Source organism: Mirounga leonina, unplaced genomic scaffold, assembly GCF_011800145.1.
Source record: "Mirounga leonina isolate KUSES-001 unplaced genomic scaffold, KU_Mleo_1.0 Mir_174, whole genome shotgun sequence".
Lineage (NCBI taxonomy): Eukaryota > Metazoa > Chordata > Mammalia > Carnivora > Phocidae > Mirounga > Mirounga leonina.
Window position 1 is genome coordinate 49,466,903 of NW_023270451.1, and position 72,089 is coordinate 49,538,991.

The 72,089-nt window shown below is 39.6% G+C and overlaps 1 protein-coding gene across 1 annotated transcript; it reads right to left on the reverse strand.

The window, feature by feature from the left end:
* Window positions 1-6,662: 6,662 nt before the first annotated feature.
* On the reverse strand, window positions 6,663-36,830 carry HERPUD2 (HERPUD family member 2). The gene is made up of 9 exons (XM_035020903.1): window positions 36,630-36,830; window positions 36,054-36,453; window positions 25,682-25,759; window positions 22,372-22,485; window positions 20,276-20,430; window positions 12,007-12,129; window positions 9,077-9,400; window positions 8,237-8,354; window positions 6,663-7,503 (listed from the first exon to the last, which is right to left on the reverse strand). The coding sequence occupies exons 2-9, from the start codon at window positions 36,198-36,200 to the stop codon at window positions 7,342-7,344; spliced, it is 1,221 nt and encodes a 406-aa protein (XP_034876794.1). The 5' UTR covers window positions 36,201-36,453; window positions 36,630-36,830; the 3' UTR covers window positions 6,663-7,341.
* Between the last annotated feature and the right edge of the window lie 35,259 nt (window positions 36,831-72,089).

Consider the following 72,089-nt stretch of genomic DNA (forward strand, 5'->3'; position numbering starts at 1 on the left):
TTACACAGAAGAGCTACTTCTCCTAAACCTAAAGGAATGGTCTTGCGTGTGGTCATCTCCTGAGTAGACTGTGTGTGCTCGGTGAATTTCCTGGCTGGCTGGAGCTACCGCTGGCATGGGCTAGGCGTCCCAGGGCTCTCTATGCAGCAGGTGCCCTGATAGGGAAGCTAAGGCTAAAGTGAGTGCAAGCCGGGGTGTTGTGAGGCTCTACATACAGAGAGCACCTTGGCACGATAGCTGAAGCTGAAGGGGGTGTTATCTGGGGTGTCCTGGGGCTCTCCATGTAGAGGGTGCCCTGGCAGGCTAGCTGGAAATGAGCCAAGGTACAGGTCAGGAGGTCCTGGGCCTTTCTGCACAGTGGATACAGGCAAAACAGCTAAACCTGAAGTGGGTGCAAGCCAGGGTATCCCAAGGCACTCTGCACTCAGGGCACTCTGGCAGGACAGTTGAAGCTGAAATGGGTGCAAGCCAGGGGCTGTGGGGCACTCTCTGCAGGGGGTACCCTGGTGAGGCAGCTGGAGCTGAAGCAGTGGGTAGGCTGGGAGGTCCCTGGACCTTCTGCACAGAGGGTGCCCTGGCAGGATAGCTGAAACTAAAGTGGGTATCAGCCAGGGGAATCCAGGGCTCTATGCACAGAGGGCACTTTGGCAAGATAGCTGAAGCTGAAATGAGTGTAAACTGGGGTATTCTAGGACTCTTCACACAGAGACTGCCCTGGAGGGGTGACTGGAGCCAAGGCAGGGCCCAGGCCAGAGGGTACTGGGCACTCTGCTCAGGGGAAGCCCTGGCAGGACAGCTAAGGCTAAGGAGGGCACAGGTCCCTGGGCTCTGTGCAAAATGTGCCCTAGGAAGACAGCTGAAGCTGAAGTGGTTGCAAGGGGACTGTTCTGGGGCTCTCCACACTGAAGGCGACCTGGTGGGACAGCTGAAGCTGAACTGGGTGCAAGCCAGTGTGTCCCGGGGTGCTCAGCTCAGGGAGGGCCCTGGTCTGACGACTGGAGCCAAAGCCAGTGCAGGTGGGAGTGTTCCGGGATGCTCCGCACAGGGGGTGCCCCGGCAAGGGGGCTGAAACTGATGTAGGCATGGCCTGGGGGTTCCCAAGCACGTGGCTCTGGCGGCACGCTGCCAGGGCAGCTAGATCTGAAGGAGACGTCAGCCGGAAGGTTCTTGAGCGCTCTGGGCAGGTGTTGCTCTAGCAAGCCATCTGAAGCGGAAGTGGTGTGGGGCTGGGGCGCTGCGGGGTGCCTGGCGCCTCTGTCACCTCGGCAGGAAGGCTGGAGCTGGAGCCAGCGCTAATCAGGGGTGTCCCAGTGTGCAGCGCCCTGGGGCCGCCCTAGAGGACGGCTGAGGCTGGTGCAGGCTGGGGACCCGGGACTCACGGAGGCGGCAGGCGGGTTAGGGTGCCCAGCCTGTGCACTGGTCTGCGCCTTCAGGGTGGAGAGGGAATGTGGACCCGCGGGCAACCCCTCCCAGCCCAAAGCAGTCCAGCAGCTCCCCGGCCTGTTGGCAGAGTCCCAGAGCTGCCTTTCACATGCTAGTCGCGCTTTTTAAACTCCTTTTTCCCTGTGCCCCAGGACAGAGGGGTGTGCCCCCAGTCCCTCAGTCCTCGCCCTCGCCAGGGCCCTTCGCAGCGCTGTGGGCGCGGCCTTCCCTCCTTACCTTGTCTGCGTCTCTCTCGCTGTTCCCTTTTGCCTTCTGTCTTTTGTTGTGCCGAAGCTGTTCAGCGGGCCCTCAGTTTGAAATTTGGCGCCTCCGGACGAGTGCTGGTGAGTTCGGGTTCGTCCCAGGTCGCCATCTTGGGCCGGAACCTTTACTTCCTTGAACTTTTTAATCCTAGCTATTGTTAAGGTCTCTTATGTAATGCTAAATATCTGAATTTTCTGAGGGTCTGTTTCTATTCACTTTCTCATTTTGGTCAAATCCTGTGTTTCTGTATTCTTAGTTACCTTTTATTAATGAACAGAATTCCAAAAAAAAAAAAAAAAACTATAGAGAAATTAGAGAAACTGCATAGTGTTATCTTCTGTCGGGATTTATTTTTGCTTCTGGATGGTACTAGGTTTGGTACAAATTGCCTCATTCAGTTGGGGGCTGAGGTGATTTGAGAGTGGGCTTCGGTCCCTGTGAGAACAGGCCCATTTCCAGTTTGTGTACTGGAGGGGTCGGGGGCCCTTTTGGGTCCCAGTAGAAAGCCTGGGGGTGTTCAAAAGCGCTTCCACTCGGTGCATCCTGGACTCTAGTTTTTGTTACCTATGAGTCTCCCCAAAATTTTTGCGCAGCTTCCCAGCCACTACGCTTGAATGAACAAGGCTTTGAGGTGGGAAAAAGTGGCACTAAATGTAGGTCGCACCTGTCTGGAATACTGGCCTTTGTTTTCTTGATTGCTCTCTGATGTCTTAATAGATGCACGTGTTCTGACTTTTATGGTTTTCTCAGCAGAAGGGTGGGTGTAAAACAAGCTAATCACCCATTGCTGGAAGCTGAATTCTCCACATGCCTTACCTGAATAATTAATTGTAAAGAGTTCAAGTTCTGAAGTAAAATAGACAAGTTCAAATCTTGACTCTCTCACTTACTAGCTATGTGAACTTAGGTGAGCTATTTGACTTCTTTGAGTCTTAGTGTCCTTATCTGGAAAAACAGAAGTAACAGTAGCACCTACCTTGAGCTATTTTAAGGATTTTTTTTTTAGATGCAGGTAGAGCACAGCGCCAGGAATGTAGCAAATATTGAAATGTTACTCAAATGTTAGTGATAACAGTTTTCAAAGTACTATAATAATTTTTATCATTAATTATGTAAATTAACACAAAACAGCACCCTCTGTGAGGGTTGTAACTGCTAAAGACCCAACACAGATCTTAATTTTTCCAACTTTCACAGCTATGGCTTTGGGACCCTTGGATAGAATGGCTCACCGCACCACATGAAATAGTTTACGCAGGCGTTCGTGTGTTCATTTTGGAAAGTAGATCAATTGGAGTGAGAGAGTCAGAATTTAGCAGCAGGATCAAGGAAGTAAGCTTTGGCAAGAAGACTCATGAAATTAGCCCTCCTAGGCTATGGCCTCGAGGGTGTATCTAAGTGTAATGAGAGACAATAACCACCAAGGTTTGCTCTGGAAAAGGGAGACAGATCTTTCGCTATCCTCTCGATATTAGGGCTGAGCCCTCATTGTGCTGGGAAAAGCTTTCTGCTTACTAGGACTCCTGGACACAGAGAAGCTCCACGTGCTAAGGAACAAGAACCCTAATTATTCTGGGCTCTCTTTGTAAGAAAAGGCTTTATTTCAAAGATTCCATAGTATTTTAATAAGAGGCAACACTTAAATTCAAGAAGCATTTTAAATGTCTTAAATGTTTTTAAATGTTACTATATTGTACACCTAAAAATCTGTTAATAGAGATCTCACGTTCGACGTTCCTACCACATAAAAATTTTTCAAAAAAATGTTTAAAGTACTTTTAATTGTTGAAATATTGAAACATCCAAACTATATTTATATAAGATATAAAATGCCAGAAGCATGTTTTGTACTCACCACGTGGCCAGTTTATTTCACTTTCCCGGTTACAGTTAGAGCACATGATGCCACGTGGGGTGGTGAGTCCAGCCACGCTGGGACTCCAGGAAATACTCTGTCATTGAGAACACCACATTGCAGAGCCTGGTGCAGTTTTGCAGACCCAGCAACGCAATTCCAGATATGACAGGCCTGACGGTCTGATTTATACCAGACTTATCGAAAGCTGATCTATAAATCAGCACACCTTAGTCTTTCCACAATGAAGCAAAAATAGCCACTGGGACTGTACAAATGAGGATACAAACTTGGTCTTTTCTCCCCTCATTTGAAAAGCCAAATTTCAATAGTGATGATGGAGCCAGGAAAACCAGTTAGAATAATGATAGATGGTGGCACTGAACAATGCCACCAAACTATGGCAAGAACTGTCTCCAAGTCTCCAGTCCTGAGAATCACCCTTTTCCTTTTACCCACCTAACATAATCCGACCCTCTCGCCCATACTGCTTGGCTGTACAAATTCTAGTCTTTATTGTGATGTGTAAGGAACAGAAGTCCTAGAAAGTGTTTATATCCCACAAATCCATCCTGGCTGTTGCTAGTCAGCATTTGGCCTACAGACCAGTGTCTGGGCTTCTGTGCTGCTCCTTTGCCATCTGGAAACCATCTCCAAGCTACCACAGCCCCCTAGGCACCATCTGGCCCCAGTATGGACACAGCTCCTCCCTTAATCCTCTAAAGCACAGCTGACACTGGGCTGTAGGTTTTGACAAAGTCTTACCAAAAGTGAGCCTAACATGAGGGAATTAATAATGTAGTGAAAATCATTAAAATCCAGCAACACATTCCACTGTTCTTAGAATCTTTAGAGGGGGCGTCTATGACTAACATTTTTCTCCTTAGCCCCAATCTGCAGCTAGGATACAGAGACCTGTTCATTTCTTCCACATGGGTGTCCCCTACAATGCTGTTCCCCTCTATGAATTCTATGGCTCCAATTCTCCCATCTCTAGCTCCCAAAAGAAGAAAGATTAATCTGTCTCATAATTATCTCTGCATTCTTACCCTACCCAACCATTCTGGTTTAGGATATGACCCATGAAGCATTTCTTACAGCTTTGACAGTTTATTTATTTAGCTCCCAGGTTAAAATCCAGACCCTCCCTCTGGATGCACTCACTCCATCAGCCCTGAAGCAAGCCATCCCTAATTGTGATCCAAACAGTATACAAATGTACCAAAGCTCACCCAGTTGGATATCTATCAGTTCTAATTCTTTCCTGTTAAAACAATGCAATATCTTAAAAGCTAAATCTCACACATACACCATACCCTTTCAAACTTTTGCTGATTCAAAGGATATGTACATTTTCAATCACTCATTCAGTATTGAACTAATTGCTGTGCACTCTTCTAGGACTAGGGATATTACAATGAGCATAAATATGTTCCCAACCTCATAGCCCTCGTATCTTGTGGGAGAGACAAAAGGAAATAAATATAAACTGCACTGGTGTAATCTGCAAAGAACAGTGCTACCAGGGAAAAGGTTCTCTACAGAACTGGCCATTAGCTGAGATCTCATGAATGATTAGTAAATGTTAACAAGGCAAAAAAAAAAAAAAGGAAAAAAGGGAAAAAAAGGAAGAGTCTCTGTGTTCCAAGCAAAAAGAACAATTTTAAAAGTCCTGGGGCTGGAAGGAGAGAGTACTGGAATTGGAAGACCAGCCTAGCTAAAAGAGAGGCATTAATGGTGAGCAGAGATTGAGAGGGTGCAAGGCAACCTTTCAGAACTTTGTAAACATGTTAAGGAACCTGATTTTTATTCCAGGAACAATAAGATGACCCTGAATGATTCTGTACACACTTTGAAAATTTGATACTTGCTGGAAAGGCTATATACTATTTTATATTCCCCTACAGCTTCACCTACATTGATTATTATTTTAATAATTTGATAGTTTTAACCTTGGGACTCATTACATCTGTTTTCATATTTATTGCCCATATTTGTATCTGTTACAGACATAATGTTTGTGTGTCTCTCCAACCCCAAATTCATGTTGAAATCCCAGCCCCCAGGGTGATAGTATTAGGAGGTGGGGTCTTTGGGAGGTAACTAGGGCATGAGGGCAGAGCTCTCAGGAACAGGATCAGTGCCCTTGTAAGAAGAGAGGAGAGAGAGTGTACTTCTGCTCTGTTCTCTGCCATTTGAGAATACAGCAAGATGACCATCTACCCAAGAAAAGGGCCTTCACCAGACACAGAATCTGCCAGCACCTTGATCTTGGACTTCTCAGCCTCAAAAACTGGGAGAAATAAATGTTTGTTGTGTAAGCCACCCAGCCCAACCTGACTAGAGATTATCCTGCCCATTTCCTACTGGGATATTGTCTTCTTTTAACAAAATTTAGGACTTATTATTATTGTTTTAATCTTTTTTCCCCTAATTCTTTGCCTTTTAATTATGTATGTCAAAATATTATATACATAGCAACCTTTTCTTTTAGGGATTCTGCCATAAAGGCATTTTGTAACCCCAATTATTATAGAAGTATTCATCTATATTTTCTGTTAGTAGTTGCATGTTCAATTGCTCATACTGAATCATGATATCTTGATTGACATCTATAAACAAACCTAACTTTACTTTTCAAAGAGTTATCCCTTGAAATGTCACTTTTATCATTATAAGTAAACAACTTAGAAAATCATTTGTTTTCTTAATCTTTCAAAATCTTCTATTTTGTTCTATTATCTAATCATATATTACCAGACCAGTACCACATATAACTTTATAATACATTTCATGTGAGATCAAGTTCTTGCACACTAAGTTCTCCTATCCTCATTTGTCCAATTTTAATTTTTAGCTGCCCTATGAGAAACTTACTCTTTTCTTATAAAATACTGAATTGGCTTTCACAGGGATTTTTAAATAGACTATCAAGGTTTCAGACTGAGAACTAAGAGATATCCATCTGGAACACAAAGAGGTGAAAATGACCTGGAAGACTTCAGCAAGATTTTCCAACAACTATTGAAATTTACATAGATTTTTACATGTAATGGGTACATTACTGAAAGGTCTGAACAAATATCCCATAAGACAGTTTACCATAATTGACCTTTTATTTAAAAAAATTACAGGGAGCAATTTCCAGCATATTTTATAAAAGTACTGCCTGTATCAAACATTTATATCACTATTAATTCCATTGAAGAGCTGCCTTTTTTTTAAGGTACTAATTCCAATTGATGGGATACATGCCCTTAAAATAGAAAGTTTCCATTATTTATCCAAATGTTAAAATTAAGATTATTGAGAAGTTTATTGCTTTATGGCTGGGCAAGATGCTGCTAGCACATTTTAGGTAAATAATATTCTTTATTAAAAACTATGAGGTCATTCTGTTTAAAACTTTCAGGATAATTCACAGAAAATAGATATATTTATTCAAATTATACACTGAAGGGCTGGGCTGTTGGCTATAGACATTTATATGGGAAGCAGCTCTTTAAAGAAATAAGACACACAAATAGATCTGCCTTGATATAATATACATAATTGAAATTAACAAAACCTGGAAGACCAATATTGTTATACTATGTTCTGTTAGAATCTTAAAAAAGAAATCACACATTTAGTAGTCCATTTGTGCTTAAAATATTCATATGCATGAGAAGCTTAAAGAAAAAAACACCTCTGTACATGATGATGAAAAGAAAGTAATAAATTTTTTTGAAATTGCACTGTTATTTAAAACACTTTCCTAAAGTCAGACCCTCCTCTGTAACTGGCACAGTTTTTCAGGTCTAATTGGCAACCTGGGGAGGCCCCTCTGGTATCAGTGAAGTAAAGAAGGTGGTGATAAAAGACCAAGCTGCCGCCATTAATCCAGGCCTTTGAACTGCACCGGCGTCTTCACCTGCATCTTCTCCACTCTCATCTTCAAGCCCATCATCCATAAGACGCTCCTTTCAAACAAACAAGAAACATACTCCTAAGGGATTTGAAGTTAGCATTAACTCATGACAGAAAAAGACAGAATTAAACTCTTCCCTACAGAAAAGGAATATGAGCATGTAATAAGGAAGTGGTACATATCTGGTCATCAGAAATCTTTGTTAAATCCAAAATTGATAAATTCCTCAGTGTTCAAGTTCAAAGGGATAACTGCCAATTTAATACAATAAATTCTCACCGTGTGCATAACTTTCTTTCTAGGCTATTTTCACGAAGAATAATGTTAATTCTTCCTGCTTAATTCTTTTTGTGGTTGTTTTTTGTTTTTTTTGACAGAGAGAGAGAGCATGAGCATGGGGGAGGAGCAGAGGGAGAGAGGGAGAGAAGGGCAGAGAGAGAGAGAGAGAGAGAGAGAGAATCTTAGGCAGGCTCCCCCCTGAGTGCACAGCCCAACATAGGGCTCTATCTCACGACCCTGAGATCATGACGTGAGCCAAAATCAAGAGTCGGACACTTAACTGACGAAGCCACCCACGTGCCCCCTACTTAATTCAAATATATGACTGATTCAGTATTATATTCTAAGTTCTCCCAGATAAAATCACACAATTTATATGTTAACTTTTCTTCACGTGCCATTCCACAAAAACTTGTGGAATGCCCCAAGATTCTTTTATCACGTTGGTTTCTTACACTGCTGAGGAACATCTATATTTGAAATATACAAAAGCCTCATTAGCATACCATTTCTTCAAGTTCTAGGTTGTTTGCATTTTGCCCATCATTGTTAACTTCGGCATTATTGTCAGGAGCCTGTTGCTGACGACCTTCTTGCCTAAAAGGAAACCATCCAGCTTGGTGTCTGTGCAGTAAAATAAAGAGAAAAGAAAAGAAGTCTCAACTGTTTTTATTTGTATCGCTTTAAAACAGTGTCCTACAACAGAATAATTATTTCAACTATAATAAATAAAAAGACCAAATTTCCTACTTAGGACCAAGAACTGCCCCTCTCAAAGCAATGACAGCAAAACAGGAATTGACTTAAGTCTAAAAAATCTATCATGGGCTTTGCTGGTTCTATGCTAGATATCTTAAGATCTAACTTAGCTATCTTAATGTCCTAACATATTGAGAGTCATAACATCTTTTCTGCTATTTTTCAAAATGAAATTCAACTACATATTTCTTTGCCTCTTGGGGTAAAGGGGGGCAAGAAAAAGTCTACTTAGGAAAAAAAGTCTGACCTATTCCTATAGGTCTTACTAATGATAACTATAACTAAAAAGAATATCCTTATGCAATAGAGCATCAGACACTTCAAGTTCTAAATAATTGATAGAGCATGTCTAAATGAATTAATAATTTTTTATTATGAAAGACGGTGAAAGAAAAATCTGCTTGTAGACCGTTCTGATAAACATATTTACTCAACATAACCTACTTTGCTTTTGGTGCTAGGTATCTGGAGTCCAAAACTCCTATTCCTTCACTCAACAGTCATGACAGACTACTATATGCCAAATTCTGTGAACATTTTAGAAAGTAATTAAAAGAAACCACAAAAAGTTAACAAGCATCACTCACAAATAAACCAGTAGCATGGCTCCCATTACCATGATAAACCGACTAAAAGAAGAATAGAAGTATACAATGCTAAGGAGAATTGCAGCTCGTGAGAACGTGTACATCCAGTCTAGCCAGTCTCGATTGAAGTCTTCTTCATTTAGCACTGGACCTCCCTGTGCATTCATTTGAACATTCTCATTCATGGGTCGATTTTCTTGGGCCACTAGGTTTGGAGCTGGTGGGGGTTCTTCTCCAGGAACACGTGGCAGATTTAGAGGCTGTGAAGCAGCAGGCTGAGCAGGGTTGGCATTTGATGTGGCCTGAGCTGAAACTGCAGCTTGACTGAAATATTCACCAAAATAAATATTAAGAAGAAAAAAAAATTTTATCATACTCTTTTATTTTGTAAAACCTCCTTGGGGAGCCATATGTATTTTTCATAAACCTAACATGGAATATCACAACTCTGGTACCACATTTCTTAGGTAAGCATGAATCCCAGTGGAAAAGTGAGGTCAAGACTGATGGTAGGAGAGAGTAGCTCAGGAAAGGATGCTCCCTTAGCCTCACAGTCTAAGATGGTAGGGGAGAGGTGGAAGACATGAGAAGGCCATGGTAATCATTATCTTTTCTCTCTTTCATTAAATTACTTTATAACATAATGACCAAATCTTTTTCCAAATCTTTTCACTAATGGCCCCTTTTGTTTTTCTACGTGGGATGACTACCACCGCACCCACCACCTCTCCCTTAGAGCCATTTTTTGAAAAATATGTCTAAAAATGTAAATTGATCATTACCCTGTGTGTCCATTGTCAGTGATAAATGATTTGTATTTGTGTTTTAAGATATTAACTAGATCCCAGATAACAACCCCCCGACCCCAATCCTGACTTTTGGGAACTCCATCTGGGAACCACTGGAATAGGTACTCGTAAACCTATGAAGAATTGTGTTCCTGAAGTTTGCTTATAATTTGATTGCTTGAAAGAATAAATTTTTCTATATGAGGCTTCCAGTAAAAAGATAATATATCTGGGATTTGCTTTAAATTATCCAGCACAGGAGGGGCAAGTTCTAGAACAAGAATGCCATGATTTGATAAATGTTGAGGCTGGGTGATGAGTACACAGGGATTCATTTCACTATTCTATCTTTTTGCATGCTGAAATTTTTTTACAATAAAATGTTTATAAATCAGGATAGCAAAACAGAAGTTTCCCAGGCTACAAAAGCCCATTTAATTCAGTATGCTAATACCTTGTATCTGTAGGGGGCTTTTTAGTTTCCAAAACACATCCTACCTCACGGATATTCTGATTCATAGGTGAGTTACACTTCATTAAAGGAGAGAACTTGAGGCTCAGAAGTTAAATAATGTACATAATAGTGTATAGTTTATAACAAGCTACAATAAGCCCCACTTATCTTACACAGTTCTCAGGAGTTATAAATGAGACAAGGGGTGTAAAGCATCTAGCATCTAGCACAGTACTAAGCACAAAGCAGTCACTCAGATGGTTACTATGACCACAGCAATAGGTAAGGTACAAATAGCCTGTCTGCAGCCAAGGGATCATGCAAGAGAACATTAGGATATAAGGTTCATAAAGCACATCAGCTTTATGGGGTAAGGTCTGGAGTAAGGATAAGGATACAGACTTCACACTGTAGGCAAGGGAACCATCAGGTATTTGGGAGGATGGGGAATGACTGGCTCAATTCTGTGTGAAGCTCATTAACCTGGCAGCAGCAGGATGAAATATAGTAAAGAATCCAAAAGGAGAAAGAACAATTGCAGTAAGGTAGGTCCAAAATGCGAAAAGATCTGGGCAAAATATTGAAAGGAAGATATAGGGGAAGAACAAAAGTTAGAAACAACCTATTAACTCATCTTGGTAAATTGTTGGGTTCAGGGATAACTGAAGGCAGAGTCAAAGCTGATTGAGGTTAAGAGCCTGGAGAATGAATGAGAGGAGACTGTGTCACTGACAAGTCAGGAAGGAGAACACATTTAAGAGGACAGTGGTGTCAAATTTGAGACATCCTGAATTTAAAGGAAAGGCAAATTTCCCTAGGGAAATCTTCCAGCAACCAGGATGAAGCACAGGAGATAAAGAAAAGGGGTCATCCACCGAGAGCTAATGACTAAGGCCACAGAAGGAAAAAATTCAAGAGGAGTGGCCTAGGACTGAACCCTGTCTTCATTACCAGATTGTCATAAGGTACATGGCAAGTACACAAATTTCTGTCTAACTAAACAAGCAATGTTACCATTTAGAAGAAGGGGAAAAATGAGCCATCAAGGACACAAAATGAGTGATCAGAAAAACAGAAAGAACGAAGAGGATAACAAAATCACAGAAACAAGAGAACATTAAAGAGAAGCTAGAAATGTTAAATGAATACATAGAAGTCCAGAAGAATGAAGGCTGAGAAGCTGTGCTCGGTGCTACGATCCATGCTGACCAGAAGCAAGACTTACTAAAATGCTGACAGTCCAGAAAGCATATTATTAGCCTTATGTCAACATGAATGTTCCTGACATAGGATTCCCTTTCATTTAGCATCCTATCTCTTCATGTAGATTTGCTGCCTTCCAGTGAAACTTAGGATCCTAAGTTTTCTCCTCTTAAGTAGATAAAATGTTATATTAAAGAAAGCATCTCAATACTGCTAAATGTAATTAGGAGAGAGAGGGAGAAACAGAGAATAGGTTTAGCTGATGTGAACTGGATGTGAACCCTTTTCTCTTTAGCCAAATCATTTAAAAGAAAGGTATCTGCTGAAATGTTGGCAAATTCATTCTCATAGTAATTTTTAAAAACCAATAAAACACATCAGTAAATGGAATCCCATATCAACTTACCTAGGATGAAAAAGAAAATAAAGCAAGTAGCACACTAAGCAAAAAGAAAAAAAAAAAAACCGAACTCAAATTAACTTACTATTGCATGTAATACTGATGAGCATACATCTGTTGCCACCACAGCATCTGCAGGGGGCTGAAAGCGGGATACACTGGGAATCCAGCTGGAATAGCTTGCCCAGGAAGCGGGTTGTCCACATTTCTGCAATACACAGATAAAAGAAATGTCTTTTCATGCTCTAGAAGTTGAAAGCATTTCTTGGAATTTTCATTTCTTAAGTATAAGCCACCCGTTGACAAAATACACTAAATCATACTGAAAAGAAAAATACTTATTTTTCAACATTCTTCAAATAAGATATTATGGTTTATACAGGATGACCCAGGCCCCAAATTATAGAACAACTAACATTTCAGCCCAATCTTAATAAGAAAATAAAGCAAGTCACCCACAAAATGTGTGGCAAGCCTGAACATTTTGCTATCTTCCCATTTCAGCAGAAAAGGCCAAAAATACTTTTAATTACATTTTAAGTACATTCTCCTTAAGAACCAAAAGCCCTAAAATATACTTCACGACAAAATATTTTGAGGAATGGGGAGCCTACCGAAATGATATTTTATATTAGTAATATTATTAAAAACATAGCATCTATTAGCTATAAAATAAAAAACATTATAAAAATCTGTAAAATTTTTTTTTTAGTTAAAAAACCAAGACTGGCAGAACATATTTATACATGCATTCTTAAAGTAGGTTAAATGTCTATTAACTCAATAAAATTTGTGGAAGGTCATACTTAAGTTCTCTATGCCTCAGTTTCCTTGCCTCTAAAATGGAGCTAATAATAGACTCTTCCTCATAAGATTGTTAGTCTGTACTCAATAAATGTTAGCTATTTTTATTTTTACTGTCCTTTATCCCTAAATCTGAATACAACTCCAAAGTGTGTGATATGAGATTTGTAGAAATTCACATATATCAAGACACCTACAGGAATAAACATATGAGTAAATGCAGAATTTGTGTACTTGCTAACTTTCCTTTTCTTCATATTACTTGAATTTTATCTTTAGCTGATATAAGCTGGGTCTAACCAGAATGAGACAAGACTCAATAACAAATTCATGAATTTTTAATATGATATTCAAAAGACTGTTAATGTACAATTGGCAATAATTGATTTCACTGCTAACAGGATGAACTGGAATAAGGCTTTAAAAAACAATTTTACAAAATTAAATATCTTTAAAAATGTTCACTTTTACCCAACAGCCCAAGTAATTCAGCTTCTGAGAATTAACTTAAAGAAATACAAAATATGGGGAAAATTTTCACATCTCTGCCCTACACAAATGATATTTTATATTAGCAATATTGTTAAAAACACAGCAACTATTAGCTATAAAATAAAAAATAAACATTATTAAAATTTTAAAAAGAGAGGGGGAGGTGGGAGCAAAGGATCAGAAGAGCTTTAAGAAACATCAACTAAATGTAATCTGTCACCCTCTGAATACTGATTCAATCAAGACAACCAGAAGAGACATTTGAGATAATCAGGAAAAACTGAATATGAATAGGGTATTTGATGATATTAAAGAATTTCTGAGTATTCTACTGGTATTTTGATTAACATTTTCTTATAGTCTGTATCTGTCCTATCTGTGACAGATACCCAGTATTTACAGATGAGAGGGTATCTAGGTTTTGCTTTGAAAATACTCCAGCCCAATAAAAAAAAGGAGGAACAAGAGGGAATAGATAAATGGTTAAGTTGTTGAAGCTGGGTGTTAGGTAAATGGGGGCTCATTATAATATTTTCTGTACTTGTGAATGTTTAAAAAGTATAAGCAAATTCGGTGAGGAAACTGCGGTTATATACCTGCGGGAGGAAATCATTTGATGGCACAAGTTCTAACAGCTTTTGTTTTCCTTTTCAGACAGACTATACCAGTTAGTACTATTTGATAAAAACTAAACAACAGAAAAAAGGGGTGAGGGACATTCACAGGAACACATGGAAATGGTTGAGTACAACAGAGATCATGACAAAAACCAAGAACTTGAAAGACTGTCATTCACAAATACTTGAGAGCTATACCAAGAAACACTCATTAATACGTTTTTTAAAGTTAGGAATTACAAAGGAGAGAAGATAAAAGGAACTGGAAACTTCAAAATTCAGGAACAAATTCTTTCAAAAAAAACCTGTGAAATCAGCCCCATTTCCCTTACCACTCCATACCAAGATGAACCAACTGCAGGGAATCCCCACCTTACTCCCAGAATATGCCTTCTCAAGACTCTGCACACTTGCTTTGTTCTACCTGCTGAACTTCCCTTAAAATCAGCTCAAACATTACCATCTATGAAGCCCTCCCCACTCCTCTAAGCAGAGACAGTCACTTCCTTCTCCAAGCTCCTGCAAAACTTTTTTCAAGACTATGGTAACACATCAGCAGATGGTAATTTGTCTATCTGACCTACTTCCATTGAGGGCAAGTACATAATTCATCTTCCTGTCTTCAGTGTCCAGCATATAACAAATTATAAGGTAAACTTTTACTGAAGAAAGTCACAGTGTCCTCAAAGAAACAGATTTGCTTACTCAGTCACCAATACTTAAAATCTGATCAGTAGATCTGACTAGAATAAAGTTTTAAATGGGAGGGCAGAGAGGAGAGAAACACCATTATAAATGAAGTCAAAATACAAATGGCAACCTATTAAAACAAACAACAAAATAGTCACTTCAACAAGACTGTTAAGAACACAGACTTTCAAGTGAGATATGGATTTGAGTTCTAGTTCTGCGGCTGACCACTCCTGTGAACTTAGGCAAGCTCAGAGCCTTTAAGCCTCCTTCTCATCTATAAAATGGGAGAAAAAAGTACCTAGACCACAGAGTTGATGTAAAAGTCAACGTACAGCACTGAATTATAGCATGTGTAAGTGTTTAACACAATGCCGAGCTTGTGCTAAGTGCTCTGTAAGTACTATTAATATTCTTTTAGATAAAGAACTGTCACAAATGAATTTCGGAAAACAGCAACACACCAACAAATAAGTATTTCACAAAACAAAACAAAAAGAACGTCTTTATCGTGACTCAAATTAAAACAGGAACATTCCAATTTATCACATTGGCAAGAACATATTTGTATGGGGTATCAGACTCTTTAACAACTGTTATTGGGAGAATAAACTGGTACAACTTTTCTTTACTGCAATTTTGCAATGGTCTTTAAGAGCCTCAAAAAGTCTTAAGAAACACTTTGACCCAGGAATTCCCCTTCTTACAACTTATCCTAAAAGAATAACTGCTAACATATAAATAAATACTATTTAAGAATACTGATTGTAGGGTGCCTGGGTGGCTCAGTTGGTTAAGCGACTGCCTTCGGCTCAGGTCATGATCCTGGAGTCCGGGGATCGAGTCCCGCATCGGGCTCCCTGCTCGGCAGGGAGCCTGCTTCTCCCTCTGACCCTCCCCCCTCTCATGTGCTCTCTCTCTCAAATAAATAAATAAAATCTTTAAAAAAAAAAAAAAGAATACTGATTGTAGTGAGGTTTAGTGGGAAGAAATTAAACAACCCAAACCCTTATGATAGAATATTGCCCCAATTCTTCACTCTTCTATAACAGGATTATACATGCATACTGTCTGGCATACAGGGGCAAAGCTAAAGCTGGCTTATACCAGCTAATATTGACTCACAAAGCTCAAGTTCAGGAATTTTGTGAGCCAACCCTTGGTATCTTGAAATCAGCCGTGGTGAAAGTACTTAACACCAGAAAAATCAGCAAATGCTACAAATCAGCTTTATTCCCCCTCCCCGCAAGAAAAGCCAGTTGGTAAGCATTTACCAGCACACCACTGGTAACCTGGCAATACCTCAATGCTATTGAACATGGCCATGTGACTTGTTTTGGCTAACGGAACGTTAGTGAATGTGACACATGCAGAGATTATAAGTGTGCTCAGGGGTTAGCTTCCCCTCTTGTGTTCCTGTCATTTGTCATAAGAAGAACCTGTCCTAGGGAGTTTCTAGTTCAAAGAATGAGAAACATGAAACAGACCAGAACTCAACCTACAGCCTGAGGCAGAGCTGTCCCGAGTGACTAACAAGATTGGTGAACAAGAAAAATGAAGTGTGTTGTTGTAAGCCACTGAGATTTTGAGGTCATTATGTAGTAAAACCAACTAATGACATTCTTCATCGATAGAGGAGTGAGCCAGCTGGCATATCCACATAATGAAAAATCTTAAAACTTTCTTAAATAAAGGGACACCAGAGGCTGAGACATACAGAGGTAATGCTGGGAAAAGAAAATGTCCTGTGTGCATCAAAGTAGTCTCCCTGGAAAGAATGGGCTTTGAATTGGGTGGTGCATAATAAGAATATGATTGCAAAGTGCTGAACAAAGGCTGTTTCAAACAAGAAGTGGGTATAGAAGACGACTGAGGGGTAGCCAACCAGGATGTTAAACTGGCAGTTTAACTGCCAGGATGTTAAACTGGTAGTTAAGGCACTACCGGAACATAAACAACTAGAGAAACTTGTACTTCTTGGATCTTCTCTCAGGAGAACTACACACATGTGCACGGAGTATTTCGATAAGCTGCTTGGGGTGGCAGGAAGGGGATTAAGGGCTTTGTAAGCGTGTTCATGTTCAAATAACAATAGTTGGTCTTTGAACTTCCTGGTTAGCTGCAGGGCTTTTATTTTGCTGTTTGGGCACTGGTTCTAATGGTCTTTCTCTCTGCTCTTTATCCCCACCCCCAACTCTCCTCCAGAGCTATATCACCCTAAATGAATGCTGAACCAAAGTCTAAAAAACACTGGTGTGAATATAAGAACTCATCCAGAATGCCATGTGTCTCAAGACTTTAAATGTGGTAGATTTATATTTGAACTGGAAATATGTCCTCGCTAAATTATATTTTTAAAAAAGGTTTACAAAATATAATAGTATTATTTTTTATTTAAAAAGTTTACTTAGGGCACCTGAGTGGCTCAGTGAGTTAAGCATCTGCCTTCGGCTCAGGTCATGATCCCAAGGTCCTGGGATCGAGACCCGCATCGGGCTCCCTGCTTTCCTGCTTTCCAGGGAGGCTGCTTCTCCCTCTGCCTCTGCCTCTCTCTCTCTCTCTCATGAATAAATAAATAAAATCTTTAAAAAAAATAAAAAAAATTAAAAGTTTACTTAGAAAAGTGAAAAGATATCACAAAAATATTAGTAATAGTTATTTCTAGGTGATGAGCTATAAGCAATTTTTACTTTTTGGGGGGGGTGCAGAGGGAGAGAGAATCTTAAGCAGGCTCCACGCCCAGCATAGAGGCCGACAAAGGGCTCCATCTCACAACCCTAAGATCATGACCTGAGCCGAAATCAAGAATCAGACGCTTAACCGACTAAGGCATCCAAGCGCCCCAGCAATTTTTACTTTTAAAAAAACCAGACAATATGGAAGGGTACAATGAGTAGGTTTTGGTTTTGTTAATTATAAAACAAAGCTGTTAATATTTCAGGGAGAAAAAACTGATGTACAAAACAATGGGTATTCTATAACCCAACCAGTAATTTTCAAAGTTAAAGTAAATAAATGTGACAGCACAACAGACTAAGTCCAAAGCAGTCAGTCAGGATTTATAAATGTGACATTATAAATGGACAGCCAATGTGATGATGTGCACATACTGCTTTGGTCTTCCCATATTTCCTCAAGACCTAGATAGGGGCAAATAATCACCTGTATTAGGATTTCTCAACATGAGGTTCCCAGAGTATTAAGTTGGCAAATTCCTGAGCACCACCCCAGACCTAGTGATTCAAAATCTCAGGGAGTAGGGACCAGGATTTAGGAGTTTTAACAAGCTCACTAAAGACTGAGAACACTAACCTACATGGTGAAAAGCATGTGACTAGTTAAATGTAAGCTGTACTGAATTTTGAAAAAGGAATGCACAGCTTATATTTTGTTGGTGAGTTCATCAAGGTCACTAAATTACTGCTCTTGCACATTTAAGGCTAAGGCCTATGTTAAACAAAATCTACTTAAAGATAGATTTAAAGTCTTCATTAGTAAAAAATTACACCTATGAGATTAAGTTAAATTATATTCATTATTAAACTGAATAATCTATTAAACTTTCAGTAAATTGCTTTGTATATCACAAAGTGCTCTTCCCAAATATATTTATTTTCCAGCACCTAGTACTGGCATTCATTCATTCAAATCCGTTTGCTGAATAAAGGTACAACATTCTCTTGTAAGTATGAATTACAATTTGTAAGTAATTGCTAACACATCACTAAACGCTTCACATACATGAACTCTTTTAATCCACAATGGAATCCTGTATGATAAGTACTACTATCTCCAGATAATGAGCAAACTGAAGCAAAGCAGGGAAAAGACTTGCCCAAGCAAGTAGTCAGTAGACAGATTCAAACCAAGGCAAGCTGGCTCCAGAATCTGTACAGTCACTAAGCTATACCACCTTCCTGATTTGAAACCAAACATTATTCATCTAGTAATAGATTCCCTAAGTAAAGCTGTAATATCTTTAAATATTTTATTGTTCATCATTTTAATACTTATATTTGGCAAAATAAACACTCTTTCAGAATTTTCTGATCTGTTTAATACATTGCTAAGAGCCGAATGCTTCCATGTTGATTTCCTCAACAGAAATTATTAGAGAAATAATTAATCTTAGAGAAATTATTAATCTTTTCTCAAGGTATTTATGGTCTTATTCTGAAGACCTGTAACTTATAAGTTTTGTTTTATTACAAAATATATTCACTATAAGTATGAGAAAGAGTTAAAAATCTTATTATCATTATTAACATGTCATTATATATTCTTCCAGGTTTATTATATGCATTATACTCTCACTTTCCAGCACTACCACCAAATAAGTAAAATCACTGTACAAATTGAGAGAAACTGAAACTGTCTTATTCTGCAAAAAAAAGAGGAAATGAATTACTGTCATAAGATAGAAAATATTTTAAGCTATATACTCAGCTTTGTTTTTCAACATTAAGAATTGAGTTTTGCAAACTGAGGGTTCTAGAGGGGAGGGGCGTGGGAGGATGGGTTAGCCTGGTGATGGGTATTGAGGAGGGCACATTCTGCATGGAGCACTGGGTGTTATATGCAAACAATGAATCCTGGAACACTACATCAAAAACTAATGATGTATGGTGATTAACATAACATAAAAAAAAAGAATTGAGTTTTGCTGTACACCTTAATTACATAATGTTTTACGTCAAATATAATTCAATATAAAAGAAAAAGTACTGAATTAAGTTTAAAGTTCTAAGTAAAAAGTATCTGAATGTTTATTCGATCCTGTTTGACATAGCCGTCAACGGCTACTCCTTGGTTATGTCACTTCTACCATTCTGAGGTCCTAGCTGTTTCCTTATTTCTAGCCTCACAAGCATAGATCTGGAGCACTGTCACACACTGCAGGACCACAGCATGCTATGCAATACAAAACGATCTCACTACCTATTACTCATGTTTCCTTTACTTCAAAAGTAACAAATTATAGTACCCCAGTTAAATACCTTGGTTTCGTACATAACCCAGGTCCAAACCGTATTCTCCAGGATCCTACTCTTTGAGCTGTCTGAAAGATGTGCTGTGGCTGTTGGCTGCATTTCCCCCTACGACTGCCTAATCCAAAAGGCCTGCTGTAATTGCTAAATATAATGTAGCCATTGCAAGCCTCTTGAGTAAACTCCTCTAACAAAGACCATAGCAACGGTTAACCTATCTTTTATAATACATCACAGTTTTACCCTACCTCAGTTATTACCGAGTCTTGCTGATCAGAAACACCTGTGGAACTTTTTAAAAACAGATTACTGGGCCTTATACTCTTCCAAGAACACCCTCACTCACCATCAGCTTCCCAGAAAGCTAATTTGAGTAGATCCACGGTGAACCTAAAAGAATTTTTTTAGCTACCTAGATCCTTGCTATTTGAAGTGTGGTCAAAGCATCAGAAGCATCAGCATCACCTGGGAGCTTGCTGGAAATGCAGAATCTCGGGCCCATCAGACTTACTGAATCATATTGCAGCTTAACAAGATCCCCAGGTGATTAGCACAAACATTAAAGACTGAAAAGCACTGCCCTAGATGATTCTGAGGTATGGCCAGCTTTCAAAAGCACTGCTCTCCTTAACCCCCTAATTCTCAAAATGTATAAGGAAGAATATGAATAAATTTCCAATGTACTTTGATTAGTGCAGAGGGGCTACCCTGAAAGTCGGGAGTAACAGATTTTTAAGAGGCCCACAACTACGACTTCACTCACCCTTGCATTACATAGGGGAACTGATGACTCTGTGCTGGGTCGGTTTGTGCTTGTGGAAGGGTACGTTGCCTCAATCCTTCTGAGGAAGAGCTGGCAGCTAAAGACAAGGTTTCTTGACTGGATGATGGCGTTGTTGATCCTGACTGATCTGAACTCTACAAACAAAAATGTAATTATTTCTTCAAGGAGATTTAATTCATTGCAATCATGAGATTAGAGACACATTGTTAAAAATGTATTTATGAAATCCCTCTGCAAAAAGTGAATTTTAGAAATATACTGATTTGAATCTTGTGCCCAGCATAATAGGCTGATATTTTCATTCTGATGAGAGTAAGAGTTCAGAAAATCAACAAATACATTTCTTTACAAAATTAACAAGATATCAATCAGGATTTTAAAATTCTCACGTTCTGATGATGTCATTAACTCACAGATTCAATAACTTTAAATAATATAACCACTTGAAGACCACCTCAACAATTTTAACATCCTTCCAACTTCATTAAAATTATATTTTACCTGTACTGCCTTCCTATTGACTGGATGTCTTTTTGTACGTCTATCTTCCTAAGTCATGCTATGTAAAAGGTGCCTGCCAAGAACAATGGTCTTTCACAAAACTAACAAAGCTTTCTTTAAGAGGTTATTCCACATAAAGTAGACACCAAGTAGGTATCTACCTAATCAGACTAGGGAGTTTGATTCTTAGGGACATAAACTGGAAAAGGCTTCCTTTTTCTCAAGATTTCTCATTAAATGGACCAACATAATATGGTATTCATTTTTTTAAAAAATTAACAGAAAAAAGGCATAGCCATTTGGCAGCACAGCCTAATTTTGTTAGAACTAATTTTTTTTGACCTTATTAGATAACTCTTTCATGACTAGATTTTTAAGACCTTCTCAAATCCCACTGAAATTTCTCAGCCATAAAAAATGAAGGGTAATTCAACTTAATTTTCCCTTGATACTTTTCAGATTTTGGTAACACAGCTTGAAAAAACTGAATATACATACTAATGACATGAAATCATGGTTGAGGAACCACGAGACAAGTCAGGAGGGGTCTTTCTTAACAAAAACTGAAGCAACACAACTGTGTCCAAAGAGTATATCCTGAATGCCCATGTTTTGTCCCTTCTTAGGAGAGGTAGGAAACATAGAAAGACCCTTGGATTTACTGATAAACCAAACTTCAATTTAATGAAAGCTAAATTCCCATAGCTAGTGCTGGAAAATACTTACCAGAGGCCATACTAATTAAATATAGCAACTAAAGGGTCTAGTTTCTTAAAGAAGCAGTTAACTAATAATTACTGAAAGATCCTTCAACTAGTTATCACCTCTGCCATCCATCCCCTCCTTCAAGTTTTGGCTAGATTCTTGACAAGAAGTATACTTAGCAGTAAGTAAGTTCTTTGCCCAAGAGTTTTAAAGCAACCTTCCCCTCATCCAATCCTTTTCTCTCACCTCCAAAGGTGTCATATAAAACTTTAATGGGAAACTGAAAATAATTTAGCATAAAGAATTTGTCTTTAAAACTTATATATCTAAATTGAAAAGTTCAACATTTTAAAAATTCCCAAGTTTAGGCAGATGGAAAAATAAGAAGGGAAAAATGAAGTCTGAAAGAACTGACTAGGTGAAATAATCTTTCTTCCTGAAGTTGAAATGTATGCCCAAGTCCAGTCATTTTAAAAAATAAAATTCTTGACCAAGCAATCTACTTTAAGAAGATTTAGCATACTCAAAATTTAAATAATTTAATCCACCTTGAATAAAATACAGTATTATCAAGTATCTTTAATATTTCTGAAACTTTACTGGTCCTAGATTTTAAATTATGTAATCATATCTTCACTTTCCTTTCTGAGTATTTTAGTATTTAACCCCTGAAGATTGGATCTTCAATAACAAATAACTCAAGTTTCCAGGGATAACACTATGCACTGGATCTCTTAAAACCAAGTTTAAATGCTTAACTCAAGCTGTTCAAAACACAATCTCACAACCCACAAGCTCCAATTGTTCTGTTTTTCACCTAAAAGGATAATCAGAAAATTTCAACATTTACTCCTCCACAAACAACTCACAGAATTGCTGTTGGATGCCAATGCTTCATGACTTTCTCTAGTGGTGCTGGATTTTGGAGAACTGGGAGGAGTCCGAGAAGTACATACTAGATGAACCATATGATACTCATCTTGCTAAAATTAAAGAAGATTACATTGAAAGGGTAGTACTGTAAAATATATAGTTCAAAAAGTCAGTACCTAAGCTGAAATATTTAACTCAAATTTTAAGTTCCTTTCTGGCGTAGACATTTTATTAGTAAATTGTTGCCATTTGAAGGTACCGTAATGTACCCTTTTAGTATCTGGGGCCCTTCTGAATTCCCTTTGTATATCAAGGAGTCTTGAAGCAATCAGTGCTGTGAAGTTGCATCAGTGCAATCTATTATTTCAACATAGAGACATCTAGCACCTTAATATCAAAACTGTGTAACAGTCACATTGAAGCTTAGGCCTACAAACTTTGAGTAGTGAAAATATTTCCATTACTTGAGACTTCGCAGCCATAATAAAGATACTCAACTGCACCTACTCTCATTTGCCTTAATTTTAGCAAGGTGATATATAGTTTTAATTTTTTTAATTCAAAAACTAGTTTTACCTATAACAATTATACACAGATTTAAAGTGTATATTTGAACTACATTCTGTACATATTCCATGTGTTTCCATAAACTTACAACTATGCTTAAAGGAATATATTCTAATAAGGATTAGGATTGGCATTTAAGCTCAGTGATTTCATGAGTATATTTATAGTCAGGCATAAAGCTAGCATATAAGATGGAGAAAGGAGAGAAAATAAAGGAGAGCAGAGAAGAACAAAGGATGGCTCAGCAACTTAAAAAAAGAAAGAAAAGAAAAGAAAACAAGAGAAGGATAAAGAAAAGGGGGAAGGAAGAAAGAAAGATTCCCAGTTGTGAGAAAGAGAAACAAAGCTACCAGAAACTAAGAATTTATCAACTGCCTCCCATAAACCTAGAATTGTGCTTAATTCTGAGGTGAATCCAAAAAAAGGGTAAGAGTCAGCCCCTCACCCAAAGAGGCTCATATCATGAAAATATCAGAATACAACATTAGCGCACAATTAGGGAATATATAAAACAGTCTTTGCACAAAACTGAGAAGCACAAATTACAATTGCTTAAGGAGTTAATAGGGTTAGAACGCTAGGGAAAAGGCATTCCCAGAGACAGCATGACATAAGCTGTGCCTAGCAAGGTAGGTAGAAAGCACACCTGATTTAATGTCCTCTTAGCTTCAGAATACTAAAAAGCATTCAAGTATAAGATGTTTATCCTTAGAAACCTAGTTTCAAAGGTCATATTAATCACAATTAACTAATAGTTTTCATTCACCTTTGGAGACTGTTTCTGCAAAACATTTTATAACTAACAGGTAAAGCTAATGGCAGCATCTACCTGAAAAAAAGTAAAGGGGTAACTGACTTTAACAAAAACGCTTTAAAGATCTATTCAAAATATAAAAATATTGTTCAAAATGTTTTATATAAGGGGCACAACAGTCCTTTAAAGCATTTTTATTTTAACTCTTCTGGTCAGAAATCATTTATAGAAGGAAAAACCTTTTAAAAAGTATTCATATGCATACACTAGCCATCCTTGGATTAAAATTATTATAAATTCTGTATTTCAAAGAGCATATAGCAGAAACGTTTTTAAGCATAAACACAAGGGGAAAGATGAACAGGTGGAGCACAGAGGATTTCTAGGCTAGTGAAACTATTCTTCAGCGGATGACATGGTGGATACATGTCATTATTTATTTGTGAAAACCCATAAACTGTACCACACCAAGGGTGAACCCTAATGTAAACTATGGACCTCTGATAATGCTGCATCAATGTAGTACACTGTGTACAATGTCAGTTGCAACAAATATACCACTCTGACGTGGAATTTTGTTGGTGGGGTAGCCTAGGCACATGTAGAGACATGGGGTATATGGAGAATCTCTATACCTTCTGCTCTATTGTGCTGTGAACATAAAACTGCTCCAAAAACTCAAGTCTATCAGGGCACCTGGCTGTAGGTGGAGCATGTGACTTTTGATCTCAGGGTCATGAATTCAAGTCCCACATTGGGCGGGGCATAAGGGCTTACATTAAAAAAAAAAAGTCATCTATCAAAGAGAGAGGGAAAAAATCTGCTGCAATGCCACTATTTTCGAGGGGGGGGACAGGGAAGAGAGGCTGTTAAACCACTTTGGCAGCCTGAAACTACCTGATTAAAATGAAAATGACAGCAAGAAGTCACACTGGCAAAGCTAAAATTTCAACTGTCTAAACAGAAGAAATATACCAGTATAAGATTTTTTGAAGTTTCCCACAGGTGACCATAAACATACAGGAGAGGACACAGATCTTCTAAATGAGATTAGGGATATCCAAAAGAACATTAAGAGTTAAGTCAAAGAGTTAAGGAGAAACATAAAAGCTATGTATTTGATTCTGCTACATTCACAAACAAAAAGCCGCATCTCAAATGCAGAAAAGTTCTACAAGTTTAATTCCACAAATGAACATGAGCTAAGAGCTGCCATTACAATAACTAGCATTCAAGCTGACTGTCAAAAACTACATTGAGGGCGCCTGAGTGGCTCAGTTGGTTAAGCGACTGCCTTCGGCTCAGGTCATGATCCTGGAGTCCCGGGATTGAGTCCCGCATCGGGCTCCCTGCTTGGCAGGGAGTCTGCTTCTCCCTCTGACCCTCCTCCCTCTCATGCTCTCTGTCTCTCATTCTCTCTGTCTTAAATAAATAAATAAATAAATAAATAAATAAATAAATAAATAAATAAATAAAAACTACATTGAAATATATTTTAGCTCGTAGCACCAACATTCAAAGTTTGCCAACTGATCAAGTAATTGGACTTCCTTTTCATTTCCTGTCCTGAAATTAAACTCCTACCTCAAGCAACTTGTATTAAAACATCACGCAGTTCGGTCAAAAGGGGATTTAAGAGAGAAGAGATTATCAATGAAAAGCCCTCACCACTACTTGAACACTCTACTCCTGCACTACCTCTAAGTCAATACTGCTTTCTTATATAAGGTGACAACTGAACAGAAACATAGACTCCTAGTTCATATTTAGCTACCAGATGGATATACAAAACTATTACCTAAACTAACTAGAGTCTATCATTATGTTCTTTACTTTCTAATTCATGTTTACCTGTTATGCTACCCAAAAGGGTTGATCTTAAGGATCTAAAAACTGAACTAGTTGGATATCGATAAAACTTCAGAACATATCTCTTCTCACACTCTAAATGTATCTGTTATCAAATAGTGGTTAGAAAAGCTTACTTTTCTGAGAATGTCTTTCAGCTGCAGATGATCGGGAAGCAGTCTGCCCGAATACACCAATCTCTGATCCTTCGTCAACTAAGAAATGGGACAAAGAAAAGAATTCAACTTTTTCTATTTATACAAATGGAAGTTGGGAATAATATGCCTAAAAATGAGTAAAGTAAAACTCCCTTTAGGCACAGATAAGCAGAAAATTGACATAATTTAAGACCTTTTTTTCCAAATTCTACTTAAGACATTAAGAGCTCAGCAAATGGTAGTCTATCTATTGTAGATATAATAAAATACAAATAATTACCATTTTTTTAAAAAACAGGAAAAAAAGGTAAACTGGAAATTTGCCTTTTCAGCCATAATGCAATGCATGTGTGACTATCATTAAAAACCTTTAAGACTATAAATGAGAAGATGGCTGGCCTTCTAATAGTAATAGTCAACAATGGGATAAAATTTCAAGGTCACCACAGTTATTTCGAATTGTTTTCTCAGTATTTATAATCTAAAAGAATATACAAGATTTATTTTCTTCTTTACTAACACCATACAGAACGATTCACTGGTTTTAATTCAAGAGCCGTTTGAATTTAGTTACAGTTTTATATAACTATTCTAGTTTTTATTATTCCTACCATTCTCACAAATACCTCTATACGTTTTTCAAAAACACAAGACTAAAGAAAAATCAACTCAAGTGCATAGAGATTCAGCTGCCATCTTTATATGAAACCGAGAATAGGAAATACGTTCTGGTTACTTCTGCCCTATTTTGTACGTATGATAAATCTGCTAAGTGTTCACACTGCTAGAATTAAAGTATTTAAAATCAAAGTATTTATGTACGGTCCCCATAAGACTTCCTAAATAAGTAGATGTTCCATGAATTCTATTAAAACAATTAAATATTAGCTATATCAATAATTGTTAAATATGCCAAATCTAAGCAATAACAATTTTCAAACAGAATATATGTATTCAGCATGGCTACTAAAAAGGGTCTTACATTAAAAATAACCATAATAGAAACTGTCATACTGAGTAAGATCTGTGGTTCAGGGTTTCTTGGGTACCCAAGATGAAGGGAAAGGTACAGCTGTCTTTCCAAGATACTTAGCTGTTAGGCATAATCTAGCTTTCCCTGGAAGTATTTTTGAGTGTGCCATTCCTAAAATGCACAAGTTCAAATTCCTGTATATAAACAACCAAATTAACACAAGAGGTGTTTTTTTTTAAATACATATCACAAATCTTGAAATTTCAATCAATACACATAAATATTGAGTGGGGAATGAATAGTGAATTATATAACATAAGTTAAAAGCTAAGTAGATAATAATTGATTTAACCCTTGGACAAAATTATAAGTTTCCATAATATACTTACTAATTTAGCTGGAAACTAAAAAAGTTTCTTTGATAAATACTACAGTCATCATAAACTATTATTTTTCCATCAGTCCAAACATTTAATAGATACTTCTATGTCATAATATTCTGCATAAAGGACATCAGTCTTATGAATTTTTTTTTTACTTTACTATGAAAATTCTCAAACATACACAAGGTGGAGAGAACAAAACAAACCCCAAGGTACCATCTTCAAGAACTCCCAAATACTCAAGTCCAACAATTATCAATATTTTGCTATTCTTGTTTCATCTATCCCCCATTGCCTTTTTGAGGGGAAAGAGAATTTTAAAACAAATATCACACATCATTTCTTCTCACCTGTAAAAACAGTATGTATCTGGAACAGGTTTTTGGGTTGGTTTGTTGTTTTTGTTTTTGTTTCAAATAACTACAATGTTACCACAGTCAACAAAATAAATATCAATTGGGTCAACTTTGAATAAACTTTTATCTTTCCACAACAAGGGAACATCAATTTTCAAAAAGGCAGAATACAATAGAATAACAAAATTACATGGCACACCCCCCACAAAGTACATGAAGCAAAAACAAGTATGGATGAGGATGTGGAGAAATTGGAACCCTCACACACTGCGGGTAGGAAGACAAAATGGAACAGCCTCTATGAAAAAGTTTGGCAGTTCCTCAGAGAGTTAAACAAAGAGTTACCCGACAGGGGGCACCTATGTGGCTCAGTCAGTTAAGCGGCCGACTCTCGGTTTTGGCTCAGATCACAATCTCAGGGTCGTGAGATCAAGCCCTGCAGGGGCCTCCACGCTCAGCTGAGTCCGCTTGAGATTCTCTCCCTCTCCATCTGCCTTTCCCCCTGCTCATGCTCTCTCTCTAAAATAAATAAATCTTGGGGCACCTGGGTGGCTCAGTCGGTTAAGCGACTGCCTTCGGCTCAGGTCATGATCCCAGGGTCCTGGGATGGAGCCCCGCATCGGGCTCCCTACTTGGCAGGAAGCCTGCTTCTCCCTCTCCTACTCCCCCTGCTTGTGTTCCCCCTCTCGCTGTGTCTCTGTCAAATAAATAAAATCTTTAAAAATAAATAAATAAATAAAATAAATCTTAAAAAAAAAAAGTTACCCAATGACTCAGGATATGCCCAATTCCACTCCTAGATACCAAAGAAAACTGAAAACATATGTGCACATAATAACTTGCATAAGAATGTCCAAAACAACATTAGTCATAATAGCCAAAAAGTAGAAACAACCCCAATGTCCATCAACTGATGAATGAATAAACAACACATGATAAATACATATAATAAATACTACTCGCCCATAAAAAGTAATGAAGAACTGATACATACTATAATGTGGGTGAACCTTGTAAACATTTTGCTAAATGAAAGGAGCCAGACAAAAAAGACCACATAGGGCGCCTGGGTGGCTCAGTTGGTTAGGCAACTGCCTTCGGCTCAGGTCATGATCCTGGAGTCCCAGGATCGAGTCCCGCATCAGGCTCCCTGCTCGGCAGGGAGTCTGCTTCTCCCTCTGACCCTCCCCCCTCTCATGCTCTCTCTCTCTCATTCTCCCTCTCAAATAAATAAATAAAATCTTAAAAAAAAAAAAAAAGACCACATATACTATGATTCCATTTATATGAAATTTCCAGAATAGGCAAATCTATAGACAGAAAGTAGATCAGTAGTTACCAAGAATGGAGAGTGACTACTAGTGAGTATAAGTTTTCTTTTTTGAGGTAACAAAAATGTTCTGAAATTAGACAGTTATAATAACTACACAACTTTGTGAATTAACTAAGAACCACTGAGTTGTACATGTTAAAGAGCAAGTTTTACAGTGTGTGAATTATATCTCAGTAAAATTGTTTCTTGAAATTAAATATTCAAATGCCTTCAAATAATCAGAAATTTTAAAAGGAGAAAGGGATTCTTTAATTTTACTGTGACTGAAAAACAGAGAAAAAGGAATTTTCATGTGCCTAACTTAGGTGAGAAGATCTGAAAATTCTTCTATGTCACTAAATTGCCTCTTCACTTTAAATATCAATAAATTAATTTAAATATCTGGAAAACCAGTAGTTAGATATGATAACAAACAGCACAGTAATCAACTGAACTTTCAACTAGCCATTTTGGATCATAAACTAGAGTATTAGGAAAAACACAGATTTTGAGATCTCAATTCAAATTCAATTTCACTAATAAAAGTGACACAATTTTATTTATCCAGACCTGCTAATAACAGCATCATTTATCTTGACTGAAAAATCCATTTCTGTATTAAATTAAGTAATGCTACCTGCTATAACAAACTCCATAATCTTAGTAGCTTAACGTAATAAAAGTTCGTTTCTCTCTCAATTAAAAAAATAAAAAATCACGTGGTACCCTTTCAATATAAAAATCCAGAAGACTCAGGATTGGTAAATCTAAAACAAAGTACTAATTAAATTGTCAATTAAAAGTCTACTGTTAAGATACTGGCTACACAGATACATATATACTTGACCATCTATGTTAACACCACCATTCTTCCTGTTGCTCACACCCTACATGGAATAGCCAGCAAATCCTATCAGATAATGCTACTTTCACTGCCTCCACTGCTTACCACTAGACAAAGCCTAGTGATACATGGTACCTGGTATTTTATGGTAGAGTAGAGGCAGCTAAATTACCAAGTTAGAAACATCCCGATGGTACTCCAAGGATGGTAGTCCGAGAGACAAAACTAGGCCACTCCAAATAAATACCTGCTTAACTAGCTGACCCCAAAAATTCTGCCACTCACTTAACAGACATTGCTAAAAACCAAGGTGAGGAAAGCTCATCAGCTAGTATAACATGCAAAAATAAATCATAAAGTGGGGAGATTTTTTTCTTCCTAAAAGGTTTACATATACTATCTAAAGTATCTGACTTTTTACTATTTAATCAGATATCAAAAACAGACAAAATACTATGCATCCCTAGTGCATTTAAAATATTCACAAGAGTCTGATAGATGAGTTTACAAAGCCAACAACAGTTTCATATTTCTAGAAAGTCACCTTGCTGGTATCAAAAGATTAAATTTTGTATATGAGGAACTAAATACAAGCTCTCATTATGGATGGCTTAAAAAAATCATGTTCTTAGTATATCTGACATCAACATAATCAAATAGCTTAGTAAAAAATCTTCAACTTACATGTTAGTTCAAAGAACTAGAACCCAAGGCCTTTGAAAGTGGTAATTATTAGTATTTCAGTACTTACATATAGCTCAGTCACAAGTGCCAAATAGCTTTAAAGAGGTGGTTCCCAGAAGGTGCACAACATATCATTTCTGTAGGAAATGAATTCTATGAATTTGTACTGCAACGTATCTTCCTCCCACTCCCACTAAATTCACCCAATTTCAAGCCCCAAAGAATTCAGAAGCACCGTAAATGGAAGCATGGTTTACCCAAACTGCCTCTACCCCTTATCTCCTTGCAACAACAGTAAACAAAAGCAGCAAACAGGAGCTTAAAAAATAATTTTCTCTAGAACTCCAAAGGGACATCCCCAGCTTAGCTGTTTCCACTCACAGGCCATTTGCAATCAGGTATACATACAACAGAGAATGCCAAAATACGTGACTGCTATGGTTCATAAAAACAAGCAAGAATGTAAAACGATAAAGCAAAGCAATGTGCTTTGAGGTCTTAAGATACTAGGTTCCCATATCTTCCCTAAAATATATCAAAATAAACAGAAATAGCACACACTAACATGACATGCATTAGAACACTATTAAAGCTATGTTATCCATTCATCTACAGCCTTTAAATGACAAACCACCTAAACACATACACCTCTTTTTATAGTTCATTTCTTTTCAGTTTGCAAGCATATAGCTAAGATGGCCAGGTCCCTAAATGCCTTTCTTCATCTTATCACATATAACCATCATATACAATGTGAATTAATGGTTTAAGCACCGAGGCTTGAAAGTCAGACCAACCTGGGTTCAAATTCCAATTCTACTACTTAAGGAGTTTTATCACCAAGCCTCAGTTTCCTATCTATAAGATAGAGCTAATAAATAAAACTTACATCATAAGGTGCCTATGAGGAATAAATATGATAAAACATACAAAGTACTTAGTAGAATGCCTAATATACATGGCAACCACTTAGAGTAAATGGAAGTTTAAAATTTGAGCACCAACTATGACAGTTAAATAACAGCATTTGAGACCATGAAATCACTATTTGTAATGCAGAGGTGAGAAACTTAAACTAAAAGTTCTAGATAAATCCTATTTTAAAAACTGATGCATGATTAAACAAAACATAGTACTGTTATTTTCCAAAAGAATACATTAGGAAAAGCTACAAAGGAGTTAAATCAAATTTCGGGACGCCTGGGTGGCTCAGCTGGTTAAGCGTTTGCCTTCAGCTCAGGTCATGATCCCAGGGTCCTGGGGTCCTGGGATCGAGTCCCGCATCAGGCTCCTTGCTCAGCAGGGATCCTGCTTTTCCCTAGCTCACCCTGCTTGTGTGTTCCCTCTCTCCCTCTCCCGCTCTCTGACAAGTAAATAAAATCTTTTTTAAAAAATAAAAGAATTAAAAATAAAACAAATTTAGTCAGCACTCATTCAAAACTTAACTTTTCATCAATCTTCACATTCAATTTAATAATATCCTTTGTTCGAAGAGTTTTAAAAATATGAACTATATTGCTACGTGACATGAAACCCTCTTAAACATATGCACTAAAATTGTAAAGACAAGTCTTATAAAACAAAAATTATTTATATATATGGATTATAAGCCCCTTGAAGTCAACAGTTCTGAGATAGTTAAGTAAGTTTTAAAAATGACCTGCCTGAGTAAGGTAATAGGGAATTACAAAAATGAGGCAGATATAAACCTCAAATTATATTATTCAAGCTACTTCCACTGCTAATGAAATTAAGACTTCCATCTGAACTGTAGGCAATTTGGTTATGGAATGTTATATTCTCAGAACAGAACCTATACAACTGGTTCTATTTCTATTTCTATTTCTTTAATTCTAACGGAATCGCAGAGCAATTTGAAAAAGCAGAACAAACCTCCTAGTTGAGCAGGAGAGCTAGAAGACGTTAAGTAATGATATTGACTGCTTTAGTTTAACAAAAGAAAGCACCCAGACAAAGGAAATCCACCCACAGCTGAGGGACATGTTCAACAGGCATTTTGACCTCAAGACTGTAAAATGAGGAGCCAAGGCAAGCCCCAGAAAGGTTTATCCTCAAAACTGAATTCAGGGTGAGTCAGGTCCATCTTAGTTATTGTTTGTGTATGAGAACAGAGAGTAAGAAAGAAGCAATGAGAAAGATGCCTAATCAGACTTAGAGATCCTTACTTTTTTAAGTTTTCTCTAGGATAGTCCATTCTACTGAATAACATTAAGTTCAACTATTTTGAGAGGCGCCTGGGTAGCTCAGTCGTTAAGCATCTGCCTTTGGCTCAGGTCATGATCTCGGGGTCCTGGGATCAAGCCCCGCATCGGGCTCCCTGCTCCGGGGGAAGCCTGCTTCTCCCTCTCCCACTCCCCCTACCTGTGTTCCTTCTCTTGCTGTCTCTGTCAAATAAATAAATAAAATCTTAAAAAAAAAAAAAAGTTCAACTATTTTGATATTTACATCTCTAGCAAATAAACCTAAACTAGATCAAAGTCTGAAACTACTCAAGTAAAAGTGGCCTTCTTGACAGGTATCTTCACGCCCCCGGGGCAATTACCCAAATTACAGAATAATTATTTCACACTACAGGCCAATTTCAGGATCTGAAAATGTAAAGTCATGAAGTGATGACAAATGGCATATCAGAACATAATTCACAACTATCTATATACACTATCAACATGAACTGATGCACTTTCCAGTTCCTACACCAAGTCCTAAACCAATTATCAATACCATTCAAAGTTAAACAAAACTCCAAAAGAGTTAAATTCCACATCTGAGGTTTTTAGTGATGGCACTGTAAAGTCTTGCATAAATATGGCAACTGCCCTATTTCCTAACTGGAAGACACCTTCCCCTCTGTAGCCCATTATGGATCTGTAATCTTTTATTTAAAAGTACTATATTACGTTGAGAATCATCAAAGCAACATTACCTCTGAAATAATAGGTTTAAAAAAAAAAAAAAACAGCTATCATCTTGTCTGCTTAAAACTGTTATCAACTCTTTAAGAAAAATGTCCCCAGAGGCGCCTGGGTGGCTCAGTTGGTTAAGCGCCTTCGGCTCAGGTCATCATCAGGAGTCCCGCATCGTGCTCAGCAGGAAGTCTGCTTCTCCCTCTGACCCTCCCCCTCTCCTGCTCTCTCTCATTCTCTCTCAAATAACAAAATCTTTAAAATAAAAAAAAAGAAAGAAAGAAAAATGTCATTGTCACTGTGAACCTTTTCTTAAAACAGCTACACATTCCCTTACCTTCCCTTCTGAGATGACCATTCCCTCCCTATGCTCCTACAGCATTCAGTACACCCCTCTTGTGTAACACCCGTCACATAATATTACAGCTTTTTACTTACATATCTGTATGCCCCACTAGACCTGAGCTTCAGAAGAGCAAAGGAATCATCATCACCTTCATGCGTAACATATAGACACCCAAATGCCAGGTCAATAAAATCCTAATTAAATAAATAAATGAAGCCCAAGAAAATATGCTTTGGTGGGAAAGGGTATATTTGCTGTGGGTTTATTGACAGATGGAAAATTGAATTTAAAATATTCATGTGGAGATTATCTGTGATTAAGTCAAATCAGTACCTGACCATAAAGCTAAAATCTTAAGACGATACACACTCTTGCAGAGTTTAGCCAGAATTCTGTTAACAGCAGTAGACATGTGACCTGTTTTAGAGATCCTAAAAGGACAACTTCAAATCTCCATTATTTCCTTCCAGCAGCTCCTATTTACTTTCCTAGAAGCCACTGCCCACAGGGACCAAGGCCCTCCACCCACCCTTGGCCCATCAGACCCAGTTAGAGCAGTATTGACCAGAGCCATCACTTCTCTACTCCTTACTGGAGAACACTTGCTTCTACAAGGCACTGGAACTGTACTCTGCTTCCAAATCATCCACCTCCACCAGGCAGATGTGCAAAGAATCAGGCATAAGAAATAATCTCTGTTAAACACCAAATAGCACTTAAGACACCTAAACACAGAATTAGTGTTAAGCAGTCTTTGTGGGTGCTCATAAGAACCCAAACTTCCCTCATAATACATTAATAGAATATTGCCTATATTACAAAATGTTCTCTGTTCTAAATAACCATCTAACTTTTAGTACTCCAATTCCTATACTGAAGACTACCTATGGGGTATCATGAAACAGTCGGTGTGTTCAACAACTAAAACACTTCAAATTAGTTCTCATGTGATAAGTAAGTTAGAATGTAAGCCTGTCAAATCTAATAACCACAGGAAGTTTTCAGTGAAGTTCTAAGACAACAAACACATGGTCCTCACCCCCAGTTCCACACACTCTCATTAACTAGAAATGAACTTCAATATTACAATTCACTTGGAGGGGTGCCTGGGTGGCTCAGTGGGTTAAGCATCTGCCTTCAGCTTGGGTCATGATCCCAGGGTCCTGGGATCGAGCCCCTCATTGGGCTCCCTGCTCAGTGGGGAATCTGCTTCTCCCTTTCCCTCTGCAGCACCCCCTGCTTGTGCACACACTCTCTCTGTCAAATAAATAAATAAAATCTTAAAAAAAATAATACAATTCACTTGGAAATGACTTGCTGGAAGAGAAAAGTCAGGTTTGCCACAGTTAAACCTGAAAGTGTGTGTACAAGCAGCAGGTGGGTTAGGGAGACACAGTGCAGCAAAGTTTGCAATTGATCTGTCCTCCAGCAGCCAACTGATCCATATGGGTACTAGAGATTAGTACTAGGAGGGCAGAACTCCTGTCAAAAACTGGCTTCTTCTGGGTGCAGGTAAGGCAAATGGGTTTCACATCACTCTTCTCTTAGATACTTTTTGAAAAAGAAAAAGTTTTAGAGAAGTGGTAACTCTTGGTCTAACATACTGCAAACCAAGTCCCTTTTAGTTTAATCATACAATATAAAGATCTCACATAAGCACATACCTGAGCATATATTTAAATGTAAATGTATAAACACACGTTATAGAGAGAGAGAGAGAGACACACACACACACTTAGATATATGCTCAAGTATATACTTATATACTTAGGAATGATATTCAGGCTCTGTTATAAATAGTACTATGTAAGTCTATTGACTTTCAATTCTGATTATTCCAAAAAGCTATTTTCCACCTTGAAAATGTGTAAAATGAATCATATGCAATAGGAAATCTTCTGTAAAGGAGAAAACTTTAAAATAAATTTGTTACCCCTTGTGTAAATCTTAACTTTCAAACCAAAGATCTAAAAAAAATGAGTTTGTTCCAAGTACTTAAATACCTCAGGGTTTTTAGTTCCTCTACTAAAAATATTTGTATCAAAAGTACTGACAAACAAATAAGGCCAACTAAGAGTTGTTTTTCTAAACCTCCTGTTTTTGCAATAACTGCCCTATTTCTGTAGTTCTTCTAGAAGTCTCAATGCCTAACTAAAGCAATAAAAGCTTTAATATAGGTTGCAGGGTTTATCTTTTTTTTTTTTTTTTTTAAGGATCCATCTGTCTCTCCCATATTAAGCCGATGACTTAAGTCCAATGAAAATGGTCCTTTTTTATGCCTATCAATTCTTATGTCCCTTGATATTTTTGTAGACAGTACTCTTACTAATTAACTGAACCTCATGAGGAAGATATTAATGATGGTTGAGACACTCAAGAGACACACACACACCTCGGAACTCAAAATACTTCGCAGTCTAGCAAGAGACCTATTTGATTCAAGAGGGGAGGGGATGAACAGAGAAACGGGAGTGCATGGCACGAAAAGTTGCTGACCAGAGCAGCTGTGCCCAGCTTTTAGACACTTACTGGTTTGCTAGGGTACACGTTAGATAGATGTGTTTTTAGTTTCCCCACGGTCCAGTTCAAGAAGCAGCTAATAGTCTGGTCACTGTATTTCTGATTCGGTGCTTTAATGATGAGGGTCACAGGAATCTCCATCCCATTTTGGTCCATGGTGCCCCCGAGTTGAACAGAGTCAAGAGGAGCAGCCCAAAGGAGCCGAGGTGGTAACTGCCGGCGCGACTGGTACAGGGACGGCAGCAAGTAGGTTCTTAATATTCTGTGTCCAAGTCAGTCACAAGTGCATCGGGCGATACAAGGGCCATTGCCGGTACCAAGGATGATGGACAGTGGCGGCGGCGGGGTCCGGGGACCCGGCCGTGGGTGCAGCTTTCCCCGCCAGGTCCGGGCTCCGCCGGGCTCCGGACTGCGGAAAGAGGCCGGGAGGAAAAAAGAGAAAGCAATGATAAGGGAGGGAGTCACCGCCCCGCCCCCGCCGCGACCCCCAAGCTGAAACGCAACAAGGCCCCTACGCGACGGCCCTGCCAAGCGGGCCAGAGAAGGGGCCGAGCCGCTCAGGGCGACCCGCCGGGGCAGGGGTACCTGAAAGAGGGCCGCGGAGCCCGCCACCGCCGCCCTCCGCGCCCGGGTAGGGCCGCCGGCCGCACAGTCCTGCCGGGCGTCCTCCGCGGCGGCCGCTCCCTTCCTGCTGCTCGGCGGCGGCCACGGCCCGGCCCCGGGTCTCGCGAGGCGGCGCGATGGCCGCCGGAGAAGTTGGCCAAAGGGCGCGGCCCGCTCTCCGCCTGACCCCTCGGGCAGGACGCGGCAGCGCGGCGCAGGACAGGGCGCGGCAGAGGCAGCGGCAGGTGGCAGGAGGGCGGGGACTAGAAGCCCAGGCTCCCGGCGCGAGCGCGCTCGTTTTGTTGTTGTTATGAGGAAGGTCTGGGTCCCCTTTAAGCCGGAAGGCGCAGGACGGAAGTGCGTCACGCGCGGCCCGCCCCGGCACCGGGCTCAGGCGGTACAGCAGGAGCCGACCGCCGCGCCCGACCGCCCGGGGGGCCGCCGGCTGAGTTCCGGGTCGCCGCGAAGCCGCTGGGCTGTGCTGGAGCCCACCTGGCCTGACCGCTCGCTCGGTCCCGTACCCCAGCCGCGCTCAGGCCTCACCACCAGCTGAGCTGGCGCTAGCACATCCTGTTTTGACCACACCCTGAAGATTTGAGAAGTGCTCCTTCATCCTAAGAGTTTCTCTGCAAAAGTTAGTGTCCTTCCAGATGATGAATCAAACTTCCGCTCCAAATGTCTTGTGTCGAGTGTCTGCAAAGCACGGTACCAGGAGCTTTGGCGGAGAGACCATGAGCTACACTGCGTAAGGAGCAAAAGCTTTCAGTGAGACCGGAGGTCTGCCTCTACTTTCCGTGTCACCCTGGCTATCCTTTCTGAGCCTCAGTTTAGTTCTCCAAACGGTAATGGCTAACTGCGTGTTGATGAGCAAATGAGCCATCTGGTACAGTTCAGGCATATGACAGTCTCTCAAATGTTAATTTCCATCTCTTTCCTCTTCGTCTTCACAGAAGTCGGCAAGTGCTTACTGAGCCCCTACTGTGTGTTCAGTGGGAGATGAAGAGGGATGGTAGTGTTATTTTTGTTTTACGGCTTAGGCGTAGAATGCAAAGGTTATGTTCACTGCCCAAAACTGACTTATTCTCCATTTTCTGCACGGGTTTGGGGGTCAGTACAGCAAATTAGACGTGCATTTTCACGGGCTTCCACTTACAGGAGAAGGCAAGCAGGTAATATAGAGAGCTAGTCTTTTTCCCTCTCGCCTTCAGAAGGGTTAGTGAAGGTTAGCTACCATTGAGTTAGTGACCAAGGGAAATTCTTCCTCTCTATAGGTAATGCAGCAGGATCCCTTACACCCTGACTTCTTTCACCTCCTTCTTTGTGGTAGGACATCTATATCTGAGCCATACCCTCTCAATGCTCTTCAGAAATAAGAGTGAGGCCCCCTTTATTTTTTTGTCTTGTACTGAGGACAGCTTGCTATGACTCGGGTTTTCTGTAGCAGACCCTGGTCTCTTTCTACCTAGTATTTAGTCATCCTAATGGAACTTTAACTTATTTCTAGCTAAAAATACTTTTTCAGACTCCTGTACATCTAGGGGTAGCCCGTTTGACCCAGTTCTAGCCAATAAGACAAAAGTTGAAGTTGCTACTGGCCCTTTCAAGGAAGGACATGCACATGTTCTGCAGGCCAGAGCTCATCCTGTCCTACACCTGTTGTTCTTGCTTGAGGAATATGCCAGAGGTGCAGCAGCCATAGTTCAGTCATGAAGCAACAAACAGAACAGAGGCCTGCATTCCAAGGCTGGCAGAGCAGAACAATTGAAAGAGGCTAGATCCTTTATGGCATCATTGTGCGACCATGTAAGTCCTAAGCTGTCTGCCCTAAGACTTCTTTTTTGTCCATTTCCTGTTTGAGCCAGGAAGTTTCCACAACCATCACCACCTAACCCTAACCCTACAACTCTTGTCACTTATGCTCATGACTCAGACTGAGTAATGTGGTCATCTCACTTGGTACTGTGAAATGTACATTTTTAGTGAGATATACATTAATAATTACTAATATTAAGGCAGAATGTGCATTTCACTATTTAAAGGAGAGGTTCACTAGTATGGACAAAAACATTTAAAAATGTAATGAACATTCAAGAGACTGAAATATATGGTTATAAGGATGATATAGACAAAAATGATTTTTTTAAATTTCGCAGCCACCTAAGTGCCTAAAAATGCTTTTTTTTTTTTTTTAAGATTTTATTTATTTATTTATTTGACAGAGAGAGACACAGCAAGAGAGGGAACACAAGCAGGGGGAGTGGGAGAGGGAGGAGCAGGCTTCCCGCGGAGCAGGGAGCCCGACGCGGGGCTCCATCCCAGGACCCTGGGATCATGACCCGAGCCGAAGGCAGGCGCTTAACCGACTGAGCCACCCGGGCACCCCTAGAAATGCTTTTGATGCTGTTGAATTTGGCCATAATAAATGATACTAGAATGTGATCCCATTTTTGTTAAGTATATGTGTGTATAGAACATCGTATGAAAGGGTGGTCCCCAAAATATGGATAGTGTTTACCTTGGAATTTGGGGTAGAAAAAATTGTTAGTATTGAGGAGAAGCAACATTGCAGTTACTTAAAGGCTTCTATGAGCATTGAGCTGCCTATTTAGATCATTGTACATGTTACAGATAAATGGAAATGTGAAAGAACAATTGCATATTTCAGTTACCATTATAGCTTAAAGGCAGCCTCCAATGAGAATACTTAAGGGTGTGATGCTAATAGATAATAAAGGATTTGTGGTGGTTAAGACTAAATCTACTTGAACAATATTAACTATTCAGTACACATAATCCTAGTAGCTAATTCGGTACTTCAGGGTGACTTCTGCCCATGAGTAGCTTTGTTAACAAAGTAAAGCAAATCTAAAAGAAAATTATTTGTAAGTCATATGAGTTGATTTCCAGTATTTGTGGGACTTTTTCCAATTCTTTTCATCTTTGGGGTGGGAAGGAGGATAGCTAGAAAAGCATATATTGATTCGTTCTGTGAGATTCCAGTTTCTTCTAAAAATCTAAAGAAAATAAAGTGCTTGTTACTGAACTTTTCTTAACTGAAATTTGGAATATCTTCCAGGAAGGTAAAATACTTTATGATGTTGAATAATACAGTTTGTGGTGTTTTGATATTTTGTTGTTTTGTTTTTTTTTAATAATCTTGAGAGGAAAGACTTTAGTCAAGTGATGATCTTGCATTTGCAAATTTCAAAGATGATGTTGGCCATCTGGTTTCTGATTCCTTCTATTTCTACTTACACCAAACTTGTCTTTTTTTTTTAAACACTGTGCCACAAAGTATCTAATCAAATCTTAATCAAGTTCATTGTTTAAAAACAATGAAATTCTACACTTAAAGCCTAGGAAAATTAGCTCGTTTCAACACTACACTTTCAAAATCTTAATGGGTCCCAGATGTTTGATTATAAACCATATTGTGGAAATGGAAGGAAGAAAACCACCCATGCATTAAATGCCAAATGGGTGATTTGAGGGATGTGTCATCTAATGAGTTCTCAGAACAGCCCTGAGAGGTAGTGAGGACAGTGAAGTGCAGAAATGCTAAATGTCTTGCCCAAAGTCACACAGCTAGTTCTGATTCCTCTATAATGCAGACTCTTCCCACTACACTGAACTTTCCTATTTAAATATATTCATATATACCAAGACACATTCAGGAGGAGAAGGCTTTCAGGAACAACATCTTAGAAGTTATCTAGATCAGTTTTCCAACTACTGCCAGAATCACCATATCTCTGAAAGGTAGTCAGCCAACTTTGGCTTGAACCATTCCAAGGAGAAGGAACACTTGTTTTCACTACAGCATGACCTGTTGTGAAACAGCCATGGTTATTATAAGTGAATTAAAATCTGCCTTCCTATTATTTGTCATTAGGCAACTTTTCTCCTCTTGATGAATCTAAAATATGTTTACTCTTATATCACGTGCCAGCCCTTCAAATGAATAAATGCTCTCTATGATTTCTCTAGACTAAAAAATCCCAGATCCTTCAATCATCCTCAAGAATAGTTTCCAGATCACCCAGAATACTGACTCACCTTTGGACACAGTAGTTTGTATACCCCTCATCAATTATGGTGACTGCAGTAAGCATTTAGACACATGATTTCCCTAGAACGGTCTTCATAAGGACACATCTGTATTTCTATTAATTTGTGTATTAGTAGAAATCTTCATAAGCTGGTTTAGCAGTGGGATTTCTGCTTTTCAGAAACTGTATATTTAGTCAATACTTAGAGTGACCATTTGGCTAAGACTGAAGTCTCTCTCTGATAATTCAATCTAGTGACTTACTTATGACAGTCCTTGGAGAAAATTGTAGCCAAATAACATCTCACTGACTTCCTTAGGTGACCAGAGAAGCAGGGAGGGGCAAATCCCTTATACTTTCCACCCTTTAGAGAATTTTGACCTAAATGTATGGATTGTCTATTGCTGCAAAACAATATACACCCAAAACTGTGGGTCAGAATTTTGGGAACAGGTTAGCTAGTGGTTTTAGTCTGAGTCTCTCTTGAAATTGTAGCCAAGATTTCAGCTGGCATTCAGTTATCTGAAGGCATTGTTGGGACTGACTGGAGGTCCTTCTTCCAAAGTGGTTCACTTGTAAGGCTGACAAGCTGGACTGGTTCTTAGTGTGAAATCTCACTTCCTACCCATGTAGGTCTCTTCACGTCACTGCTTGAGTGTCTTCACAACATGGCAGCAGGATTCCCCCAGAATGAGAGGTCCAAGAGACAAAGGCAGAAGCAGGAATGCCTTTCATCTCGGACATCACACCTTTTCACCTCCATGGTGCTGTCTTGGTCACAGAAACCAGCCCTGAGTCAGCATGGGAGGAGAGTACATACAAGCATGAATACCAGGAGGTAAGGACCGTCAGTCTCTTTTTAGAAGCCAGCTACTGTAATGTACCTTACCAAAGCATAACAGGTCATAATAGACACCCCATTCATTCTATATACAACCATCCAAGTCCAAATCCCAATCATAGTCTTGTTGTTTCACAACTGCTTGCCTTTCCTCTGACATTCTCTCTCTCCCTGGAGATCTTTGACCAATTTCCTCACTCCCAAATTAGAACCATCCTTAACACTATCGGCTCTATTTCTCAAATGTTTATAAATGTGTATCTTTGTTACTAAAAGCAAACATAGTTGAATTTGGGGATATTACATTTGCTATTCTACATTCAAACAAAGTTAAGAATAATCACTAAATTGAACTGGAGAATAGTCATTAGGCCTTACCTGTGGCCTAATCTCTTAATCTGGGTTCGCAGATATACCTTGAATCGTCTATAGAACTGTGCACTTATGTACACGTGTGCATTTATCCAGAGGAAGAGTCCATGGTTTTTATCAGCTCCTCGAAGGGGCCATTTATAGTGCCTTTCAGAGCCCCCAATAAAATTCAGTCCTCATTGTAAGGTTTTTCCAGTTAAAGGAAATGGGTTATTGAACCAATTATCAAGTTTTTGCCTCAAAAATCCAAAAATACTCTTCACTGCCTGCTTTGTGATAAAGGAGATAAACCCTATAAATAGTTCTCCTTCTCTAGCTGTCAGGAAACTAAGCTTTGTCAGTAGGGGGCACCGGAGGGACACTGGAGGAAGAAGAGCTATCTACCTGTGTAGTGTCATATGCTCCTTTAGGTAGGCTCTCGCAGCACACCTGACTTCTGCAGCTCCGGGTTCCCGCAGTGCCCAGAGGCCCGCTCTGTGTAGCAATCCCCACAAGCCCTCTCCGACAACTTTGCAGGCAACCCTCATGAACAGCTCCACAAGCAGCCTCACAATGGAGACCACCAATACAACACCCTCCAGAAACAACTGCCCCTCACACCCCTTAGGCAGCCTTGTACCTTCAGCAAACCCCTCTGCACTCAAATGAGCCATAGTCACTGGACTTCTTTAACAAGGGTCAATCTCATGGGTATGTATATATCTGGTCTTCCTATATTCTTTAGAATTCTCTTTGCTCCTGCTAACCAACTTTTTATCATTCCAATTCCCTGTTACAAGGAATAATTCTTTATATTTAACCTCCATGTTCAAAATATTGTTTGATTTCTCTCTTGATTGGACCCTGATATACAGAATTGGCATCAGTAGTGGTCCCAGGAGATAAACATACAAAGAATTTAAGAATTGCTTTGGTCATGCCTTTTGGCTGAGCTCCTCCCAGTGGGAAAAGAGATAAGGGCATTACAATTAAACTATCACTTGTGGTTGATTGTGATGACATGCCGACTGTAGCAAGGGATTGCTCAAGTGTTGATGCACTTGACCATTATGGCAGTTAAGATGACCATCAGGACAGTGGTATGATTCTTCTGAGTGCACTTTAGCATTTAGCAAAAGAAAATGACAAGCTCATCTTTGAACTCCCAGTTCCAGTCACAGTAGAAGACCAGAATGCTTCCATGATAGCTATAGAAGAATCTTTTAGTTCTTGCAGACACAGGGATGATACTGATGAAAATCAAGCACAAAATTTTAAGAGTTGCTAAATTATAGCAATAATTGAATTCACATCAGATTTTTCACTTTAAAGTTAGTGTATCGAATGGGAAAGAACGGGATCCTACCGTTGGAACGGGGACATCTGCTTAGACCCAGATGAAACTGACAGTCTTGAAACTACAAGTCATTCTAAGGCTCCTCAGTGAAAGTAGCCTGCCCTCAGGAGACTAGCCTCATTGCTTAAAAACTCTATGATAATCTCATCTGGGGCAGATTCCTAAAAGAGGATGTTTATTCTCCTCAAGGCCCACCATAACCATTCCCTATTGCCTATTGTATCCTCTAGACTTACAACTAGGGTTAAATCTCATCATGTTTCATGGGAACAGGTACACACCATGACCCAGGAAGAAATAGCTTACACACCAAAATAATGGCAAGCCTTTGGTAACCTGTATCAGCAGAAATTGGGAACATGCATGGCAGTATATTCTAAGAGTGTTAGACTGAGAAGGGTGAACTATAACACTAGATTGGGACAAATTATTCAATATGAGTGTACTTACTAGAGATCCCAGAGTTAATGTGCTAGTTCATAAAACTGAAGGTGGCTCTCACAATTTATTGATTGACTGACTGAAAGTTAGACTCAACCATGACCTACATTTAATACAGCTGAGATACCAGAGCTTTCCTGGCATGATGTAGATAAAGGAATCCAAGGGCCTAGGGAAGATAGGAATCTTAAACTCTATCCTGTGTTACCTTCACACCCACCCACCCCCTCCGACATTCCATGAGAAGATCCAGAAGGCACCCACTTCACTAAGGTATTGAGAAACACATTAGTGAGAGGAGCACCCACATGCTTGTAAAGCTCTGTGGTTGCTCTTGTTTGTAGAGCAAGTATGGCTGAAAGGGTTGCTGCTACTGAGATGAACTCCCTAGTTATGGTGCCAAATGGGAGACAGCACCCTGAAAGGATGGGAAAGTTTTCTAGGACACAGTATGGTTTGAATCAGAGACCATTATATGCAGAGAGGCACGTGGATTCTTAGCTCAACTGCAAAGATACTTAATGTCCACCATTTATATAATAATAATTGTGCTAGTCACTATTACAGAGGACTGAAGAATAGTAAGATGTACTCGCCTTCGAGGAGTTTGCAACTTAGTAGGAAAAAATAAGAAGCACACAAATGTCTATAAGACACAATAGGTAAGGGGGTGCCCCAGGCCCTTCTGCACCCCAGCCAGTTCATGCCTCAGCCAAAAGCAGAAGAGGAAAGGAAGGGAACATATGTGATCTGTTACATCAAAGTGGGTTGGGGGCAATTTGCAAAAGGCAAACAGTAATTTGACATGATTTTTTCCTTTCCTCCGCTTTTCCAACTTTCCTCCCATTTCCCCTAGATTATGAGTTCATTAAAACCCCATCCACTGCCTTTCCCCAGGCCCAACGAGACTCTTTCAGTTCAGCCACTAGGGAGCTGAGAAGATGGACCCCACACTACCAGGCATGCATGCCTATCTCCCTCTTATTAATGCCTCTTTTTCACTGTGCCATTCTTAAGGATGACCTCAATCCCTTTCTTCACACTCTACCATCTCTCCCATTTCACTTCCAGTAAGTATGGCAATTTCATTCTGTTGGTAGTGGCTTCCTAGTTAATTGTGTTAAGATTCTGAGGCCAGATCTAGGATCAGCAGAATAATTGATTGGTTTGACTGACTAAGGGAAAGAGGGTATGGCAGCTAAGTCAAGTATTTCAAACACTATACACTAGAAACCCATTTCATTCACTCATTCATTCATTCATTCTATGCATTTTCACACTCCAAAGATTTTGTACTTATCTTGAAAAGTAGTTCCAAAAACATGTATAACAGTTTTTAAATGGTTATAAAAGTGGTCAGGGGTGGGGTGCTTGGGTGGCTCAGTCAGTTTAGCATCCGACTCTTGATTTCAGCTCAGGTCCTGATTTCAGGCTCATCAGGGAGTCTGCTTGTCTCCCTCTGCCCCTCCCCCGGCTCGCACGCACACTTTCTCTCTAAAATAAATCTTAAAAAAAAAAAGTGGTCAGGGGAAAGGCCATAGTTCTTGAGAAAAATCTTGGCTGAATTCATATTTTTTACCCTTCTTAGTTTCTTTGTGCATTTCTCTTCATGACTCCCTATGGTTTGTCAACTAGGTGGAGTCTTTGAAACAGCAAGCTAACTTTAAGAAAATTTGTTAAATTCCAGGCTTTACAGAGTATAGGACAGCTTCTTGAGTATAGTCTATGTAACACTCATTCTTAAAGAATGCAGGATTTTATCTCCCTGATGGGATTTATGTTTCACAACTTTGATGTTGCCCAGTGCAAAATGCTCAGTTCTGTTGCAAGACTTTGTAACTAAAATCACTTAAGAATGAAAATAAGGCAACTTACCTTTGGTAGAGTGTTTATTACAAATGTGGAGTGTGCTAGGTGCTTTTGTACAGTGATCTCTTTGAATCCCCTCAAGATAAACGCTGAGCCCCCATTTTCAAACTTGCCCTGTTCTTAGATGCTTTTTTTGTGCTTCCATGTGAAATCTATCACATTTACCATGTGACAATTATCTCTTGATAAGTGTGTGCTTTCCCTTGACTGTGAGCTCCCTGAGGCTAGATATTATGCTGTAACCATTTTTTATCACTGTTGCCCAGCACAATTCCTATTGCATAACAACAATAAATATTATCAACTAAATGATAAAACTCATTTTACAGAGAAGGGAGAAGAGCTGTAGAGAAGCTAAGTAATTTGCCCAAAGTCACGCAGTTAATAATTGATAGAGCCGTTGATAAAAAAAGTCCATTAATTTTATGGCACTTCCTATTTGTTCCTATTTAATAGCACTTCTAGCTTCTGATTCTGTAGGATTTTTGTGTAACTATCCATATGCTCTTTCATGTGTCTGATTACAGACAGTAGAGTGTCTGGTAGAACTACAGGATAGATATCTGGGTCAGTAAGGAGCTATACCATGAGATTAGCAAAAAGACTACAGAATTGTCACAGAGACAAAGTTCAGAAGTAATGCGGGGACGTGACTCTTCATACATCTGCTGAGAATCTGAGGTAGCTAAAAGCAGCATCCTTGATTAACTGTAAACTTGTTTGTTATCTACCCAGAAAAACAGAGAGAACAACCACAGGAATTTCAGCATTATACCTAATTCTTACCTCTTATACACTTCATTCTGTCATTTAATGATTGACCAGACCACAGGCATTTTTCTGATAACTCCCTTGCCAAACTCAATATTTTAATTTGTTATTTGTTATTTTACATGTAACTGGAATCTCCTATAGTTATTATATGCTTGTAGCCTTTTTATTTTGTGTCTATGAAAGCCATTCCTTGGTTAACACAACAATCTTCTATTCACTCTTACCCCAAAGTACAGCTTATAGAGTAACGCTTCAGGAAGGGAAAAGTTTGAGGCACTCCCTAAAAACCACCCACATTTGTGAGGATGCCAAGGAATTAATGAAAATAAATAAACTTAAAGAAGGAAGAGAGTGTTCTGCATAGTTTGGTACTTTGTCTCAGATTCATGTGAGACATGATCTTTGCTCCCCACCAGTTATATATTGGTTCTCCAGTTTTTTTCAAAATTCCTTTAGAAGCCTCCATTTGGGTACATGGTTTCATTTTGACTTATTATTAACAGAAACCATTTTTAGATTGCTATTTTATAGAAATATCATAGAAAAAAACATCAGCTATGATTTTTTTATTAAAAACTTATTTTTTAACTTTATAAGAAATTTTAGTCTGATTTTTATAATCTCACTGTTAGCAACTATCATTATCTTTTATGCTCCAATTTTCATTATGTATGTATGCATATTTATAATGAATCCATGTATATGTATAGTTTTATAAGGTTGTAATAATAGTATACATACACTATTTTAGAAATGACTTTTTTCACTTAAAGCTGTTTTTGTAAGTTCTTTTTATTTCTATTTGATTACTTTTTTATTTTACAAAATCGTATTATCAGTGCTGGAGTTTCAAAATATAATGCTGTATTAACATGCCATAATTTTATTTAGTTGTTTCTCAAGTGATAGGTGAGTTCACAATTTTTCATTAGTAAAAATAATACTCCTATAAATATGTTGGTATGCTTAGCCCTTATTCTTGAAACATACTGCTAGGAGAATGATTACTAAGTCAAAGGAGCTGAGCATTTTGTCACTCTTGATATTCATTGACCATTATATTTTTAAATCAATTGAAGTAAAGCTTGAAATGAAAGTAAGAATTTGGCATTATTTTATTTTTAACTTGCTTTAATTCAGCTGTAGTATAAAATGTGTGGTCATCAACATTTTGAAATTCTCTGAAAATATGCCGTTTTGTCTATTTTGTTGCAAGTGATACTAGCTAACTATCAAAAAGGCATGGTGGATTCAGTTCTCTTTCCCATTCTTTGCTTACCCAATGATATATTGGTATCATTCTTTAGTGGGCATTCTCACAGTAGAAAAGATGGCCTACGTCTTTAAGACTTATGACTTCCATATATCAGATCTCATTAAAGATTCTGATTATCTTTGCTTGGCTCTGATGCCTACCCTGGACCAATCATTATATTCATGAAGATGTAGTACTCTTATTGGTCCATCTTGGTCTCATGTTGACGGAGGGGTGGGAACAAGGCACCGTGACTGACAGCCCTCCTAGGAGCCATGGATTTGGAGAAGTGATTTTCTCAGAGGGGCTATTGGTAGAGAAAAACAACATATCCATCATATGTATGACTTATATTGTATTTAAACTTCTTTAAATTTATAAATGTAAATGTAAATTTGACCCTATTTAAGATTGTGAAGTAAGAATTTTTACTTTCTCTCTTATCTCCCCTTTACTGCATCCTTCTTTCTCCTTTCTCTCAGACCTACCCTCCACTGTCCAGTGACCTAATGTTCTTTCTAACCTGTTTCCTGTCAAAATCTACTTTCAGTTAGCAGAGTTGAAAACAAACTGAAAAATAAAATTAAGACCCAGGATTCAAATTCCTATCTTCTTTAAAGTTGGTTTGTTTTTAATTTTTTTTTAAGATTTTATTTATTTATTTGACAGAGAGAGACACAGCGAGAGAGGGAACACAAACAGGGGGAGTGGGAGAGGGAGAAGCAGCTTCCCGCGGAGCAGGGAGCCCAATGTGGGGCTCGATCCCAGGATCCTGGGATCATGACCTGAGCTGAAGGCAGACGCTTAACGATTGAGCCACCCAGGTGCCCCAAAAGTTGGTTTGTTTTTAATTGAGGACAATCAGAAAGGAGTAAGAAAGGCAGAATTTTCAGGAGAGGAGGGACATCTGAGCACCTTTAGATACTCCCCTTATACTAGGAATTCATTTTTCCCCCTTTATTTTTTTAAATATTTTATTTGAAAGAGAGAGAGAAAGTAAGCACGAGCCGGGGGAGGGGGTGCAGAGGGAGAAGCAAACTCCCCGCTGAGCAGGGAGCCTAATGCGGGGCTCGATCCCAGGACCCTGGGATCATGACCTGAACTGAAGGCAGATGCTTAACCTACTGAGCCACCCAGGTGCCCCCTTTTTCCCCATTTAGATAACAAGTCATATCTTTGGTGAAAAGGATGTAAGAGCTGCCTGGGACCCAGGATCTCACCCTTGAATTCTGTCCATTCAGCTAGTCCCCAGAGAAAATACACATGTAGAAGGAAAGGCTAGCCAATACATGCCCTCTATTCCCATGACACTATTGTGCAACAAAGTAGAAGTAGTTAAGGGCTTAGGCTCTGGAGTCAGACCAACCTGTGCTCAAATGTGGCTCTGTCACTTATCTATATGATCTTGGGCAAGTGAGTTAACCTCTGGGGGTGTTAGTACTTTTGAATATAAAACAGGGATAATAATTTCTACCTCATGGGTGCTGTGAGGATTAAAAGAGCTAAGGCATGCAGACTGCTTAGTTCAGTGCCTGGCACATAGTAAGACCTCAATAAATGAGAATTGCTTGATGTTGATGATGAAGAAGGAGGAGGAGGAGGGGGAGGAAGAAGAAAGAGGGGGGAGGAGGAGGGGGAGGAGGAGAAAGACAGGAAGAAGAAAGAGGGGAAGGAGAGGAAAGGAAAAGAGGAAGGAAAGAGAAAGAAGGAGAAGAAAGAGGGCATCATCTTCTGACCCAAAAGGCCAAATTATAAAGAAACCTCCTTTTCACTTGGCTACAGGTGGGTCTTAGGGCCTAAAATAGTAATCTTCAAAAATTTTTGTTCTTACAGCTCCAAAATAATTTTTTTAAACTGTGAAACCCCTCATGCATTTTTTTTTTTTAAGATTTTATTTTTATTATTTATTTGACAGAGAGACACAGCGAGAGAGGGAACACAAGCAGGGGGAGTGGGAGAGGGAGAAGCAGGCTCCCTGCAGAGCAGGGAGCCCGACGCGGGACTCCATCCCAGGACCCCGGGATCATGACCTGAGCCAAAGGCAGTCGCTTAACCGACTGAGCCACCCAGGCGCCCACCCCTCATGCATTTTTAAGTTGACATCTAAAGTTTTTCATCATGAGTTTAAATAGTTACAAAAAGATATTATTCCTAGCATTTTATAGTTTTATTTTCAAATAAAACTGTTATGTCATTTTTAGCTACTCAGTTGCTAGAGTCATTCACTTATCATTATCACAGGGTAATCACAAAAGAAGCCTATACCAAGACGTCACATAATTAATTATACCCATTTTTATTTCTCTTGGAAGCAACTTGTTAATCTACCAGATTCAGAAACAGAAATTGAAAATGTGTTAATTTCAATAGACTTTTGTCATTACCATATGCTTAAAATATATTTTCATAAAAATCTTGGAGCTACAGATTTCACTCATTTATTTCATGGCATTATTTATTATTATACTTTAATTACCAAAGCCGACCCAAACAGGTATCAGACTGTTTTTTTCTATAGGAAAAGATTAACTTCCTATTCAGTTGATATATACAGGTTGACAAAGGGTAGTGAATTCTAAGTGTATGAGGTATGTACATACAAACACACACACACACACACACACATACATACACACTATATATCTATATACATTCACACATATGGTTTGGAGATCCAGGCCCCATACCAATAAAAGTAGGCTGTCTTCCTCTCATGGGCCCTTTTCATCTTAAAACCACTTCAAAGTCCAGTGCTGTATCAGTCTGACACTGAGGAGTGATCAACCCAAGGGAAAGGACACGAAACTGAGAAAATGTTTTGAACTACAGCCCATTCTTGTACCCAAACTGTGTTGCACTTGTATTAGACTCCTACTTGGGTGGGTGGGGCTTCCCTCAGAGGTCAGTAAAGGCCCAAGATGTGTGTATGAAATATCACAGTAGAAGTGAGCTGAAATTCAAACCTGAGTTATATTTGCAAATACTGTACAGGAATCAAGCATACAATATAAGCATTGCCGATGTGACATGTGATATAATTCCATCTGAGTTTTTACTGTTGGGTTCATAGACCACAGATTGCAGTTACTTCATGACTGTTCTCTCAGGTGGACACCTGATGTACTGCTTGCAGGAGTGTAAATGAATTCCACATTTCTGGGGGCACAATTTGGTAATGCATATCAAAATTTTAAAAGAGGACTGTAATCAGGAAGGGGTAGGGATGTATTCTGAGGGCCAGTAATATTCAATTTCTTGACTTGGGTGGTAGATACACTTGTTTACTTTATAACTATTGGTTAAAGTATGTAAGTCGATTGTATTTTTTCTCTATGTTATATTTCACAATTTAAAAATTGTCCAGGGGTGCCTGGGTGGCTCAGTTGGTTAAGCGACTGCCTTCGGCTCGGGTCATGATCCTGGAGTCCCTGGATCGAGTCCCGCATCGGGCTCCCTGCTCGGCAGGGAGCCTGCTTCTCCTTCTGATCCTCCCCCCTCTCATGTGCTCTCTCTCTCTCATTCTCTCTCTCTCAAATAAATAAATAAAATATTTTTAAAAATAAATAAAATTTTTTTAAAATTGTCACAAAATATACCTATTTGGCTATTCACTTTAAATAATGCTTCCATAGTTTAAAAGGGATGTAGGAATATTCTAGACCATTGTTTAAAATAGCAAAAAATGAAAACTAAAAATCCAGTACTGAGGGTTTGGTTAAATAAAGCATAGCATAACCATATACTGCAATACTATACAGCTTTTTTAAAATTACGTACAGATAAATATGTACTGAGATAGAAGTGGTTCATGGCATAAGGTGAAAAACAAACTGCAAAGATTATGTTTGGCAAAATCCCTTTTCACTTGACAATTATATAATCCATGTATGACAAACAATTTCTGGAAATACGTTAACCAAAATATCAATAGTGGAATTGTGGTGAATTCTGCATATCCATGTTTTCTATACATGTTTTCTACTGTCCATACTTCTTTCTGCCTATCCATGTTTTCTAATTTTTCTAAATAAATTTGTTTTACTATTTTGATAAGAAAAAAGTAATTTTTAACTTGTAAAAGCTCACTTATCCCTTCATTCAGCAGCAAGCCTTGTTGGCATTATTCTCAGTTTTGGCCTTTCTTATTTTTAAATAAAATATACATTTTACAGGGACAACCAGTTCTTTTCATAAACCCTTATATTTTGGGGTGCCTAGATGGCTCAGTTGGTTAAGCATCTGCCTTCAGCTGGGGTCGTGATCCCAGAGTCCTGGGATCGAGGCACACGTTCGGCTCCCTGGTCCGCGGGGAGCCTGCTTCTCCCTCCCTCTCTGCCTGCCGCTCCCCCTGCCTGTGTGCACTCTCTCTCTCTGCCAAATAGATAAATAAAATCTTAAAAAAATAAACGCTTATATTTTAAAATACTAATGTATTTTGTTTCTTGACAATCTGGATGGAATCAGACATGAGGCTTTAAGTTAATTTCATGTTTTAAGTTTTAATCTCCATAAGGAACATTTTCTAAAATCAAAACTGGTACTAAAAAAGGAACCTACTTCAGTGGTTTAAAAAACCACTTTTTTTTAGAAAGTAAGCAGGATTGAATGGTATTTTTATTTTAAAAGTTTGCTTGCTCACAAATTCTTCAGAATTTTAGATGAAGACCTAATTTGAGAGTTATATTCAAGTTACGGACTTCATATTTACTATCACATTATTAAATTTCTTCTTAGAGGTACTTAGTGTGGTATTTTCATGAGGAAATATACTCATTTGTAGAACAGGAAACACAATGAACCATGAAATGCACCATTGCTGCGGTTAACCACATTAGCCACTGGGTGGCCCTACTGTCTCACTCCATTCAGTATCTCTGCCCGTGGAAGTTTCCAATAAAACCGAAGATGAAGAGTAAGGCTTTATTCACAGAATGCTTAATTAGGAACTGATGCAGCATTTACAGTCTCAACATTTTATTTAGAAACAGTTCTGCTCGTGTATGCAGTATTTTCTTGTGTTCTTTGATAACTAGGCATTTGATTTGCCAAGGAAAGGAAGGGAAAAGCTTTTTTTTTCTTTTTTTCCTTAACATTTCATCATTTCCTATTCCAATTTTTTAATCAGAACCAAAAATTCTTCATTTGTGACATATTAGCTATTTTCATAGCTGTCATTTTCAGAGTCCTATAATAAAATAATACCAGTAAAAACAAAGAAAGTTACCACTAGACAGGAACTTAGTATCTTCTTTTGGAAAGGTAGAAAGCTACCTCTTTTGGAAAGGTAACTTCTGCCTCTGAAAAAATTTCATTGTGTTCTGGTAAGGACTCGTGAATAGAAGACAGAAATAAACCCCAGAGATGCAGTGTTAGCCTCTGAATAAGGGATCCTTAAGGCTAAATCTCCCTGGAATCACAGATCTACACCTTGGGTCTAATCATAATTTAGAAACTTGACCTCAATTTTTATTTCTTGATGCCATTACATTTGCATTTCATGCATTTATGATAAGCTTTTTCTCCATCCTCTCTTTTAGTCTAATTTTTCAACCCTAAACCTATCATTTTTTTCTGTGTTCTTGGTTCCTTTTCAATTTCCTATCCCCATCTTTTTCTTTTTTGCTGTCCCTTTTCATTTGCTAGGTTGAGCATATAATTTTTGAATGAGAGTCATTGTTTTAAAAATTCTACTTTAGCCCTGAATCATTCCTTCAGAGGAAAGGAAATCTAGAAATCTAACATAAATGGTTCAGAGTTTCAGATGTCCCTAAATGTGAACACAATTACGTGAATACTTGAGTTAGTAATCACTGCTATTTAATAAATTAGCTGTATAACTGATTTACTAATCTGCTTGGGAAAACTAATGAATGATGGGATCAGATAAAAAAAAATTTTTGAACTCAAACAGCAGCGAAATTAGAAAGAGAACATATTTTTGATTCTACACAAATAGAGTAACTAAAAACAGAACTTGGGGTAGACTACAGAACTCCAAGTGAGGAAGTAGAAATTAAACAACAAGTTCACCTTATCAGGAAAAAAATACAGTCATGACTTGGAGAATATACCGTTTTAAACATGTTCAAATAGATAAGGAAGAAGAAGTAATGTAGGATCTTGGATCCCAGGTTTGGGAATGATTTAATCTTGTATAATTCATAGAATTCTCTGCAGAAGGGGAGAGGAATAAGGAATCTGATTGGTGATCAGGGAGAGAATAAATCACAGCTATCATCCTACCCAGAGGAGATAAATGCACACAAAACCCTCGAAGCCCAGTCATGTCATATATCCCAAGGTTGGGTCAAATCCCTATGCTGGGGGCGCCTGGGTGGCTCAGTCGGTTAAGTGTCTGCCTTCGGCTCAGGTCATGATCCCAGGGTCCTGGGATCGAGCCCCACATCAGGCTCCCTGCTCGGCGGGGAGCCTGCTTCTCCCTCTCCCACTCCCCCTGCTTCTGTTCCTGCTCTCGCTAACTCTCTCTCTGTCAAATAAATAAATAAAATCTTAAAAAAAAAAAAAAATCCCTATGCTGGCTGTCACATATGTCAATAGTACTATCTCCCAGTCAAAAACAAGCCTGTTTGCACAGTGTGGGAGCCAAATGGCAGCAACCACACCCACCCTAGAGGATTCATTATTTCCCATGTCTTCTGGGATTAGACTTATATATTTTGAATGAAACTCTGCAGTGGCTGAATCTCATGGGACACCAGTGGGGCTAAATCTATAACATTCTTCATCCATAAATAGACTTGTGTCAACAAAGTTTTAGATCAAAAATGTATTTAAATATTTCTAAATGTCTCATTTGTGCAAATATTCAATTTCCTCTTGCTGCAACTTGAGTCCATTGTTATTCCTTTTTAATAATGAGATGTTTCCAGGATATAGAAAATTATAAAGAATCATAGAATGAACTTCCAGGTGCCTATTATACAGCCAAGACAATTTTTACCATTTTCCTTATTTGCCTGAGCATTTTCCTAAGAATTTTTTAATACAAGTAAAATATTTTAGATACAGAAGAAATCCCTGGTATCATCTCTTCTAACCCCACTGCTCATCATCCTTCCCTTCAAGTAACCACTACCAAGAATTTGGTGTTTATCATCTCATGCATGTTTTTATAGTTTGACAACATATGTATGTATTCCTAAATAAAATATATATAAATGAACATTTTAACCTTTTCTAAAAAATAGCACCATATTGTATATAGCCTTCTGCAATTTGCTTTTTTTACTTAACATTGTATTTTTAAGATTTACCCATTTTGAGAATATTACTCAGCCATAAAAAAAATGAAATCTTGCCATTTGCAACAACATGGATGGATTGAGAGGGTATAATGCTAAGTGAAATAAGTCAGAGAAAGACAAATGCCATATGATTTCACCCATATGTGGAATTTCAGAAACAAAACAAGCAAACAAAAAAAGAGACAAACCAAAAAAACTCAACTACAGAGAATAAACTGATGGTTACTCGAGGGGAGGTAGGTGAGAAGATGGGTGAAATAGGTGATGAGGATTAAGAGCACACTTACCGTGATAAGCACTGAGTAATGTAGAGAATTGTCAAATCACTATATTGTACACCTGAAACTAATATAACACTCTGTTAATTATGCTGGAATTAAAAATAGATAGGGGTGCCTGGGGGGCTCAGTCAGTTAAGCGTCTGCCTTTGGCTCAGGTCCTGGGATTGAGCCTCATGCCGGGCTCCCAGCTTAGCAGGGAGCCTGCTTCTCCCCCCCCCCCCCCCCCCCCCCCGCTTATGCTCTCGTATGCGCGCTCGCTCGCGCTCTCTCGTTCAAATAAATAAATTGTAAAAATCTTAAAAATTAAAAAAATAGAGATAAATGATTTATCCATTTTGCTACATTTACCATCAGTCTTCATTTGTTTTAATTTAGACCTGCAGCTCAGTTCTCTCTGATTTTGCTTATTCATTAGGCAGTTTGGCCTTACAGAAGTTTACCATTTAGTGGAGGAATTGCAAACAGTTTTTGAAACAGCCATGATTTTAATCTTATCTGTTTACCATGGAAAAACAGATTAAGAAAAAGGGTCTGTTTGCAGTCTTTTTCATGTAGTTTCTAAAGATGACCTGAGCTATTCAAGTAATTAATACCCCAAAAGTTTTTCTATGTTGTAATGAACACCAATAAATGCATTATGGAGCTGTTGGGCTGTACGGTAAAGCGGAGAGTTCTTGTCCCTAGGAGTTAGTGGTCTTACAGTCTTGTCCTGACTGTACTGTCTTCGGCACTTTATCTGACTCCTCTGGGCTCTCATTTTTCTCATCTATAAAATGAATCAGTTGGACCAGATCCTCTTGGCGCTAATTTCAATGATCTGTGAAATAAATAAAAATTATAAAGGCTTAAAATTTAAGTCCTATGCTTTAGTAGAATTTCATTTTCTGTCTGAAATAAAATTTTATTACAACCCTTTGATAAGGAAACTGCATAATGTATGAATACCCATTTGTTAGGACATAGAGTGTACTTAACTATTTAAATTAGTATGTAGATGTATAGGTACATTTGTGACTTCATGACACTTTGTTCACATCTGTAATCTATATGTAGGCAAATTGTAAGGACTGCAGATGGGAGTGTATAGTATTAGAAACACCTGCAGATATTTGGCAGTTTCAGTCACTCTTCCTGGACCCTTCAAATACAAGAGTAAGGTCTTTTATTAAAGCTGCAACCTGTAGAATCCTCCCTCAATCCTTTATCAGAAAAATAAAATAAGTCATGTTAGAGGATTTTTGAATTTCTGATTGTAGATATCAATAACTATCAGTCTGGAAAATGGCCGAGCATAATAAAAAATATAATCTTATAACACTGGAAGCTTTATAGTAACACAAAAATGCCACTCCTCTATCTCCCTCATCCTCCCACTCCTACCAACTCCTGTCCACAATTTCAAAAGAGACATGAGAAAATCCTTTTAGGGGGCGCCTGGGTGGCTCAGTCGTTACGTGTCTGCCTTCAGCTCAGGTCATGATCCCAGGGTCCTGGGATTGAGCCCCGCATCAAGCTCCCTGCTCAGTGGGGAATCTGCTTCTCCCTCTCCCACTCCCCGTGCTTGTGTTCCCTCTCTCATTGTGTCTCTTTCTGTCATATAAATAAATAAAATCTTTAAAAAAGAAAATCCTTTTAAACCACCATTTACCTTGAAGTAAATTTTAAAAAGTGTGATCAGGGATAGAAACAACATAGGTGCTAAGAGTGTGAAAATAAATCTTGATGATTGCCCAAGTATCTAATAACTTGTTCACCAATACTGTGTTTAAAAATATAAATTTTCATGAATAACAGATTATAATGATGATTGGCCTTTGAAAAACCTGTTTCCCACTCCTTTTTAGCATGGAAGCATCCCTCACTTAATGCTATGGGGAATTGCCCTATTTTGTCTTGTTTCAGAAAGAAACCGTCTCATTTTGTGGGAAACCATCCTCATCACCTAATGTTTCGGTCCATTTTTTTCCCAGGATTTTTGCACTCGAATACCAATTACATCATCTCTTGGGGATATGATAAAATTACGTTAAAAACTCATGTTAAAGCTGCAGATTTCCTTTACTGCTCTACATAACAGCCTTACTCCCAGAGAATTCACAAATTACATTTAAGGAATAAGGGAACTTCCTTTCTTCATTTTATTCTCATTAAATCTTCTAGGACATTGATTAATTAAAGAGGATTGGTCTACTAAAGTATGTCCATTAAGTGTGTAGGGCATGCTACTCATCAAATGCCAGGGCTCTGAATGGGTAAGATTTCATGGTCAAGTATAGCTCTCTTAATACAATCTCCTTCTCGTGCCTCCTCACTCCCACAGTCTTCCATTTCACTGCTCTTCGTTCTTGCTCCTACCAATACCTCCACTTAGATTCTCGCATCCCACCTCCTTTCCCATAACTCCTTCCTCTCAGTAAGTTTCACTTTTCCCACCTACATTTAGCCGCATCTGCTCTGATCTGTAGGCATATTTTGCCTTAAACCCTAGGCAGGTGAACAGAGGCAACACGATATCAACCTGTCCAAGAAGCTCTGCGATTATGGAAGGTAGATAAGCAGGTGGTAGCAAGAGCATCCAAGTGGATCAGCCAGGCCTGGGGACCCGCCGGGCTGGCCCACTTGCAGGCATTAACGAGAGGGCAACACGAAGGAGGCCTCACCGTTACTGTAATTGCTGAGAGCAGGAAGGAGGGGGCAGCAAGGGGGAAGGAATTCTCGAAGAAAAAGTGGAAAACCAAGATTAGAATCCCAGGAAGATCAAGTACCAGTGCCACGTCCCGCAGGTTGGGGGAAGGACCAAAGTCGGTGTGGGAGAGCCAAGAGTTTACCTAGTGCTTTGGCTTTATCAGTAGGCAGGCGCACGCGCACGCAGTACCAGCAGCTGAGCTGATAGCTCCCTGCTCGAGCGGGTCAGGGAAAACGTGAGGGCGGAGGAGCCCACCCCAGGAGCTGTTGAGGCCCAGCTTAGGAAGCAGCCGGCAAAACCGGCAGAGGCTGCTGGGCCGATCAGGCACCAGGAATGACAGAGAGGGTGGCACAGGTGAACAGCAGCCGCCAGGCAGGACAAACCAGCTTGGCCAGTGCCACAGCGGAGGCCATGCTGGGCTTGGATCAGGGAGGTTGAGGCAAATATGAGAAAGTAGAAGAGACCAAATAGGTAAGCCAAGGTAGTGAGCGGCCAGCATGAACAGACACAGGGCAGGCCGGATGGCTGTCACTATGTGTCCAATTTTCCAACTGTGATCAAATAACCAATTAAAATGTAAGTCACTTTAGGTCAAGGTCAATTTGAATTCTACGCCTTGCTGGTGATACAGGATCATTAACTGCATCAATAATGCCCATGCTAGGGGCGCCTGGGTGGCTCAGTCGGTCAAGCGGCTGCCTTCGGCTCAGGTCATGATTCCAGGGTCCTGGGATCGAGCCCCGCATCGGGCTCCCTGCTCAGTGGGAAGCCTGCCTCTCCCTCACCCACTCCCCCTGCTTGTGTTCCCTCTCTCACTGTCTCTCTCTCTCTGTCAAATAAATAAATAAAATCTTTAAAAAAATAATAATAATAATGCCCATGCTAAACCCATTCTGAAATAGGGGCAATTGTATCCTTTATTGTTGGTCTGGATGTGTTCAACAAAAAGGAAATGATGGAGGCAAAACCGTGCAACTTATTTTATTTATTTTTTTAATTTATTTTTAGAGAGAGAGTGCACACACGCACAAGCAGCGGGGGAGGGGCAAAGGAAGAGGCAGAGAGAATTTGCCTGAGACCTGGCTCAATCTCATGACCCTGAGGTCATGACCTGAGCCAAAACCAAGAGTCAGACATTCAACCTACTGAGCCACCCAGGCACCCCACCATGCAACTATTTTTAAAACTGATGCTCATTAATAAATCTCTTGAGGAGATTTAACTTGACAATGTTGAGATTCATGTAACTTTATGTTGAGAATACATTTTCCAGAAATAATTTATTTCAATTGGTCACATTTTTATCTTACACTAAAGTGTAAATTTAATTTAGTGTAAATATCTACCATTTGAATACTAACATAATCTTTTTCCTTACACAAAAAATAAAAAAACATTTATGTATGTGCACATGTATGCATCAAGACTAAAAATTAAACGTAGGTTAAAGTCTTTAGCTAAGAAAAACGATTGGCAAATTCACAAGTTAGAATTTATAACTCCATTGTGAGGTTAACTAACTTGTTAGTGTAAATAAGATCGTCAGCATATCAAAAAGGTGATCCTGTCTCAGTTGTAACTACAGATTGCAAATCTTGGGTCAGTTCAAATTTTTACCAACAGATGCCAGTGACTTTACTGAAAGCAGAAAATTAGAATAGAAATGGAAGTGTAAACACAACCCTAGTTGATGAACATGCTCATTGTACTTCCTTAATATGATACTAACAAATATTCAGCTTTTGAGTTGATCAATGGTATATTCAACATATCACAGGAGCATAATTTTTAAAATGATTTGTCCAAAGTTTCTATCAATCCATCCTAGCAACAGAGCCAAGTGTTAGAGTTATTGCCGCCTGAGTTGCAACAGCTGCCCTGGGAATCTTGCCCAAACAGCAAGTTAACTGTTATTCACAGTACTATCTGGTCTTTCCCACCCCAAACATACACAAAAGATTTTTGTCATTCTTGGCATTGAGCAATAGAAGTAGCAAGACATGCCAGTAGAACTCCAAAGGCAGAATGTCCTTCCACCTGTTTTACACTGTAAGACAGACTTCCAAGTGCGAGGCGGTGTGGAGGGCTGTTTCCTTGAATGGCAGCTGAATGCACCAGCAGGATCCTTGGCAGCAATGCCCAGGCACTGAAGCTGGGCATTCAGGAAAGCTAAATGGAGAAAAGAAACTTGAGCAAACTGCTTCCTGGAACACTGAGAACCTAAATGGGAAATTAAGAACTACCAGATTCTCTCTATCCTTACACCAGCCAAGATCAGATTTCCAAGCTCCTATTTATTCTAATTTTTCCCCCAAAAAAGTGCTATGACAATTTATGAAGATAATAAAAATTATTTTTTTTCTTTGAGAAAATGGTATTGCTTACCGCTTTATTATGCTCTTACTTGAGAATTTTTTCCCCATCCTAAAGGAACAACTTTGTACCACAAAAGAGGTTCATCTAGGGAGACACGTGACTTATTCTGCATCTCAAAGAGACAGCTCCTTAGGTAAAAGGCGTTGGATATTCCAGTTTGCTTTTTGAACATCGAGGTATCACATTAACAGAAAGCTGGGGCAAAGTCTGGCCTCTGCCTGCTTGGCAGACAAAAATCTCACCACCCAGCAGGACACCTAGACAGGGAGAACTTGGGGCAGGAATAACTCCCACAGTGGAGCATGAGGATAAACTGATAACAAAAAACCTACAAGTCACAGGCTTGTGTTAATTTTGAGCTATCTGCCTGGTGCCATCCGGAATTCTAATGTCAAACCTAGAAGCTTAGCAGTTTCAGAAAGTAATAACCGCAGTCGGAGGGGGCAGGGGAGAATTCCTCCAGCTACTTTTAGTTTTTCAGGAAGCTTGGAAGTAATTGTTTACTTAAAGCCTCAAGGATGACTTTTAGTTAGGGAAAAAAAAAAAAAAAAAAAAAACACCTCTTGATTCCTTGATTTCCTTTTGGGAAGATAAATTCATTATTACTTAACAAATGTGTTTGCTTCTTGTCAAAGCAGGGATTCTGTGGGGGAAATCACATTAAAAGGGGTTTTCAGGGCGCCTGGGTGGCTCAGTCAGTAAGCGTCTGCCTTCGGCTCAGGTCATGGTCCCAGGGTCCTGGGATCGAGCCCCACATCGGGCTCCCTGCCCTGCGGGAAGCCTGCTTCTCCCTTTCCCACTCCCCCTGCTTGTGTTCCCTCTCTCGCTGTGTCTCTCTCTGTCAAATAAATAAATAAAATCTTTTAAAAAGGGGGGGGGCAGTTTCAGTGGGGAAGGGATTAGAAAACACTGTCCTGCAGAAAACTGTTTTAGGGATGTAAATTTTCAAGTTGTTTTCATAAACATTTCGCAAACAGTGGCTTATTTCCCATTATGCTTGCCTCTCATTCAATCAAAGTACTGAAGATTTACAAAGCTTGTTAGAGGCGTGGCTGTGGGAAATTCCAGAGCTGCTGCCGCCTGTGGAGACTTCCTTTACTCAGTGTCTCAGATCCCAGACACTCAGATCCAGATCCCACGGTCTGATTTGCCAGAGCTGCAAGGAAATGATAGAAATTCAGTAGAAGTAGACCTTGCTGCCAGGCAGCCCTCTCATAACGTTAGGGATTCTTCAAAGAGGTTTTACCAAAGCAGAGGCAGAGCATGCATATGGACTTACCCAGATTCAAGAAATGGGGGCAACAACGTTTCTTATTTGATCTCCTCTCATTTCATCAGTGAGAACAAAATCCATTGTTTTCAGTTGGCACAAAAGTGTATTTATTCATTAACCCACCACGCGTTGCTCATGTACCCATCCTTCGCCAGGCTCCGTGCTAAGTGCTGGAGAAAGATGAATAAGACTCAGTGCCACAAGCAGGGTTGTCAAAACCTGACCTCATTCTGGGTTGCTTGGACAAGCCAGCTGGGACCTGGGCTCCTCACTCCCCACAGAAGGGATTGCACCCAAACTTATAATGGAACCAGTTTCTCCCTTCCGTAGAACCAAGGTCCTCAAGTGTTGGACAACTGGTTTTCCCAGGCAACTCCCATAAAGACATAGTATCTAACCCCAGACTGGATGATATCCAAGAAGTTTGATTATCCCCCCACCATCTAGGTCATTCTCACTCTTGCCCGATAAAGAGAGCAGCGAGGGAACAAGTTCCCTTCCCTGGAATGTCCACCCATGGTGTGTCCAGCAGAGAATCGTGGTCCATCTCTTCTGTTCTCTCATTCATTCTTGCTTTGTAAATTTCCCCAGTAAAGCCTATGAGATCTCATGGAATTCATCACGAACCTTGTTGCATGACAGGTGATGAGCCTGAAAGCATCCATCTTACAGAACAATGCTTCCCAGCTTCTGTAATACTACTCAGCACCATGCTGAAATCACCTGTTCCAGAACAAATCCTGTCCTTTGATACAAAGGATTTAATGTTCAGTTCTGGTGGGACCTGGTCAAGGGAGGGAGTTGGGAAACACTTCAGGGGGTCAGTGCTAACTTCCTAGCAGAGGAGTGAGGAGTTTGTGCCATGGAACTCCAGTGTTCCTTCTCTAACTGCTCAGCTCCTGTGGACCATGCCCGCATTAAGCCTCCCACAACCATTGATCACATACATGTTTGTTTCATGAGTTCATTGGTTTAGTCACATAATTAGAGCTGTCACATAATCAAGGGCCTTGAAAAAGCATAATGCTCTCTCCAAGTAATATTATTTGGATATCAAAGGTGTATTTAACATAGATTATCGGGCGCCTGGGTGGCTCAGTTGGTTAAGTGACTGCCTTCGGCTCAGGTCATGATCCCGGAGTCCCGGGATCGAGTCCCGCATCGGGCGGGGAGTCTGCTTCTCCCTCTGACCCTCCCCGACTCATGTACTCTGTCTCTCTCTCGCTCTCTCAAAATAAATAAATCTTAAAAAAAAAATAACATAGATTATCAGTTCCATTTTTTTGTTGTTTGTTTTTAAGCTAAGAACTTACTCTCCAGATGAAGGCTTATAATGAAGCTCAGAATATAAAATACATGTATGTGGACCTGCTCCAACTGAAGTGAGGCGGAGGGGTAGGACTCAAGGATCCCAAGGAACACTGTTTGAAAAGCACTGTGAGAAATACCAAAAGGGTAAAAGAGTTTAGAAGTTTCTTGAAAAAATAAAGCCCAGCTGTTCTGTAGCTTGACTATGATGGTGAATACACAAGCCTACACATGGAATAAAATTGCAAAGAACAAAATAGGCTCATACACAAACAAGGACATATAAAACTTGTGAAATCTGAAGATCAGTGGATTGTATCAATGTCAATTTTCTGGTTGTGATATTTTGTTATAGCTCTGTAAGATGTTGCAACTGGGGAAAACTGGTGGAAGGGTATACCAGGTCTCCCTGTATTAGTTTTTCCTACTGCATGTGGCTCTACAGTTATCTTTAAAAATTTTATCATAATTAAATAAATAAGTCCCTGGCATGAATTTCTCATCCTGTCCTTTTCCTCCTGAAATCACAGAATGGTCAAACTTACCTATGACTACCAGCTGAGGTTCTTTGGTGGTCATATTAATGAACATAGGCAGGTGTATCAGGAAGCCTTCAGGTATAAGTAATAGATAATGCTGACCCAACTGACTTAAGCAATAAGAAAAGCATGGTGTGGGTGTCTGGGTGGTTCAGTCGTTAAGCGTCTGCCTTCGGCTCAGGTCATGATCTCACGGTCCTGGGATCAAGCCCCACATCGGGCTCCCTGCTCGGCGGGAAGCCTGCTTCTCCCTCTCCCACTCCCCCTGCTTGTGTTCCCTCTCTCTCTGTGTCTTTCTGTCAAATAAAATAAATAAAATATTAAAAAAAAAAAAGAGGTGTGTTATATAATAAAAAATCTAGAGTAGGGTAGTCCCATGGTCAGTTGGATTCAGTAGCTCACCATCATCAATCAAGGACCCACATTCTTTCCATCTTTCTACCCTACCATCTGCCACATGTTAATTTTGTCCTTAGATGAGCTTCGTTAGCAAATAGCTGCTATCATACCATACCATATCATTTTCTTAAGTTTCATGCTAAGGAAACATTTGTGGATCTTTCTACCACTTGCTTCACTCACTTATTTTTACTGACCAGGATCAAGTCACAAGCACTTCCCTACATGAATCACTGACCAGGGGGATAATTTTACCTAAATATAGTCCCTGGTGGTGGGAGATGGTTATATCTGAAAAAAAATCAGCACTCCGCTAATGAGTAAGAGCCAGGGGTGGATGGGCGATGGATAGGCAACCCATTACCAAGGAGCCACAACAATGTGGAGTGAGAGTTATCCTAGAAAATTCCAGGCATTTTTCAATAGTACAGCCATTGAATCTCCTAGATTTTGAGGCAAGCTCAGAAAGTGATGAAGATGGAGCAGGCACTTTCTAGCACCCAGAACAACTGGAAAGAACATACTTTTACAGCCAATTCCTGATTCTACACCAAGGAGAATGATGAGTCCAGCTCATCATGCACAAGCCTGGGGAACTCAAAACTAGGAGGAGAACAAGGGAAAGAGGCTGCCATAGCAGAAACCCAGAGAATGAACCTCCTCCCAGGAGCTGGCAGGGCTGTCCTTGCCATTAAAGATCCTGTCCTGGGTTTAAAGGTGAGCAATTTTTTTGCTTTGTTTTATTTTGCTTGAGTGAGGGTTGAGTTAAAGTAAGATAATATATAAGGGTTATTTTTTTTTTAAATAAAACTATTTTAAAAGTGAGGAAATGCAACAGCTGCCTTTCAGATGGTTGATTTCTTGGTCATCAGAGATTTCCTTTTTTATTTACCCCAAATTTCTGACCTACAAGTATAGCACCCAATGCAGTATTTGTCACTGAGTCCTTGCTTAATCATTGTGTAGGATAAAACTCCTTGGAACTAGAGGTGGGGTTTGAGGGACATGAAGACCAACCAGAGACAAGGAAAGACTCTTACTGCTGGAGTTGGTACCAGGAGACTCAGGGAGGGAACAAGGAGTCAGCGTGTGTATTTGAAGATATGCCCATATTTGGTAGGGTTGAAGGGGTACAAAATATGGGGCAAATGACAGGCTTTTACTGCCTCCCTGCCTGCAATGTCAGCCTCAAGGAGCCAGAGACCAGACATCTTCCCCAGTGCCTATCTGTATTCCCAATGCCTATCACATAATACATGTAAATATTCATTTAATTAACCAAAAATTTCCTTGTGAACTTTCAAATTATAAAAGGCTAGAAGGGTATGTTCTTTCTGAACCATGGCCTCAAGAAGAAAGGAAGGGAGCAGAAGATAGCTGTTTCAGTCATTCTCTGTCATACCCCCTGCATTTGTGGTCCTCTATCAGGACATCCACTTGCAAAACCCCAGTCCTAGAGCAGGAAATGGTGGGCAAGATGGTATTGCCCAGCTCAGGAAGACCTTCTCCAATGATGCACTTGAGTAAGGAGTGGGGGTGGGGGACTATTACTTACAGGGTCTAAATCTTGGTGCTGGAATTAGACCTCAGTGCTAGGTCTGCAGACCTGGAGGGCCTGGCGTCCTGCAGGCCAAAAGCTGTTCTTCCCAAGTTCTGGGCAGTGGAAGCTGTGTGAACTGAATAGTGAGCTCATCTAAACTTCGAAAAGATGGGGAAGACTGTTGTTCCTCTCCCCCTGGAGGAACTTTACAAATGACCTTGACAAATAGCCCCTCAAAACCTACAGAACCAAGTTTTTCACAATCCTCTTTATTCCTCTGCTTCTATTTTCTTCCTCCTTTTTCTTCCTTCTACATTTCTTGTCTTCCTTTCCCTTTCTCTGTTTATTCTTGTCATCCCCTCTTTCCCTCCCATTTCCCCAACTCTTCTTCCTCCTCCCCAGTAAAGGGGACACTTTGGAACTGGAAGTATACCTCAAGATTTATTGAAAGCAATTATCTCTTCTTCATAGGATTCTCTGGCCTTTCATAGAAAATGATTCTTCTATCCCAAGGTGACTTTCATAATAATTCCCTGAAGACTAAAGAATTATATGTAAATTTAGTACATTAAAAGGGAAAAAAACATTTAAATACTAACATTTAAGCATTCTGGCCTCTATTATTTTAAAATTATAAGTTTGATTTAATGCAATTCATGTTAGAATTCCTGAAACTACAACCATCATCTGTGGTTTGCAGGCTTCTTTTATCTACACAGAAATTTCCTGTCCCATTTTCTCTTTCCCCAGAGACCCATAACAACTTACGTACTGTTGATTTCAGGTTCTGTTTGGGAGGGTAAGGGGAGAGAAGCCATTTTAGACAAACTTGAGGCGAGGCAGAGGACAGCATGAGATGTCAGCCCTTACCTAGGCTGGCATGTTTACTTTTGCCTGAGCGAGTTTACTTGAGAATAAAAATGTCTTCCCACTTAATTAATTTAAAATTCGTTTCTTGAACATATTCTCCAGAACTCAGTGTGCCCACATACAATTGTGTATGCCACATTTGTGCACAACATCACAAGTTCTCAAAACCCAAGTCCACAGATCTGGGGTCATCGAGGCCTGCTAACCCTCATACAGAGCCTCCCAAGTGCCGGGCACCGTGCAAATCTCTTCACACGTTATCGGCTTATCTAATCCTTCAACAACCTTTCAAGGGAAGAGTCTTAGTCTGCTCAGACTGCCACCACAGAATACCGTAAACTAGTGGCTTAAACAATAGACATTTATTTTCTCACAGTTGTAGAGACTAGAAGTCCAGAGATCAAGGAGCCAGCAGCAGGGTTGGGATCTGGGAAGGGCTCTCGTGTTGGGCAGATGGGGCCACCTGCTTGCTGGATACTCACATGGCCTGTCCCCTGTGCTCCTGCGGAGGGAGAAAGTGAGCAAGCACTCTGGTGTCTCTTCTTAAAAGGACACCAATCTTACTGGATCAGGGCCCCACCCTTAGGACCTCATTTAACCTTCATTACTTCTCTAGAGGCCTTGTGCCTAAATACAGCCACACTGGAGATTAGGACTTCAACAAGAATTTGGGGAGAACATATTCAATCCATGACAGCAGGTAATGTTGTTCTCCTCATTTTTCAGATTAGGATGCAGAGATCTAGCCGAATTGAGGAATTTGCCCAACATCACAGAGCTAGTAAATGGCAACACTGGGATCTGAACTCCAGCATCATGCTCTTCAGCACCCTGCTGTGTGTGTCTCTTCAGATGGCAGGAATCCTTTTTTTTTTTTTTTTAAAGATTTTATTTATTTATTTGACAGAGAGAGACACAGCGAGAGAAGGAACACAAGCAGGGGGAGTGGGAAAGGGAGAAGCAGGCTTCCCGCAGAGCAGGGAACCCCATGCGGGGCTCCATCCCAGGACCCTGGGACCATGACCTGAGCCGAAGGCAGACGCTTAACGACTGAGCCACTCAGGCACCCCAGCTGGCAGGAATCCTAATATCACATCTAACAGCCCCAATCCCTGGCAGACAATTTACACCGGTCCTAATATTATCAGAGCATTGCCATGCCTTTTTTAAATTGCCTTTCCTGCAGGGACATAATCTGTCACTATTATTATTATTTTATTAGAAACAGATTTTTATATTATCAAATTTAGAGAAATAATGTATAGTTACTACTCTTAAAATGCTTATACATCTTAATCACCTAATGAAAACTTCCTCTAAGTGTCTGTATTTATATTCTAATGGTTATAAATATAGCCAGTAGTGATATTTTAAAGGCTCTATTGCTTTTTTAAAGATACAAAGCTTTTTAATCCAAATTTCTACTCAGAAAACTGGGGCATTGTAATTTGGTAAGGCTGCTCGTAGAATTCTTACCAATCAGTGAAGAAAATATTTATACCACCTTACAGACTTTATGATGTTCAGATCAAATATGTACTGAGGGGAATGTGATGACTGGATTGGCAACAGTTCTGGGATTTTTAGTGGAAGTATTCAGGGGTAGGGAAGGTGGGGAGGAATGATGTGTTGGATAAGAGCAAAGATGCTGGAATCTGGCTATCCAGGTCTGAATCCCGGCTCTGCTGTGTCCTGGAGCAAGTCACTGACAGCTCCAAGTTTCAGTTTCCTTATTAGTAAAATGAAGCCAGTAGTAGCTTTTACATTATGTAAGGATTACGTGAGGGAATCCTTAAGTGTAAATTAAATAGTGCCTGGCTCACTAAAAATTAAATTTTTTTCCTGCTTTATAGAAACATAATTGACATATACCATTGTGTAAGTTTAAAGTATACAACATTATTATATATATATGTAATATATATATATATATATAAATGATCACCACAAGGTTAGTTAACATATCCCTGAAATAGTTACAATTTTGTATGTGAGAACATTTAAAATCTACTCTCTTAGCAACTATCAAATAGCCAATACAGTATTGTTAACCATAGTCACCATGCTATACAATACATTCCCAGAACTTATTCATCTTAAAACTGGAATTTTGTACCCTTTGACCACTTTCCTCCATTTCCCCCACCACTCCCACCGCCTCATCCCTGGCAACCACCAATCTATTCTTTGTTTCTGAGTTTGTTTTTAATTTTTATTTATTTATTTTTTTAAATATTTATTTGACAGAGAGAGACACAGCGAGAGAAGGAACACAAGCAGGGGGAGTGGGAGAGGGAGAAGCAGGCTTCCCGCAGAGCAGGGAGCCCGATGCGGGGCTCGATCCCAGGACCCCGGGATCATGACCTGAGCCGAAGCAGATGCTTAAAGACTGAGCCACCCAGGCACCCCAGTTTCTGAGTTTGTTTTTTAGACCCCACATAAAAGTGAGCTTGTACAGTATCTGTCTTTCCCGGTCGGACTTATTTCAAGTTGCATAATACCCTCAAAAACTTAATCTTTTAAAATTGTAAACTTCTAAAGAGCATGTTTTATACTTCTAAAAAATTTTCCAGGGGTGCCTGGGTGGCTCAGTCGGTTAAGCGGCTGCCTTCGGCTCATGTCATGATCTCAGGGTCCTGGGATCAAGCCCCACGTTGGGCTCCCTGCTCAGCCGGAAGTCTGCTCCTCCTTCTCCCTCTGCCTCTGACCTCCCCCCACCTCATGCTCTCTCTCCCTCTCTCCTTCTCAAAATAAATAAAATCGTTAAAAAAATTTTTTTTTCCAAAACTCCCCAACAGGAAGGGACGCAATGAGTGTTAAATGAAAGAATGCCAAATATCTTGAGAGGTCAATGTCCCACCCCAGCCCATTCTCAGTATTATTAGTTTCACCAGGAAACGGGGGGAGCTCTGTCTTGAAGCTAAACAGGGCCTCGCACAGGCAAGAGCATTGCTAGACCACAGGCCTTGTTCTTAAACCACAGCTCCACACCCCAGCCACACATGAGATTGGGGCGGAGCTCTTGCTTCATTCTCTTGATCAACAGGTTCTCACCTATGCAGTTCTTATGACTTTTTTTTTTAATATAAATGTGCACGTATGTCCAGTCTTTCTTGGTGATGGCATTATGACATGGCGTATTTCTCTTCAGAATCTATTTAAAACTAGGTATTTCAGCTGTTGGAGTGAATTAAAATTATTAAGTACTACATAAAATATATTTTGGTCAGCTGAGCCTAATTGTAGACTGTGAACACAGATACCCATCAGCACAACTACCACCCCCCACAGACACTGTAGCATCTGCTTGCCTCTATTGATGTGATTGGGAACCTTTGTTCTGTGACTTGGAGAGGAGACCCAAGTGCAGCAGCTGCTGGGATGGCTAAGAACCAAAAAGGTATGAGGGATGGTATGGATTCTCTTCCCACCTAGCTTTTTGGACTTGGTTGGACGCAGCAGCGGTTAGAGGTGAGGGCCAGGAAGTGGGGGAACTATTCGGAAGAAAGCTTCATGCTTCTCAGTCCCAAATATCATCGCTTCAGATCCCAGGGGATAAAGTACCGAGCACAGAGCTGGGAGGCAAGAAGCCGTGTTCTCCGCTTGTTGGCGGACCGTCGCTCTGCTCTGACAAGCTAAGGCTGCTGGGCTTGGCAGCGCTGGGATAGGCCGTGGACTTGGCCCTAGCAGCATCGCTTTCATGATGGGCAGCTCCAGCGCTGACTCTTTCCAAGTGACCCTGCGGGAAGCAGACCAGGAGGAGCCAGAGCCGGAGGGAGAGGACCAGGTGGATCTGCATGGTTGCAGCCGCTGGTGTGTAAGCACGAATGACACATCCTGTTGGGGACGCCCTGAAAGAGCTGGAGGACACTGAGGTCAAGCTAAGATCCTGTTGTTACCTTTGTAATTTGGACATCAAAAGGACACGTAGCCTGATTTTACATAGTCTGGGAGAACTGGACATGCTGTAACTGAACTATAATTGCAGTTAATGGGCTGCTTTATAAGTAACCTAATTTCACAGAATAATTGGTGGCTTACAATAAAATGAGATTGGTGACGTACGATAAAACAAGGAGATTATAGCCATTGCCAAAAACGCCTATGAATTGGAAAGATTAATATACAAGCAAAAATTATGAATTCAGTTTTGCACAAAGAGAAAAACACAGAGCTTAGAAAGAATGAGACTTGCTTCATGGATAGTTTATTATCAGGAGTTCCAGCATTTCTTTTCAAGAAGAGCGTAGGAGTAGAAATGTGGATGGAAGATGGATGGAGGACTGCCTTGGCATTGGCATGTCACTCTACTTTTGTTTAGATATATTTTTCTTTTTTAAAAATTTTTTAATTTAAATTCAATTTAGTTAACATATAGTATATTATTAGCTTCAGGGATAGAATTTAATGATTCGTCAGTTGCATATAACACCCAGTGCTCATTACATTACATGCCTTCCTTAATGCCCATCACCCAGTTACCCCATCCCCCTACCCACCTCCCCTCCAGCAGCCCTCAGATTGTTTCCTATAGTTAAGAGTCTCCTGTGGTTTGCCTCCCTCTCTGTTTATTGTTTTGTTTTGTTTTTAAGATTTTAATTATTTATTTGACAGAGAGAGCAAGAGAGGGAACACAAGCAGGGGGAGTGAGAGAGGGAGAAGCAGGCTTCCCGCTGAGCAGGGAACCCGATGCCGGGCTCAATCCTAGGACCTGGGACATTGACTTGAGCCAAAGGCAGACACTTAACAACTGAGCCACCCAGGTGCCCTTCCTCTCTGTTTTTATCTTATTTTATTTTTCCTTCCCTTTTTTATGTTCATCTGTTTTGTTTCTTCAATTCCACATATGAGTGAAAACATATGGTATTTGTTTTTCTCTGACTGACTTATTTCACTTAGCACAGTACCCTCTAGTTCCATCCACGTCTTGCAAATGGCAAGATTTTATTGTTTTTGATGGCTGAGTAATATTCCATTATATATACACGCCACACCTTCTTTATCCATTCATCTGTTGATGGACATCTGGGCTCTTTCCATATTTTTGCTATTGTGGACATTGCATGCCACTCTACTTAAGACTGAAAAAATGTCAGTTGTTTTCATCAGAGGATGGGGTGTTAATGGACATGAGTACCTTTGGTACCACTGCTGACCCCAGGGTATCCTTAGGTTTTGAACCACTTCCAAACCAGCCTTGTCAACTACCACAAGACACATGGTATTGGCTTCCTTTCCTCCCAGTGAGAGCCACCTGGGGTGCAGACAATGGGTCCTGGACTGGGGGAGGCATGGCCATGGCTCTGAAGACACTCCCACACAATCTCTGCCCACTTCCAGTTGACCGACATCCCACTGTGGATTCCAGTGAGAAACACCTTCTAGCAAACTCTATTGTTAGATCAGTTTCCCTAAGAACAGGAACCAGGGAAGCCCTCAGTGGCAGCCTCCCTCTCTGTTTATTACCATCCCATTCTGTCTGTCCATTTCTATCTAGCAACAAAGCTTTCTCTACTCATCCTTCACCTTTCAGCTGGTAAGTCACTTTCTCAAGGAAACCTCCCCTGACTAGGTTAGGCCTTTCATCACCGTGTTTACTTCTTCATAATTAACTAATACTGACAGAATTGTGTATTTAATTACTGCAGAAAATGTGGGCAAGGATCAGGCCCATATTGTTCACTGATGAACCCTCAGTTCCTGGCACATAGTAAATACAAAATATCTGTTGCATGAGCAAATGCTGATGTCATCTGAGAGCTCTCCCTACATGGTTTAAGGCTTCAGCTAAGGCAATGGGTGTTTTTCCTCGTGCTCTGAATATTTTTAAGTTGTTTTTAATATTATATAAGCAATATGTGAATACGTGTTCATTGTGAAAAAAAAATCAAAGAACACATACACATACATATGAAAGTCATGGTCTTATATATGTGAATTAGGCCACAATAAAGCTACTTTTAAAAAG

Excerpts from the sequence above, each read along its gene's own strand:
- HERPUD2 (XM_035020903.1), bottom strand. The coding sequence starts at position 36,200 with ATGGACCAAAATGGGATGGAGATTCCTGTGACCCTCATCATTAAAGCA. Across the intron at positions 20,431-22,371 it reads TGGCATCCAACAGCAATTCT|AGTTCAGATCAGTCAGGATC; the intron begins GTGAGTTGTTTG and ends TTTTGTTTGTAG. Across the intron at positions 7,504-8,236 it reads ACCTAGAACTTGAAGAAATG|GAGCGTCTTATGGATGATGG; the intron begins GTATGCTAATGA and ends TTTGTTTGAAAG.